This window comes from Piliocolobus tephrosceles, chromosome 1, assembly GCF_002776525.5.
Source record: "Piliocolobus tephrosceles isolate RC106 chromosome 1, ASM277652v3, whole genome shotgun sequence".
NCBI classification, from domain to species: Eukaryota; Metazoa; Chordata; class Mammalia; order Primates; family Cercopithecidae; genus Piliocolobus; species Piliocolobus tephrosceles.
Window position 1 is genome coordinate 13,869,317 of NC_045434.1, and position 72,089 is coordinate 13,941,405.

Below are 72,089 nucleotides of genomic sequence, written 5' to 3' on the forward strand. Positions count from 1 at the left end.
TGTCCCTTCACTCAAAACCCATGAGAGGACTGTGAATGCTAGCTAGTTGATAAACTGGCTGGTTGGATCTCGTTTTTTTGTTTTGTTTTGTTTTGTTTTTTGAGACAGAGTCTCACTCTGTCACTAGGTTGGAATGCAGTGGCGCGATCTTGGCTCACTGCAACCTCTGCCTCCCAGGTTCTCCTCAAGTGATTCTCCTGTCTCAGCCTCCCAAACAGCTGGGACTACAGGCACGCCACTACGCCCAGCTAATTTTTGTATCTTTAGTAGAGATGGGGTTTCACCATGTTGGTCAGGATCGTCTCGATCTCTTGACCTCGTGATCCTCCTGCCTCGGCCTCCCAAAGTGCTGGGATCACAGACATGAGCCACTGCGCCCAGCTGGCTAGTTGGATCTCTTATCCATCCCCAGACTAATAAACCCTAGCCTGATTATCCAGGGCTGTACCTACAGCAAGTTAAGCTAGAAAGAGAAATTGGGATTGACAGAAACGTTGACCAAATCCTTCAATATTGAGGAAAACCAAGAGTCCTGAGTAACCCAACAGGATGTGCAGCCAACCAGTCCATGCTAATTTGGGGTCATTCATACCTTTGCAGTTTTAACTCCTTTTCTCTTCCTCCACTTGCCTTTCTCTTTATATCAACAAAATCTTACTGCTCCTTATTGGTTCAATCATCCCAAAATACATCAGTATGCCTGCTAGGCCAAGCGCTTGTATATAATACCAGAGTTTAGGTATATAATGTATATAATTACTAATATACAATTGCTCATGAGTGAATTAATTAGAATGAATAATCAAGGCTTGATGTTCAATGAGTTTATAATACCTAAACCAGAGTTTAGGTATATAATGTATATAATACCTAAACTCTGGTATACACAGGTGCTTGGCCTAGCAGGCATACTGATGTATTCTGGGATCATTGAACATCAAGCCTCGATTATTCATTCTCATTAATTCACTCATTAGTAATTGTAACAAATAATTATTAAGTGCTGAATTATGAGCATAGCTCTCTTCTAGAAACAAAGAGGAATAATCTATGGTTTATGTCCTCAGGCAGCTTGCAGTCTATCTGAGAAAACAAAATGTACCCTCAAGCAGATAAATGCCATTTACTGCCATTCCTATGATCTCAGCGCTATGTGGGTTTAATCAGCCTTCTGCTAAAAGGAACCAGGTCCAAGACATTCAGCATGGCATGGTAGCTAAGCAAGACCCAGTGTCTTCATTCAGCACTGACAGAGTCACTGTCTCTGAGCAGCACTTAGCTACAGAAACTTTGAAGCCTTCTGCAATTTATTATGCTGAGTGCATCTAATCAACATGTAGAATAAAGATGGAGCTCCAGAAAAGTTAGCACGCAATCTGGGTGACAGGTGCTGAGCAAGGACAGCCTCTTCCCAATGCTCTCCATGAGGCCTGCTGTTTCCAGGGAATGATATTATCATCCTTGGCATCTAGAACAGGACTCAATGTAAGACTGTCTAAGGCAGGCACTGGCTACAGTTCATGGAAGCTTCAGGACTGCACTTGGCATGAGCTCTCAGAACTATGGAAAAAAGAAGCTCTTAGGTGGAACATCTCTAGCTAAAAAATGTATAGTTTTTTTTTTTGTTGTTGTTGTTTCTGTTCGTTTCTTCATCTTTATTTTTAGAAATAGGATTTGAAAGGGCATCTGTCCTGGTCCCTCAGGAAAGAACATTTTCTAAAGCGTCTCCATCAACAATGCCTCCGGTGTCACAGATCCCTCTTGGCCATCCAGCTCTGCCACCGTGCCTGGATTCTGCATTTTCCAAGTGACACGCTTACCAGCAGCATCCTCTTCTGCCTCTTGACTCACACAGATCCCATAAATAAGCATTCACTGAGGCCTGCTCTGAGTGAGGCTCTGGGGAAAGTGCTGTGGGACCTTCAAGAGCAATAGCAGCCCTGAGCTCCAGGAGCTTCCCCGCTGAGGTGGGGAATTGTGATGCATGGAACATCTCCAACACACAAAGCAGATTCTTGCTGGGCTTTGAATTGGAATTACATTGATAGTATTAACTCGGGGGAGACCTGATATATTTAAAAGAAAAAAATAAGCCGGGCATGATGGCTCACGCCTCTAATCCCAGCACTTGGGGAGGCTGAGGCAGGTGGATCATTTGAGGTCAGGAGTTTGAGACCAGCCTGGCCAACATGGTGAGACCCCATCTCTACTAAAAATACAAAAATTAGCCGGGCGTGGTGGGTGCCTGTAACCCCAGCTACGTGGGAGGCTGAGGCAGGAGAATCACTTGAACCTGGGAGATGGAGGCTGCAGTGAGCTGAGATCACGCCACTGCACTTCAGCCTGGGTGACACAGTGAGACTCTGTCTCAAAAAAGAAAAAGAAAAGAAAAAAATATAGATGATGGAACAGAAAAGTAGGCAGTGGCTATGAAGATGCGATCCAAATATAAGGTAACACTTATCATCAAAGACATAGCAATTAAGGCAACCATGAGACAGCATCTTGTGTCTGTCAGATTGGGGGAAAAATACTAAATTGAATAATGTCAATTGTTGTTGAGGATTGAGGAAATAGCCTTCCATGAAATGTGTCTAGAAGTCTAAATGAGTGTAGACACTCCTGAGAGCAATCTGGCAGTATTTAGCAATCCCACACCTGGGCTTATAACTTGGACAAACTCTGATTATAACAGACTAAGCCCAAGGATATGTTTATTGCAGTATTATTGGTGGTAGTGATGAGTTGGAGGCAATGTAAGTTTCTACCACAAGGAGGGCTGATAAGAGCATTTGATGAATAGTATGCAGTAGTCAGAATAATAAAACAGATGTATACTCAGCATGGAGAGATCTGAATAAGATACTGTTGGCTGATGACAGTAAGACATAGATTGAGATATATAGTAGATTGTCATTTATATAAATTCAAAATACATGCACAAGATGATCATGTCTCCAGTAGCTACAAAAGTGCTTGATATAGAGTAGGCCTTCAATAAATGGTTTTACTTGTCAATAAAAATATATATACTAAATCTCTAACATTTATGTAAATTAAGAATACATAGATATACACATATTTTAAGGGTGTACACAAATATGAAACATAATTTAAGGGCATCGCTCTTCTGGATAGTCACCCAGTGCTCAAATGTAGTTCCCTGGAGTGAAGTAAAATTAATTCACAAACCTCTGTTACATCCAAGGTCAAATACTCTCAAGAACACCAACTCTCTGTTCCCTGGTTTTATACTCACTGAGTAACATTCTGAAGCCTGAGACTTTTATAGGTACCCAGTTGCCAGAAAAGGCAGAAAGAAGGTTTCCCCAAAAGAAAATACATGAATATTCCATTTATTTAAAAACATCTGAGCAGGTCTAAGCAATATAAATTAATATAGCAGCATCAGTGTCTCGTGAGTGATTAAGATGAGTGTCCTAAGATTTAGTTGCTTAACTGATTCCTTTTTGTCCCTAAATCAAATGATGAAATATAGACTTAGGTTCAATCTTTTTGAAAGAATACTTCATAGGTCATTCTGGGTGCTTCCTACCGCACTACATTTAGGAGGGAGGCACATCGTGTGCGGTTGTCTCAATTTTAGTAATGCTGAGATTGGTCGGGGGTCCAGGTGGTGTCTGACCTTGTTCCATCATTACAAAAGAAGTCACCATCTACTTTTTACCTAGTGGTTTCAGTATCTTTGGATAATCACTACCTGGATTTATCAAGGTTTGCAAAATGATTTTCTAATTCTGTGGTTCCTTGTATATACATTAGCTGGGATTCTTCAAAATATAACTTACAAAACAAACAAACAAAATCACTACCAAGACTTGATGTTTCTTCTTCCTTATCAATTTTCAAATAGTGATAAAAGTTACCATTAATTATTTCTAGTGGAGACCAATATGTTTTTCTCATCATTATATACTATTTTCTTTCTTTCTTTCTTTCTTTTTTTTTTTTTTGAGACAAAGTCTTGCTCTGTCGCCAGACTAGAGCGCAGTGGCATGATCTCGGCTCACTGCAACCTTCGCCTCCTGGGTTTGAGCAATTCTTTTGCCTCAGCCTCCCAAGTAGCTGAGACTACAGGTGCACACCACCATGTCCAGCTAATTTTTGTATTTTTGTAGAGACGGAGTTTCACCATGTTGGCCAGGATGGTCTTGATCTCTTGACCTCGCAATCTGCCCACCTCAACCTCCCAAAGTACTAGGATTACAGGCATGAGCCACCGCACCCGGCCCATGAATTTTTATATATTTGATGAGGTTGAATTAACTGCCATCATTATTCTCTTCTCTCTCTCTTCAGGATATTTTAAACAGCTTATATTCAATAAACTGCACGTTTAAATGGTACACTTTGTAAAGTTTCGGCATAGTATACAGTCACAAAAGCATAATTGAGGTAGCAAACGTATCTATTGTAATCTAAAAATGTCCTTGTGCCCTTTGTAACTTCATGCTCCTCCTCCGTACTATATCCCCAGGCAACCTCTGATTTACTTTATGTTGGCATTTTCTAGAAATTTATACAAATGGCATTATTTAGTATGTACTCTTTGTGTCTGACTGCTTTTACTTAGCATAATTATTTTGAGATTCCACATGTTGTTGTCCATATCAATACTTTTAGTTGTCATGTGGTATGCTATTGTATGACTATGTCACAATTATTTAGCCATTGATGAACATTTGGGTCATTTCCAGTTCGGGGTTACTACAAATAAAGCTGCTAAGAACATTTTTGTATAAATCTTTGTGTAGACACAGATTTTAGTTCTATTGGATAAACACCTACTAATGGAAAGGCTACATCAGATAGTAGGGTGTATACCTAACTTTTCAAAAACATTGCCAATGTGTTTTCCATAGAAGTGCTATTGCACGTTTCTACTGAGTATGAGAGTTTCAGTTCTTCCCCCATTCTCTCCAATATTTAGTATGGTCAGACCTTATAGTTTTATCCATTTTAATAGGAGTATATTATGGTTTGAATGTGTCCCCTCCAAAATTCAGGTGTTGACATTTAATGGCCAATGTGATAATATCAAGAGGTGGGACCTTTAAGAGGTGGTTAGATCCTGAGGGCTCTTCACTCACGAATGGGATTAAGAGATGTGGTGTAGGTTTTGGCTCCCTTGCCCTTTCACCCTTTACATGTGAGGACACAGTGTTTCTCCCCTCTAGAGGATGCCACAACAGGGCACCATCTTGGAAGCAGAAGGCAGTCCTCAATAGACAAAGGAACCTGCCGGCATCTTGATCTTGGACCTTGCAGCCTCCAGAAACTATGAGAAATACATTTCTGTTCTTTGATAAATTACTCAGTCTTCTGTATATTGTTATGGCAGCACAAAAAGATCTGTGACACTGTGTACATGTACTTAATTGTGGTTTTACAGTAGTCTCCCTTTCTCTGCTGCTTCACTTTTTTGTTTATTTGTTTGTTTTGAGATGGAGTCTCGTTCTTGTCGCTCAGTCTGGAGTGCAATGGCGTGATCCCATATCACTGCAACCTCACCTCCTGGGTTCAAGCAATTCTTCTGCCTCAGCCTCCTGAGTAGCTGGGCTTACAGACACGTGCCACCATGCCCTGCTAATTTTTGTATTTTTAGTAGACAACCTGTAAGGCAGGCTGATCTCGAACTCCTAACCTCAGGTGATCCGCCAGCCTTGGTCTTCCAAAGTGCTGGTATTACAGGCGTGAGCCACCACGCCCAGCATGCTGTTTCACTTTCTGCAGTTTTAGCTACCCATGGTCAACCATGGGCCAAAAATAGGTGAGTACAGTACAAAAAGATATTTTGAGAAACATTCATATAACTTTTATTACAGTATATTGTTAAAATTATTTTTATTATAATAATATTTTATTATATAATATTTTATTACTAGTTGTTGGTAATCTCCTACTGTGCCTAATTTATAAATTAAACTTTATCATAGGTGTGTATGTATAGGAAAATCATAGTATACATCGAGTTTGGTACTGTCTGCTGTTTCAGGCATCCATTGGAGGTCTCAGAACATATTCCCCCCAGATAAAGGAGGACCATGGTAATTGCATTTCCCTAATAACCAATGTTACTAAACATTTTTTCATGTGCCTATTTCCCATCTGCATGTCTTCTTTGGAAAAGTGTCCCAATCTTTTGTCTATTTTTAAATTGTGTGGGTTTTTAAAACTTACTGAGTTTTGAGAGTTCTTTATCCCGTATATGCTTTGCAAATATTTTCTTCCAATCTGAGGCTTACCTTTTTACTTCCTTAACAGGAATGCTTATGAAAAGCAGAGAATTTCTAATTTTGATGAAGTTCAGTTTATCAATTTATTTTTCTTTTATAAATTGTGTTTTTGGTGCTGTATCTAAGAAATCTTTGCCTAAACCAAAGTTACAGAGATTTCTTTTCCTATATTTTCTTCTAGAAGATTCATAGTTTTAGGTTTTACATTTAGGTATATAATCCACTTTAATTTTTTATATAGCATAAAATAGGAATCAAAGCTCCTTTTATTTGCATATGTATATCCAATTATTCCAGCACCATTTGTTGAAAACACTATCTTTTCACTACCAAATTGCCTCACAAAAATTATTTGCAATTTTTAAAATACATGAAAAATTAACTTAAAGTGGATCAACCTTAGTTGACAATCCATAGTCTAAGTATGTGTGTGTCTATTTCAGGGCTGTTTATCTGTCTTTATGTCACAAATACACTGTGTTGATTACTGTAGCTTTATAATAAGTCTTGAAATTAGGTAGCATTAATCCTACCATTTGTTCTTCTCACTCAAAGTTGTTTTGGCTATTCTAGGTTCTTTGCATTTCCATATAGAGCCTAGAATCAACTTGTCATTTTCTAAAAAAGAACCCCCTTGGGTTTTGATTGGAAGGATACTGAATCTATAGATCAATTTGAGGACATCACAATATTGAATCTTCTGACCCATGAGCATAGTACATCTCTCATTAAAGTCTCTAAAAAATTCTCTCACAATGTTTTATAGTTTTAGTGTTTAGAGTCTGCATATCTTTTGTCAGACAAGGACTTCGTATTGTTGATGCAATTGTAATTGGTATTTTTTGAAATTTAAATTTGTTTGTTGCTAGTGTATGGGAGTACAACTGATTATTGTATATTGATCTTGTATCATTGCAGTAGCCTTTTTGTAGAATCCATCCTATTTTCCACATAATCATGTCATGAAGAATAAAGACAGTTTTACTTCTTTTCTTAAAATCTGGATTCCTTTTATATCTTTTTCTCCCCTGGTTGCACTGTCAAGGATTTCTACTAAAATGTTTAATAGAAGTGGTAAGAGCAACATTCCTGACTTGTTCCTGTTAAGTATTATGTTAGTTGTAGATTTTCTTAAATGATTTTTGTCAGATTAGGAACATTTTCCTCTATTTATAGTTTGTTGAGATGTTGGAATAATCAAGAACAGATGTTCAATTTTATCATTTTTTTTCCTGTTTGTATCAAGATGATAATATGGTTTTCATTTTTAGTTAATATTTTAAATGACATTAATTTTCTAATATGAAGCCAGCCCTCTTTTCCTGGAATAAACTCCACATGAAACCCATATATTATCTTTTTTACATATTGTTAGATTCTATTTGCTAAAATTTGGTTAGAAATTTTACACCTTTGCTCATGAGGGATATTAATATGTAGATTCTCTTTTTCATCTTTTCCTGGTTTTGGTATCAGTAATGCTTGTCTCATAAGAAGTTGAAAAACAAGGAGACCAGGCACATTGGCTCACACCTGTAATCTCTCAGCACTTTGGGATGTCGAGGCGGGCAGATCACTTGAGGTCAGGAGTTTGAGACCAGCCTGGCCAACATGGTGAAACCCTGTCTCTAATAAAAATACAAAAATTAGCCAGGTGTGGTGGCACATGCCTGTAATCCCAGCTACTGGGGAGTCTGAGGCAGGAGAATCATTTAAACCTGGGAGGCAGAAGTTGCAGTGAGCCGAGATCATGCCACTGGATTCCAGCCGGGGTGACAGAGTGACACTGTTTCAAGAAAAATGAAAAGATAAGAAAAGTTGAAAAACATTTCTTCCTCTTCAATTTTCTAAGAGTTTTGTAAAATTGGTATTTCTTCCTTAAATGTTTAACAGTGCATGTCTGCTGGCGATTAATTCTTTCAGCTTTCATATGTTTGAAAGTCGTTTTTATTTTTACCTTATTTTTGAAAGATATTTTACTAGGTATAGAATACTAAGTTTACAGAGTTTTTCTTTCACGCAGTGCTCTAGTGATTTTTTATAGATGTTGCACCATTGTCTTTTCACTTGCATTGTTTCCTATGAGAAGTCTGCTATTACCCTTACATGTGTTCCTCTATAGATAAATGTACTGCTTTGAAAATTTTCTCTTATCACTGGGTTTGAGTATTTTTATTATGATGTATCTTGGTATAGTTTTCTTCATAATTTTTGTGCTTGAGATTCATTGAACTTTTTGGATTGTAGTTTTAACAGTTTTCATCAAATTGGGGGGAAATTTTGACCATTATTCATCAGATATTTTTCTATTCCCCTCCTCCTTTAGGATCACCTATTATATTAAAAACTTGAAGTGCCACAGCTCACTGATGCTTTTTTCATGTTTTAAAATTATTTTTTCTATCTTTTTTATTTCAGATGTTTTTTATTGCTTATGTCTTCAAGTTCATTAATCTTTTTTAAAAAATGTCCAATCTACTGTTAATCCCCTCACCCATTCAGTGTACTTTTCATCTCACACATTGTAGTTTTCATCTCCAGAAGTCTAATTTTAGAAAAATATGTTCCATGTCTTTCTTAACTGTTTGAACATATTGAATACAGTTATGATAATTGCTTCAAGGTCCTTGTTTGCTTATTCTAGGATCTGTGTCAGTCCTGAGTTCGTCATTAAGTGTCATTTCTTACTAAGAAGACCAAGCCTCCTTGGAAAAATGAATAATTACAGATTTGGGACAAGAAATATCCAAAATGATCCTGGGGTATCTTTCGGTGTCAGCAAAAAGGAAGTCATCAAAGACCTCTTGCTACTGAGTTTTCATTTTTGCCAGGCCTTTTCTCTTAAGAGATAAAACTCTCTCTTAAGAGAGAGTTCATGCTAATATTTCCAATTCAAGTTTAACATTATAAGGCCTCTGTTTAAATTCTTTGATTTTATAATCATACCTCTTTTCCTAAGCTGTTTAAATAGATATGCATATAAGAATATGTGGAGCGAAATAACATGATGTCTAGGATTCAATGTAAAAACTTCAGAAACGATAAAAATACAAACAAAAAAAGATAAATAAAATGTTGTAAAATTTTGGTAATGAATCTAGGTGATAGGTATTTGGGGGTGTTTTATATTATTCTATGTGAGTGCTTGAAATTTTTTAATTTAATTTTTTAAAAAGAGAGATAGAGATTGAGAGAGGGAGATCCTCTTGCCTAATAAGATTGTCACCCTCATACTTTCTCACTCCCCTTTCCCCACCCAGGCTGTTGCAACATTGGCTTGTGCTTACCATTTTGGTGTTCATATCCATCTTCATTTTTTACCCTAGGGATATTTCTTACTTTCTTGGAATTCAAATAATGAATTTAAAATAATATTACAGTTTTTTAACATTTCTAGATGTTTTGTAGTAGGAAAGATTTTAGGTTATCTAATCCACACTATTTTGGGAAATGGAGGTTTTTAGCTGTGCTTTTAAATAGATTTAATTGTTTCTTAATATACAAGAGGCAATCTATAAAGTAGCCATCTCTTTATCAAATATCATCTTACAAATACGTATTATTGGTCCCCAAAAAGTATAAATGAATGAAAGTAATCCTTATCCTCACTCTTAGAAACAACATAATTCAAAGTGTATTTCTTACCTTCCATGTGTTGTCATAATAATTTGTGTATATAGAGGCTAACATAGTAATGTTTTCAATGGGGGGAGCATTACAAAGCTTTTTGTTTCAATTTTGCCTCCAGAGCAGTGGGTGTACAGTACTTAGCCAAGTAATGAAAAACATCACCTTAAACTGCACAGAGGCCAACAGGTTACAAAGCATTATCTCATTTAATCTTCACAGTGCCCTTACAGCACAGCAGGTATTGTCATTCTACATTCACAGATGGAGAGACTGAAGCCCAGGAGGTGAAGCAATACAGCATGACTCATACACTAAATGCCAGTGCCAGGACTTGAGCCTCAAGGTTATACCACCCCACAGCATTTGTCCTCTGAAAGGCCAGGCTATCTTCTCACAATGACTGTCAGTGTGTTCATTTTCAAAACCTAAACTACCTAAGTCTTAAAAGATGAAAACAAAAAAAATTAACTGAGAAGAAAGGCACCCACAGCTTCAAAATCCAAAGAAGAAAGTAGACTCTTTTGTTTTAGATCCAAGGGAAAACAAAAACCAAAAATCAAAAAACAAAAGTGGTGAGATAGGATAATCCCCGAAGGAAAACCATTACCTTCTCCAGGTTTAGGAAGATGGTCAAATACCTGCATACCCTCCCTGCTTCTAGGAAAACGTACTACACATATTCTTCAGGCAGACGTGAACGCTCCGAAGGGGCGCCCCTCTGCAGCTGGCTGACCAGCCATCCTCTGCTCTGTTATTTTCATCCAAACATTTAGATCTGTGGCCGAGTAGATATTAATGGCTGGGTCAAAAAGACAGTTCTGGTATGAAATACTTATACTTAATTGGCCTCTGTGTCTGTCTGTGTAGTTTTGCCAAGCATTTTAATAGTTTTCCTTGAGTATTCTTTATTCTTTTTTGGAAAGAACGCTATTCAGGGTAGGAATGGGGGGAGTAGGGGACACAGCACAAAAGGTTGTCTCCTCTGAAGGCTTTGGGCACTCTTCCCAAAACAGATGCAGAAGGGAACACTGGTCTCTGCCTTGAAAATAACGTGGGATATTTATTTTGAAGCTCACCATTGTTATTCTTTGCTTCTTAGCCTGTCTGATTTAAATTCCAGTTCAGTCTTGATTTTGTAGAATAATCAAAGTAATGAATTGGAGGAAAATTATAATTTCTAGTATACAATAGCATGAGATAGAGACAGTGTAACTTTTCATTTGCAATTTAATTTTTATTGTATTTTATTTATTTACTTATTTATTTGTAGAGACAGTCTTGTTCTGTTGCCCACGCTGGGGTGCAAGTGGCACAATCATAGCTCACTGCAGCCTTGACATCCTGGGCTCAATCAATCCTCCTGCCTCAACCTCCTGAGTAGCCAGGACTGTAGGCTCATACTACCATGCCCAACTAAGACAGGGTCTTGCCCTGTTGCCCAAGGTGATCTCAAACTCCTGGCCTCAAACAAACCTCCTACCTTGGCCTCTCAAAGTGTTGGGATTACAGGCATGAGCCACTGCACCTGGTCTGCAATTTAACTTTTAAATAAGGCATTTATTTGAATAATTCTTATCCAGTATTTAAAAAATATATTTTATCATTAAATGGTAGTATATACATTTGTCATTAAAAAGTACAAAGTATTTAAAAATATAAAAGGAACAAAAATCACCCACAATTCTACTATGCTGAAAAAATATTAAGTATATCCTTTTCCACATTTTTCTATACATTTTAATTTCTCTTAAAAATTTGAATTTTATTATATATAGTATTTCTATACCTTGTTTTTGTGAAATTATATAGCAAGTGTTTCTCTGTTATTGCCACTCTTGTAAACATAGTTTTTTAACAATCTTCATGTTATTCCAAAGTATAGATGGTCACAATTTATTGGGCGATTCCATCATTATTTAATTTTTTTCATTTTGGTGTATTAACAAAATCATCATGTGCATTCTCTAGTTATATCTTCGTCTGAATCTTTGATTATGTCTTTACCATACTTTCCTAGAAAAGAAATTACTGAAACAAAGGATCAGCACAATTTTAAGGCTCTCGTTAAATATTGTAATTATTTTTTCCAAAAACAAACTCCCAAGTTACACTCCCACAAGTTGTGGATGGGAGGGCTGGATTTCCTGAACCCTTGCCAGCATTGCTCGAGTTTCTTGGTTTAACCCTTGCCTCCTCCGCTGGAGAAGAGGAAGCCCAGAGCTCTGTAGGCTCCAGGTAAGGTCTCCCCTCCCCGGTGTCCACTCCTCTCCCACAGGGTTGATGCGGGGCAGTGCTTCGTGTGTTTCTCCATGTGTTTCTTCCACGTGTCCATGAGCAGGAGCCAGGAGGAACAGCAGAAATCTGAGTACTTCTGGAAAGACCCTCATAACTCCCCCTTCCCAGCACCCCAAACCCCTGGCCAACAATCCATCACTGCAATCTGCCTTATTGACCCACAGAACCACTCCCATCTCCCCCTTCACCACAAACTCCCAGGTCATCTCACCTCACCCAGACACATTCCCACACAACTCAGCGACCTGGATGCACCGTCTACTCCTCCCCACTTTTGAAGACTTCCAGTCAGTCATCAGTTAAATCCCCTATATCCTCAATCTCCTACTTGGTTGCTCCCGTCAACTTCTTACTTTAATTAGAACTTGGCTCTCCCCTGATGACACCATGTTCCCTGCAGCGTTTTAACATCATAGCTCATTTTTCTCTACATACCTTGAATGACTTGATCTGGAGTGGTGGTTGTATGCTTCCTCTTCCCCATAGATGCTTCCAGACCATTATCCCTCCACCCTCTCTAAATACCCCTAACTTTGAAACTCCTGTTGCAGAACATTGGCTACCCCTCCTGGTTTCAATCATCTACTTCTTCCTGTGACACCTCTCTTCATTTATTAAGGATTTCAGTGTATGGTTGACGTTCCCTGTCTCTAACACAACTCATGTCATAATTCCTGGTGACATCAATACCCACATAGAGTCTTTGCTTGTTCCGTCTCTGGACTCCCAGTTCCTTGCCCTCTTCTCCAGTGCTGTTGCTCGCCACCCTACCACTGACTCCACCCCACACAGCTACCTACTGGCAGGGTTCCACCCTTGGTGTTATCGTTCCCAGTAGTTGCATCTCCTCCATAATATCAACATCAAGAATCCCGTTCTCCAGCCACCACCTCTTCTCTTTTTAACTCACTCTCCAGTACTCCAACCATTCTTTGTCTCCAGCAGGATGATCCGTAATAATCCATTGGTTCTACCCTATGCCCCTGCCCCAAACCTTGGAGTCACTCTTGATTCTTGCCTGCTATGCTCTATAAATCTATCTGGCTCTCCTTTGTGTATGTAGATGAACTGACCACTTCTTAGCACCTCCACGATTGACACCTCGTCTTTGTCATCACTTCTCTGCCTGGGTGACTACAGTGGTGGCCCCCTCCCTGCCCTCCAAGTGCCCATGCTTGCCCCTACAGTCTGTTTCCAACACAGCAGCCAGGGAGACCATCTTGCAATGTAAGTTAGATCATGTCTCACCTCTGCCTAAAATCCTGAAGTGGATTCTCATTCAGCGTAAAAGCCAAAGTTGTTTCTGTTCACTTGATTTTGTTTTTAATTAACAGACTTTATTTCTTAAAGCAGAAGACTAAAGTTTTTGCAGTGCATCCCAGGCCCTGTGGGATTATTCCTCCCCATCCATCCACTCCTCCAGCCTCACCTTCTACCTGTCTACACCTTGCTCACTCCCCCGCAGCCTCATCCCATCCTGGACATTCCTTGAAGACAACAGACCTGATCCTGCTGGGGATCTTTGCTTGTTCCTCTACCTGGAGTCTTCAGCCCTCCATCTTTCACTTCCTTAGGTCTCTGCTCAAATGCCATCTTATGAGAGATGACTTCAAAAACTCTCCACAAAAAGTAGCAACCACCACCGCCAGCCCCTATCTCCCAACAGCCAGCCCCACCTCCCTATCTCCCTTACTCTGCTTGCCTGTTTCCTTTATTTCCTGTCTTTCCTTTCTTTCTTTCCTTCCATCTTTCCTTTTTCTCCTTCCGTCCCTTCTTCCTTTCTCTTGTCTTTCACTTTCCTTTTTTCTTTCTTCCTCTTTCCTTTTTTCTTTTTTTCCTTCCTTCCCTCCCTTCTTCCTTCGCTTTTTCCTTTCCTTTCTCCTTCCTTCCTTGCTCCCTCCCTCCCTCCCTTCCTCTCTGTCTTCTCTCTCTCACTCTCTTCCATTTTCTTTCTTGCTTCTTTCCTTAATAGACTATTTTAAAAACAGTTTTAGGTTGATGGTAAAACTGAGGGGAAAGTATAGAATTCCCATATGCCCCCACACATGCACAGCCTCCCCCACTGTTAACATCCCACACTCCAGAGTGGTGTATTTGTTACAATTCATGAACTTACACTCCCCGATCCAACCCCATAGTAATTATCACCACCTGACACACTAAATATGTATCCAATAATTTGTTTATTGTCTATTATGTTCCTCTCCAGAATGGAGGCTTCCTGAGGGGTGGGAGCATAGCTGATTTCTTTTCCTATGGAATCCCCAGGCATGCCTGGTGTAACAGCCACTCAAAAATATATTTGTTGAGTACATGAAGGAAAAATGTGATAGGCAAACCAAAAACTTGGGCGTTTTGCTGTTTTAATTTGCATTTCTTTGGTGATTTTTATTTTTTGAGACGGAGTCTCGCTGTGTTGCCAGGGCTGGAGTGCGGTGGCGCGATCTCGGTTCACTGCAAGCTCCGCCTCCCGGGTTCACGCCGTTCTCCTGCCTCAGCTTCCATAGTAGCTGGGACTACAGGCGCCCGCCACTGCGCCCGGCTAAGTTTTTTGTATTTTTTTAATACAGACGGGTTAGTCAGGATGATCTCGATCTCCTGACTTCGTGATCCGTCCGCCTCGGCCTCCCAAAGTGCTGGGATTCCAGGCGTGAGCCACTGCGCCCGGTCATTTCTTTGGTTATTAATCATCTCAAACATCTTTTCATGTATTTTTTGGCCATTTGTACTTTTTGGAAATTGTCCATTTGCTTTTACCTATTTTCCCCAGGAGTGTTCATGTTTCCCTTATTAACCGTTAAGTGCTTAACCCGTTAAAGGTATTAATTTTCAGTGTCATATATATTAAAAATATTTTGCCAGTTTGTTTTTTGACCTTAATTTTGTGTATGCTCTTTATGTATTTTACTTACAGAAGTTTTCATTGTTTGGCAGTTAAGTGTGCCAGTGTTTTAATATATGCTTTATTTCCCATTATGTTTATATTTAGAATGCCCTTTCTCAACCCAATGCCAGTTAACTTTTCACTGGCGTCTTCTTCTAATTCATCCACTTGATAAATATTAAGCACCTTTGGAACCAGGTTTTATTCCATGGGCTGGTAATCAAACAGTGAGCAAAACGGTTTTTAAAAAGAGCTTGTCCTCACAGAGCACGTACGCTCATATTTTATTACTTAATGTTTATGTTTAACTCTTACCTCCCGCTAGAAGTTTCGTAATTATAAAGTGTGGCATAAGAACCTAAGTTTATGCTTTTTCCTTTTTTTAAAGTAACCTTTTATTGAAATGTAACATTTATACAGAAAAGTGCCCAAATCATAAGCAGACATCTCATTGGATTTAATGAGCACACCCAGGTATCCACCACCCAAGGGAAGCAATGGAGGTGACCCCACCCAGCATCTATCCTGTCTCTCCTTTCTTTCTTTCCTTCTGTCTTTCCTTTTTCTCCTTCTTGGTCCCTATCTTGGTCACTGACTCTGTTCTAGAGGTCACAATCTCATGGCGCCAATCACCATAGACTCGTTTTGCTTGCTCTTAAAGTTTACATAAATGGCAACTTGCAAAAAGTGGAAACTTTAGTTACTGGCTTCTTTTGCTGGCCTTGTGCTTGTAAGATGCATCCACAATGTGAAGATACGTTTCTTGCAATAATTTGTAGAATTTACATCTTTACAGTGTTCAACATTCCCATTCAGAATCATGATATAGATCTTCATTTAATCAAATTTGTTCATGTGTTGGAAAATTTAAAGAATGTATTTTTATAGTATTGTAACTTGGTAATTTATGGCTTTAGTTGCTATTGAGAGTAAATTTTCCAGCATATTTTAAAAATGGTTCTTGCTGATAAAATAGCCGGTGATTAAAATATATGTATATAGTTGTCATTTTACATGTAAAATATTTTAATCAGTTTGTCTTTGATTACTGGTAAAGTAAGCACATTTCCATGTGTTTATTGATCATATTAATTTTTACCTTTTAATTGTAGCTACTGCTGCTTCTGCTTCTTCTTCCTATTAATTTTAACAATTCTATCCATCTATATCTATCTAAATATATATATTCTATCTATCTATCTAGATAGATAGATAGATTTTTTTTTTTTTTTTGAGACGGAGTCTCGCTCTGTCGCCCAGGCTGGAGTGCAGTGTCACGATCAAGGCTCACTGGAAGCTCCGCCTCCCAGGTTCATGCCATTCTCCTGCCTCAGCCTCCCAAGTAGCTAGGAATACAGGCACCTGCTGCCACACCTGGCTAATTTTTTGTATTTTTAGTAGGGATGGGGTTTCACTCTGTTAGCCAGGATGGTCTGGATCTCCTGACCTCATGATCCGCCCACCTTGGCCTCCCAAAGTGCTGAGATTACAGGCGTGAGCCACCGCACCCGGCAACAATTCTTTATATTTTAAGGATATTTTTGGAATATGTTGTGGAAGTATTTTCCCAGTTTATCTTTTTTCTTGTTGATATTTTTTGATGTATATTTAAAATATGTGCAGAGGCAAATCTATCATTTGTTTATTTTGTGATGCTTCTTTGCATTGATTTTTAGAACACTTTTTATCAACTGACTTATCTTCCCTTCCTTTTTTTTTTTTTTTTTGGAGGTAATGTCTGTATTATATACTATATATATTTGTATCTATTTCTGGGCTTTATATTTTATTTCATTGATATGGCTAGGTATAGAATTGTACAATTTAAATTATTATAGCTCTATAAAGCTTTTTGATTTTTTTCAATGTGAGCCATTTTTCCTTATTCTGCTTTTCCCAACAATTTTGGTTGTTCTCATTTTTTCATTGTATCATTTCACTGAATTCCAAAAAAAAATAAAGAATTAGAATTGCATTAAATGTGTAAATTATCTTGGCCGGGTGCGTGGCTCACACCTGTAATCCCAGCACTTTGGGAGGCCGAGGCGGGTGGATCACGAGGTCAGGAGATGGACACCATCCTGGCAAATACGGTGAAACCCCATCTCTACTAAAAATACAAAAAAATTAGCCGGGCGTGGTGGCGGGCGCCTGTAGTCCCAGCTTCTAGGGAGGCTAAGGCAGGAGAATGGCGTGAACCAGGGAGGTGGCAGAGTTTGCAGTGAGCGGCGATCGCGCCACTGTACTCCAGCCTGGGTGACAGAGCCAGACTCCGTCTCAAAAAAAGAAAAATGTGTAAATTATCTCAAAAAAGTTTACATCTTCCTATTATTTGTCCTATCCAGGAAATTATACACTTTTTTATTTGTTCAAATATTCTTTTATGCCCTTCATTAAATTGTTAACTTCTCTTCAGGTGCACTTTTCTTGTTAGGTTTATTTCTATGAATTTTATATGGTTTTGCTATTTTGAATTTAAATATTCTTTTAAATGTATTGCTAGTTGGTTATTAGTGGTATATAGGAAAAGTGTTTCTTATATTGCTATAATAATGATAGCTAAACTTTATAGAGTGAAACAAGGAAAGACAGTGTAACACAGGTGGTTAGGAGACAGGGTTTTGGAGTCAGATTACCTGGATTCAAATACCAGTTCTATTACTAGGTGTATGATATTGGGCCTCGGTGTCCTCATTTGTACAATGGGGGTGATACAATACTTGTTTCATAGGATGCATGTAAAGTGATTAGGTTATACTCAAGTTTCTTTAGACAGACTAATCATATAACTTACAAGTAATAATTTTTATCTTTTTTGATATTTTTACTGCTTTTCTGTATGTCTTACAACAGAAATTTCTAGGAAAATGTTTACCAATATTTGTGGTAATTAACATCCTCAACTGCTTCCTGATTTTAATGAGAACATCTTTATTATTTCATTGTTAACTATGATGGTGGGTATTTGTTAATTAATAAATCTTATTGGGAATGAATGTTGAATTTTACCAAATGCCTTTTTAGTATTTATTGCGATGATCATTTTTCTTTTCTGAAACCTTTCTGTGTGATAAATTGTATTATTAGTTTTCTCACATTGATCCATCCTTGCATTTCAGGAATCAAATATCCTTGATATGGTATATTCTTCTTCTAATATATTGCTGGATTTGATTTGCTAAAACATTTTAAAGTTTTTTCTCTATACTTGTAAGTTCTATTGGTGTCAGTTGCCTCCTTTGTCCTAGGTTCATCAGGCTTGTTAACAAGATTACATGTTTATAAGTTAATTTGGAATGTATATGTTGATTTGGAAAGATTTACGTATATTGCTGTGCTCTGCAATAATTTGTTTAGAATGGGAATTAATTTTTTGTTGAAGGTTTGAAAAAACCCATAAACAAACTACACACCCATCTGAGTCGCCTGACTTTATTGAATGCAGTCTTTGACAACTTATTTAATATCTTCTATACTTATTGATTTATCAGGGAATCTACTTATTGAGTTAATTTATGTTTTCCTAGAAAATTCAACTTTATCCTGTCCAGAAGAGGCATACTAACTCATAAAAACTAAAAGACTGACCCAGAAAGCACAGCAAAAAGAAAAAAAAAAATCACAAAATGATTGTCAGTCCAGTTAAAATTCAAGACTGGAAGAATTCATGGGTCACAGAAGGTAGTATTTTGTTGACAAGGATATGATCTTCCATCATATATATTAAGCCCTGAATAATGTAGCCAGGTCATATATAAAGGAAAACTTGTACCAAATATAAGGGATTGACAGGAAAAAAAAAAAGAAGAAGAGATGGGAAACTTTAAAACATTTAACTCATTTCTTAACAGATCAAGTGGCAAAATATAAACGTGGATAAGGAGACTGAATATCTTTCTTGTGTCTTCACCAGGCAGGCTTGGCTGGCCCACTTTAGCCTAAATCTCGGGGTCCAGCAAGCATTCACATCACATAGCTCGGGTTTTACTGAGCTGGTTCCTCTGCCTGCTTCTCTGACGTGGTGACCCGTGGAGTACACGAGAACTACAACCCCCAGCATGCACTGCGGTCAGTGGCTTCCTCTGGGGCTTCCCATCCAGAATCCTTTATTCCCACCAGTCACCGCTCTACCCTCTCCCCGAAGCAATTTCCAGCCATCTATCTGGGAACTGTAATCTTTCCATGTCAGGGAGAAAGATGGTATAGAAGGTTGGATGGGTAGTATTCAGGCTCCCTCAAAAAACAAAGCACACTCATACAGGACCAGAAACCCCCTTTACTGACTAGGACCACCTGTGGGTCTCAGAGTCAGAGGGCCAAGAGGGAGTAGGACACAAAACCAATGTCTTCCTACCTTTTCAGGAGGTCACTTGGCTCAGTGAGTTTCAGCAGATGAGAGAGAGTATGCTCTTCTCTCTTTCTCTCTTTTTAAAAATCCAACTCCACCTTCTTTATTTTGAATGGAAGTCCCTCCTGATTGTGCTGTGTGCCCAGAGGAAGACAGCGACTGAACCCTACGAGATAAGTTTTCCCTCTAGTGAAGCTAATGAGGGCTTGGAAAGAGCAGTAGAAAGACATGAAGGTTTTAAATGCCCTCCTTCTTGGTTCCATCAAACAGGCTTATCCATGCCCTTCCAGAGCAATCAGCCACTGCTGCAGCTGCCACAGCTGCTGCTACTGGTCAGATCTAGCAGCCCGCTAAAGCGGATTATGCTAAGAAAAACACACGTACACATTCACACATACATGCATGCACGCAGGCACACACACACATGCACACATACAACTTTATTTCCTTCCATGATAGGGAGTTGAAGGTTGAGTTAGAAGGGAGAGAACAAAAAGGGAGAGAACATGTAAGGACAATAATACATGTGGGGTAGTCTCATCTTTACAGCCTTGAAGTTGTCCAAACTGCAGACAAAAGGGGGAACACTTTCAATCCAGTTGGAAACCTTTCTCTGGTGCTCTTGTTTATAGCAAGTAGGTGTGTTATATAAGGGCCTGGCTCAACACCAGCCTCCTTTAGGTGTCGGCTTTCTGGGATCCTTTAATTAAAAGTACCAAGACACAATGTGAAGATGAAAGACTCAGCAGATATGTGGACTGCACCTAGCACTGCTGGTGGTCTGCCCAAAACTAGTGAAGGCACAGGGGGTCCTGTCCCTGCTTGCATGGGGGTCTGGCTCAAACACCTGCTTGGGAATTGGGGGATAGCATCAGGTAAGCTGGAAACCCTGGAGACTGAGCCCCGCCTGCCCTCAAAATGTGTCTGTATGTGGTTGCCTGTGAACATGCCTGGATGCCTAGGTGCCCCCTACCTCCGGAAACTCCCTAGGCTCAGTCCATGCTGTGCACCTGCCAAGGTGAACGTGCCCTTTGCTGTGCCCACTGTTGACAGCCTCTGGACAGATGGACTTTTCCAGGTTCTTCCACTGCTTCCAGGGCTTCCCATTTACGTGTTTTTGTTTCTAAGTCCAAAAGTCTCAGATTTCCATACTCAGAGCTCCTGCAACTTGGATCATATCCGTGACCCTGAAACTCAAGGCCCTACCTGAGAGATCTTTTTAAGAGAACTGTCTATTCACTTAACACAGGCTTATACCCAAGCACAGACACGACCCTACCTCCTTTTCACAGGCTGCCTGGTAGTAGAGAACCCATCACACCTGTATTCACGGACCACCCCACTCCCCACTCTTATGGATGTTGTTCTTATAAACCATATTTCCCCAGGGCAGGGAGTCTGTGGATACTAATGAGTCACACTAATAGCAACGATCCAGATTTCACAGGCTCTGATTCCTGCAGCACTCCCAGTACAGGAGGGCATCCCTCTCCAAGACTTTCTGTGGACCCTGAGGGGTGTCTCACAGGTACTCACAAACAGCCCTTCCTTTGTTCTGCTCAGCTGCCTGGTCCCCACCCAGTTAATGGCTACAGTTGGCCCCCACTCCTCAGTGAGAACATCTAGGTCCTTCCTGATTTGGGGTAACAGACCTCTCTTCCACTCTGTGCAACTGTCACTCCTCTAAAGCAGAACTGCTCCTGGCCCCTTCTCCCAGAGCCCCTCATAAATCAGCACCTACAGTCTTGCCTGCAGATCCTTTGACCCGGGGACCATGCTGAGCTACAGACCAGTTTCTAACAGACACCACACTGGCCTCCCCATATTACTGTCCTCCTCAGCTACCTGCATCTTCATCCACCTTCAGACAAAACCCCATGCAAAGTGATGCTGCCTGAAGCCACACATGAGTTTGCCCGTTAAGTTTAGATCCTAGCTGGTGTCCAGATGAGGACGCAGGTGACATTCGTACCTTCTGGCTAGTTACAAAATTCTTCGAAAGGGAAAATGCAAAAACAATCAGATCCTAAGTTAAATTGTGGAATGGAAAGGCCCGTGTAGCATCTTCTTGAATTGTGTTTTGGGGCAGCTCCTTCCTTAGGGCAAGCATTCAGGGACTAAAACTGTGCTATCTTAGTTCTGAAGTACATGCATGTCAATGAATCCACAATATTGGTTTGAGTTTCCACATAAAAATGATCAGCAAGGAGGAGTCCATTCTGTTCTTCCAGTGATCCATAGAGTGAGATCAGAAATTTATCAGCCAGATGACATAGAAGAGTCTTTTGGATAATATGTGTAATGAAAATTCAAACAAATTTATGAAAGAATTCTGTGAGTTACTTCATAGTCTGATTGACGCATACACTTGACAAGGTGAGGGAGCCCTCTCTAGACAAGGTGGGCCACAAAGAGCTTGGCCTCTGGACTCAAGTCTTGGTCCGCCAACTGCCTTACTATCTGGGTAATCTTGGGCAATTCACTTTGCTTCTCTGAATCTGTTTTCTCACCTCAAAACTGAAAATTCTTGCTGAATTATTGTAAGAATTCCAGATTTAATAGGTGCTCAGTAAATGTTAGCTCTTGGAGCCATTAGTTAGTCTGGAAATAGTCTTTGGAGGGGACTCATATGAACCATATGCTTATCACCACCTCCACGTCTGTCTTTGAAACATACCCCACTGTCTCTTTCTCTCACACACATATGTACACACACACACACACACACACATAGTTAAGGCTATGGGTCCCGACTGCCAGGGTTTGAGTCCTGGTCCCACATCCTTCTCCCTGTGTGATCCTGGCCACCTTACTGAACTTGTGGGTGTCCTTTGCCCTCATCTGTTAAATGGGGACTTTTGTGGGTGGTATGAAGATCAAATAAGTGAATACATTTAAACCACTAGAACAGTGTCTAGTACATAAAAGAGTGTACATGGGTCAACTATTATTATTACCATTGATTATTCATGATTCTTCTGGGAATTAAAAACAAACAAACCTCTAACTATTGGTGAGAATCCTGAATTCTCATCTTTCCCGCTGACCTTCCTTCTGTAACCTTGAATGCATCTCTTTCTTCCATTCACACATCTTCTTCCTCTTCCAGAACAGCTGGTACAAGTGGATCTGCTCCGCACCTATAACCTAATTACCTCTCAGGCTCACACAAGGCTCTGGTCACTAAGCAAATGATCTCCCAAAGGGATTATTCTCAAGCAGCACAGAAACTGTCCCTATGCCTCAGGTGGCCCCAGAACTCCTTCGTACTAGTGACTTATCTGTTAATAAAGTTAACAAAGGAAGGTGGCCTTCCAAGAATGTTTGTTTGGGCCAATGCCTGGAAGAATGAACACTTGATCCTGAGAGACTTGGCTGAGCAGTGCTGGATCAGCTTGACCAGAGAAGACCAGCCATCACCCACAGCCAGAGCAGCTCTGACTCAGACCCACTGTTCTCCCAGCCTGTTAGCAGCCCATGAACAATCTTTAAGTGATACCTGGCCCTGTCACATCCCCGCTCAACAGCGCTCTTGGGGAGGATGTGTGGACCAAGAACAGTGCTCACCCACATCATCTGTAAATGTGGCCGTGACAGCCAGCTGGCATGGATGCTAAGTAACAAGTGGTGTTGGGGCACAGATGTGGCAGGAGCGCTTTGGGGCAAAGAAAGAGGTGCTGTGAGTGAGGACATAAAGGAAGGAAAAAAAAAAGTCTCATGGGTTACAGTGCCTCTCACCTTTGGCTCTTCCTCAGAAGACTGGTAAAAGAAAGCAGGAAGAGAAATTGGTTTCCTTGACTTCTCTAAAGCAAGCGTTCTTCAGAAAAGAGAATCGATCAGCCTGGTTAAAGTGGATAAACTATCTGATGTCCATCCAGAGAGGTGTCTGTTAATGGCTGTAAAATGGAAAGATGAATCAATGGGACCGATTAATATGTATGAAGAGTTGAACTAGGCAGAGTGAAAAAGGCTTGTGTACTGGATAAGAAAGGGAAAGCATTGCACACCATAGGATGCGTTTGTTTGGCTAAGGTTTCTGTTTTGATCACTGGGTAATTGTATAGAGCAGGGCTGTACGGTAGAGAAATAAAATCTATATCTAGAAGTTATTGACTTTATGTACAAAAGCACTGGTTGGTGCCTATTTTTGTGGACCACTCCATCTTAAAAATAACTTTAGTTTTGTACAGCCTAGTTGTGGTGGAAAAGGAGCTCCAAAGAGTAAGCAAGTTTCCTACAAAAAGAATCCAAGCTGTTGAAACTACAATTAAGAAATGCAAAGAGTTACTAATTTTACTACTTGGAGGAAAGGAAATTTACAAGCAGGAAAGAAACTGCGGATCAGGGCAAGTTGTAACTCTAGAGGTTCAGAGATAGGAGCCCTAATTACACCAGGGCAAGAGAGGACTGTTTGGGGAAATTTCTGAAAGATGAAATAGGAAAGCTGAGGGTCAAAATGATATTGTGATGAGAATAGAGAAGACATGTTTGCACAGAGCTCAGCTGGGTAATCATGAAAAGAAGGAGGAGTGAGGGAGGAAACTGAAAATCGAAATAAAGAACAGAAGCACAGACCATGAAACATGCCAAATATAGTGTGCAAATACTCAGAAGGCATGGAAAGATAAGTTAGAAGCCAAAACTCAGTTATCACTTTCGTGTGAAGGAACAATAGAACTCTTAGCAAAAATAAATGACTTAGCATGAGACCAATACTGCTTTCCTTAGGCAGCTTGGTCCAGAGGGGAAAGGCTGATATCACTCCCTATCAAGGGTTTCTAGAATGTTCAAGTGAGCTCTACAAGCGGGAGACACGGTGATGAGTATTGACAGTTGTTATCTTTCAAGGGGAAGAAGCAAACTGAGGTTCCACATTAGAATTCGTTAGCACCACGGAACACAGATTACAGAAATACTGGGAGGACTTCTGTCTCCTGAACACATGAAGCAATATTTGCAAATGTGTGCAGGTAAGTGTTGACTCTCTCATCATGCTGGACCAGGAAATGGTTCTCAGCAAATCGTGGCATGATTTTTTTTCAAAGTTGGGTACATGAATATTATCATAACCAGCTAAGAGCAGGGAGATGTGGCATGGGAGACTAACAGTGCAGCTTTTAAGAGAAGACATAGAAATCAATCTAGTAACAAATGTTTATTGAGCATTGGAGTGTGCTAGGCACCAAGAGAAAAGAAACCTCCACAGCTGATAAAGCCTTTCAAAATAATGTCCTCAGTTAATTTGCACGTTTCTATGAGGTAGGTGGTGTTAGCCATTTCCATTAATGAGAAAAAAAATGAGATTCAGAAAGGTTAATTAAATTGGAGATCTCCTGATTTTTAGTTTTATATCCTTCTCATGTACTTTCCAGGCTTATATTCTGGCCCTATCACTTCTCAACTGAGTTACTTCAACAAGTTATTTATCCTTTGTGTTCTCAGCTGTCAAAATGAAATTGCCAATGCCTACCTGGTAAGGAGTGAGAGAACATTTATAAAAATGCTCGGCTGGGTACCTGACACATAGGAGGTCCTCAGTAAATTTGGTTTCTCTCCCTTTCTTCCTGAAGCACAGTGGCAGATGGATTCAGCCAGCCAGCCTAGGAAGCACAAGCCATGCTGAATCTGTGTTCTAGGGTCGGACAGGGGGAGTCCTTTTGCCTAGAGGGATGGCGTGCGAGGCCTAAGAGGACTTGAGCAGACTCTTGAAGGAGGAGCAGGATTTGCTGTGGTAGAGAGGTGGTCAGGGGTTGAGCAGATAGGAGAACCAAGGAATCAAGGCAGGAAAAAAGGGGGGATGCTTGTGAAGGGCCAGGAGCTGCTAACTAGTTTGCTAAACAGCAGGCCAGGATTTAGAAGGAGTTGGGAAGGGTGGAGGGAGCTGAGGCTCTTGTGAGGGGAACTTTTATGTTAAGGGCTTCAATTTGGCCCTGTGAGTGAAGGTGAGTTAGGGAAGGTTTGTGAACTTGGAGTCTCACCTGTAACGATTAATCTGGCGCCAGTGTATAGAATGGACCGTCAAGGAGGAGGTGGAAAAACAAGGAAAATTTATATTTTATAGACACACACAGACACAGCCCTTTTTATTATAAAACACATAATCGACTTAACCCCATTTTAAATGGCTTGGACATTAATTTTACTCTTGTAATTGATTATAGAGGTTTTAAACTGTTGTGTTTTTGCCTCTGTGACATATTATGGCCGTATCTAAAATTCATTTGATGTTAAATCAAGAACAAAACTCTTCAATTCTATTATTGTTCCTAAGGTAAAATATAATCTACTTTAAGTCAATTCACTGTGTCATAAACTTTCCAGGAACGGGAAACTTGATAAAAAGCAGAGACTCAATGCATATGACAATAATTAAATCTATATTCAACAAGTATAAAAGAATGGTTGTAGAGGTAAGCAATTTGGAAGAAAAAAAGCCACTTGACTTAAATATGACAGAAAATCATACGAAGTCTGATACCCCATGACCGTTTTTGAGATATGAGGTTATGCCACGTATTTGAGAATAAACAAAATCCAGTTAAGTGTCTATATTATTAAATGAATTGTATTTTCAGAAAGCATTAGATAAAGTCTATGTTTTAGACCTTGGAATCCATTTTTCTCATGAACACAATATCGTAAATAGATGAGAATTGAGTTCCCAGTCTATAAAACCCTTATTAAATCATCATGTAGCTGAAATATTCTATATTGGCAATCAATAGGGTTGAGTAATCTTTTCATAGTCACAGTAATAAAAAACAAAAAATATTGAAGAAGTAATTTTTCAAAAAATAGAGGTATAGCACATTTAATTGTGAATCGAGAGGTTGATAAATAATTTTGTGGTGACTCTGAAGAGACTATTTGGGCACTTTCAAAAGCTTTAGAGTTCATAAACTGTTATTATGTCTACTTTAATATTTAAAATTATGACCATTCATTCATTCATCAAACATAACTTAGATATCTACAATGGGTATTGTGCTAGTGGCTGGAGATCTCAATGTAATGAAACAGTTCCTAACTTAAAGAAAAGCAGCACATGAAATTTTACTAATGCATTCAGTCATTTACTTAACAGATACTGAATGTTTGCTACCATGAGTCTATTATTCCTATGCATATCAACTCCCATGAAGCATGTGTAGCTCACCAATGGAATACAGAGAAATATTCCTGAGATAATACCAAAAATAGTCCATTTGTGCTACTAAAACAAAATAGCTGAGACTGAGTAGCTTATAAAGAACAGAAAGCTATTTTCTCACAGTTCTGGAGGCTGGGAAGTTCAAGATCAAAGCACCAACAGGTTTGGTTGTCTGGCAAAGGCTTCTCTCTGTTTTCCAAGATGGTGCCTTGTTGCTGTGTCCTCCAGAGGGAAGGAATGCTGTGTCTTCATATGGCAGAAGGCTGAAAGGCAAGTGAGGTAACACTGTGTGAAGCTTATTTTATAAGGGCCTTAATCTCATTCAAGAGGGAGGAGCCTGCATGTCCTAATCACCTCTTAAAGCCCTCATCTTTCAATACTGTCACATTGGCAACACCTGAATTTTGGAAGGGATACATTTACACCATAGGAATACCTGTATTATACCCCAAGATCAATACTGGGTGACAAGTTTGCAGTCATTCACAGATATGAGCAAAGCAAAAAATGTGACTCACCTAACCTGCGGGTTGCTAGCTGAGGTCAAACAAAGTGATATGCTGTCTTCTTGTTTCAGCCCTCATACTATAAACAAGTGACCTTTTTGTGGTCTATTTAGTGCCAACTTATTTTACATTTTCTTGGCTCTTTGTTGGTGATTTTGTTGCTTAAAATATCCGCTTTTCCCGCCCCCGCTGCAGACTAGTGCTGAAGTGCTGTCTAGTGTTCATAAGCACAGGAAGGCCAGAAAGTGCCTTATGTAGAAAGTATGTGTGTTAGATAAGCTTTGTTCAGGCATGAGTTATTGTGCTGTTAGTCATGAATTCAATGTTAATGAGTCAACAATACATATTAAATAAGGTGTCTTTACACAGAAATACACATAAAACAAACTTATGTATTGATGGGTGATCAGAGGCTCATAGGAACCTAACCCTGTGTTTCCCCTAGGAGCAATGCTTCAGTATTCTGGAATTCAGGGTTTGAAGAGACTTTATAGAACACAGCTATTGTGAATAATGAAAATCAGCTTTGTTTTTACGTATCCCTAGTTGCTATGTGGAAAATGAACTGCAGTGGTGCAAAGGAGGTGGCAGAGAGGTCAATTAGAATGCTTTTTGCAGGAGCCCAGCCCAGGAGCTTGCACTCAAGGGGTAGTTATGGTGATGGAAAGAGGAGAAGAGGGAGTAGAATGGTTTTTAGTTGGAAAGGACAGAGTTCCTGTCTGCCTAACCAAAGCAGGCTCTCAGTCATTCTTGTATTGCTGTATTTAAAATTTCTGAATAGCTTTTCACTACCTGATATAGTCCTTATTTATTTATTTATTTATTTTTATTTCTGTTTTCCTCTGCTGGGATGGAAGCCATGTGAGACCACGTGCCTCACCTGTTTTCTTCATTCCCATAGCTCCAGTGCCTAAAGCCTAGGCTGGCCTAAAGAAGCCCTCAATAAACATCTACTAAATGCATGGGCTTGCCAAAGGGATGGAGCAGAGGTTGAGGGAGAAGAGTAATTAACAGTGCTAGGAATGTGAGGAATAGGAGATAGAGTAAATTAAGATCCTTTTGGTTAACTTCTAGAATATTCCAATCTCACAGAGAATTTTCCTATAAGAAAGTACGGACTAGAAGGGTTCATATATGGAGAATTTAAATCTCCCCATGATAACTCAAGAATGCTTCTAAATTTCCGCATAGAGATGGCCATTGATTCATTCATGTCTCATGTTAAGACCTTGCCATACAAGAAGAAATTACATGGATGGTATCTTAGTTGGCTTGGGCTGCCATAACAAAATGCCACAAATTGGGTGGAATAAACAGCAGAAATTTATTTTCTCACAGTTCTTGAAGCTGGAAGTCCAAGATCAAGGTGTTGGCAGGTTTGGTTTCTACCAAGGCCTCTCTTCTTGGCTTGCAGATGGCATCTTCTCACTGTGTGCTCACACGGCCATTGTGTGCATGGAAAGACAGTAAGCTCTGGTGTCTCTTCCTCTTCTTAGAAGGATACCAGTCACATTCAACTAGAGCCAATCCATATGACCTTACTTAACCTTCATGACTGCTTTACATGCCCTATTTCCATATGCAGTCACATTCTGAGGTGTACTGGGGTCAGGACTTTAACAAATAAATCTGAGGGGGACACAGTTCAGTCTATAACAGACAGCCTTAAGAGCCAGGGCTGTTGCTAGGTTGTTTACCCAGATGGAGACGCAACAGTGAAGCAAGAGCCATTTGCAAATGGTACTCCCAGACCAGCCTCGGCCAAGCCCAAGGGCAGGTTTGAGGCCATCCAGGAGCCAGAGTCCCAACACCAGGCTCCTACAAAGTCTAAATAAGCGTCCTCTGAATGCTGTTGCTTACTTGGAGATATTTTTAAGTGTCCCCAGTCTTTGAAAAGGGAACTAAATGTTCCCCCTGCCTCAGCTCCCCGCTGCCTAAGAAGCATGTGATGGAAAAACCAGGCTGGGCTAGGGACAGAGTGGGAGCGAGCGAGCTCTCAGGTCCTCACATTGATTTATGTTGTGGTTAGTGGTTGTAGTGATTGGGCTTCTCAGTGGTGATTGGTATGATCTGGAGGTTGGCGTTGTTAAGGAGAGGTTTCGGTGATGAGTACAGAAAATAGAAAATTACTGTAAATAAGGTGGTATTTAGCTGTTTTTAATTTTATACAGCTCATTATACCATGGTCAAATGAAAACCTTGACATTTGGGGCAGGAAGCATGTGGCTAGTGGGGGTGAGTGGACTCCAGTCCTGGCTGCTGCAGAGTGAAAGTCTTTCAAGAACCTCACAGAAGCAAGCCACACAAAAGGGAGCTTTAGAAATCAACACTGGTGATTTCGTCTTCCAGACAGAGTTCTTACTCTACAGATTCCTTACTCTGCTTGTCAATACAGAGATAGGAATGGGGGCACTAGGGGATGAGAGGGTGGACTGCCCCAACACACCGGGCAGAGGCGATGATATTCTCATTAGATCAGGCCAGTGGAACACAGTATCCTCACTCTGAGGCCTTCGGTCATGGAGGTCAGATGAACGCAAAGGCTCAATGTCGCTAAGGCCAGGCTGCACTGTTAAGGCAAAGGCCTAACTGTTCTCCAGACAGCTCAGGAAAAGGTAAAACATTTTCCTGGGTTACTCCTTGCCTGGCTAGATAAAGCAGTCACCCAAAGACTGAACTGCAAGAAACTGTGAGTCTTTGGTACATCATCTACATTCAGGTCAAAAGAACCTTGAACATAATGTTTGTCTCTGCAGTAAAATCCCACTGTGATTCTATCTTCTCTTTGAAAACTATGAAGTTGAACGAATATAACATAGCAAGATCATAGTATGGCACAGTGCTTAAAAAAATGGACTTTGGGATCAGGTGACTCCGTCAACACAGTGCGTTCAAATCCAGCCTCTCACATTGACTGGTTGTGTGACTGTGGACAAGCGAGGTATCCTTTCTGTGCCTAATGATGGTATCTTCCTCCTGGAAGTGTGGTGAAAAATACACATACAAGGGCTGGGGACAGTGGCAGGCATATGGGACAAAGGAAACTTGTTATCATGAGTACTGAACAAACGCTCCTTTGGAAATTTTACTGGGTTAAAGGAGAGAGAAAGAGAGCTAAGGAGAGAGAGAAACAGACAGAGAGAAAGACACAGAGAAAAAGAGAAAGTATGTGTGTGTGTGAGAGAGAGAGAGACATAGAGAGACACAGGGTTGTAGGGGAGAGAGAGAGAGGCTGTGTGTACCTATTAGGTAGGAAGCAAAGGAAGAACAAACTGGTTCTTATGAAGTCTCACTGGAAACACTCTATAACAGTGGTCCCCACCTTTTTGGCACCAGGGACTGGTTTCATGGAAAACAAATTTTCCACGTTTGGAGGGTGGAATGGTTTCAACATGATTCAAGTGCATTACATTTATTGTACACTTTGTTTCTATTATTATATTATAATATATAAGGAAATAATTATACAACTCACCACAGTCTAGAATCAGTGGGAGTCCTCAGCTTGTTTTCCTGCAACTAGATGGTCCCATCTCGGGGGTGATGGGAGACAGTGACAGATCATCAGGCATTAGATTCTCATAAGGAGCAACCTGTATCCCTCACATGCGCAGTTCACAATAGGGTTCAAGCTCCTATGAGAATCTAATGCAGCAGCAGCTGTGACAGGAGGCAGAGCTCAGGCAGTAATGGGAGTGATGGGGAGTGGCTGTAAATACAGATGAAGCTTCACTTGCTTGCCTGCCGTTCACCTCCTGCTATGTGGCTCTGTTCCCAACAGGCCATGGACCAACAGGTATTTTAGAGCAGGGTTGGGAACTCCTACTCTTCAATATTATTTTATTTTATTTTTTGAGACGGAGTCTTGCTATGTTGCCAGTCTGGAATGCAGTGGCATGATCTCGGCTCACTGCAACCTCCACCTCCTGGGTTCAAGGGATTCTCCTGCCTCAGCCTCCCAAGTAGCTGGGATTACAGGCATGAGTCACCGTGCCTGGCCCTGCTCTTTAATATGCAAACTCCTCCCAAATGTGGGCCAGTGGCTTAGTTGATACACCATACATTTTTCCCCCTCTCTAAATGGAATGTGTTATAGTTTCCTCTTTCTGAGCCTCTGTAGCTTTGAAAAATCCAGGAAACACCTTCATCTGCCTGGGCCAAGTCTCACCTTCCTCTCCTCTTCATCTTGACAAGTGTCCCTGGCTTAAGTCATCAGCCGCCAGTTCCCCGCCCCTTGGAGTGAGGCCTCCATCACCGGAAATCCTTCCTCTGCCCAGCAGGTGCCTTGAAACCTCTGAGAGTTTAGGCCTTAGAGATATTCTCTGGTGTATGTCTTACAAAGAAACTTGCTGATTTGAAAGAAAATGTCTATTCATGACCCTGGAAATGAAGGGAGGCAGTAAGAAGAGAACTAGGAAGTATAAGAAACAAGGAAAGAGGCTGGGCACAGTGGCTCACACCTGCAATCCCAGCAATTTGGGAGGCTGAGGCGGGCAGATCACCTGAGGTCAGGAGTTCAAGCCTGGCCAACATGGTGAAACCCCGTCTCTACTAAAAATACAAAAATTAGCTGGGCGTGGTGGTGGGTGCCTCTAATCCCAGCTACGCGGGAGTCTGAGGCAGGAGAATCATTTGGGAGGCGGAGGTTGCAGCAAGCTGAGATTTCACCACTGTACTCGAGCCTAGACAACAAGGGCGAAACTGTCTCCAAAAAAAAAAAGAAGGAAGGAAAGAAAGAAGGTCAGGCGCAAGTAAATGAGTGAGCGAGTGAGCGAGCGAGTGAGGTGGGTGAGTGAGGTGAGGTTAGTGAGTGAGTGAGGTGAGTGAGTGAGTGTGGGGGGGCTGGGAGGGAAGGAAGGGAATGGCGCAACATTTGCAAAGTTTACTGTGAAGCAGGAAACGAAAAGTGGCAAGTGAGCCTCTTCACGTAAATCTACCTGAAAACATGAACATCTGTCACAGCCAGGATAAATTTAACATGCAGAGAAATATACACACTAGAATGTTAAAGGCAGCAAAGATCCACGGTGTGATTAGAACCATGTTAAAACCAAACACAAATCGATGCAGGAAAAATGAGCTGAAGGAAATGTTTCCAAAGTGTTAGCAGTGGTGGTCTTCGGGCGGTTTTGAGGAATTTTCTTCTTTTGATGTAACAGAAAGAAGGAGCAGACTTATTTAAAAGAGAAACCTCACTGCAGTAAGATCGCCCCTTTCACAGGCCACTCTCAGCAAGGCAGCTGGACCATTCCAAGAACCTATTTGTCTTGTTCCTTCTCCATTCCAGCTTTTCTCACTTTGTACCAGGTCCTTCATTTCCTGATGGGTGTCTTTACCTTCTAGTACCTTCCCGTCCATTCTGTCCACTCGTCAGAGGGCTGCTGGACTCATCCACCTCAATTAACTACCACTTCCCACTCTCTCCCACCCTGACCTCGTTCATCCACCTCCCGAATAGCTCCAGCATCCTCCCTGCCACTCCCCAGGCTGGAGTCCAAGTCTGGTCCACCTCTTCCCTGCCTCTTGCCCTCAGGAGAAGGTACAAACCCTCCCATTGTGTACACTGACTTTCACACTTGCCTCCCTCCCCTTCCCTCCCTGTGTTCCACACAACCAGGTGTCCTGCCCTTCTCCTAAGCTGCAACAACAGCCTCTGAATATTTGTACCACAGCCCTTATCACGTGAAACCAAAAATATCTGTTTCTTATGTGTCTTATTCCCCCAGTTAGAAACTCTCTAAAGACAGAGACCGTGTCTTAACACGGTCGAACCCCCAGTCCCTAACACAATCCCTGGCACAGGCTGAATTCTCCATCAACACCGTCTCACTGAGTCTGGTTTCTTTGCCAAAAACTTTCCATGGTTCTTCTCTGAAGACTGTCCAGACCTTCAGCCTGACTTTCAGAAACATCGAAAGGCTGGTTTAAACCTAGCTTTGCCACCTTAATGGCTAATGAACGCCACCCACCCCCAAAACGGGCTCTGCCATACTGAGTGTTCACTTCTCTGGAGCGTAGCTCACACATGTTCTCCCACTCCTTTTTTCTCACCGTGCCCAAAACACCCTCTCATCTTCGGGTTTCCTAATTTCCCTCTAGTTCTCCCTCAACTCCCAGCTCCAGTGCCGCCTCCTCTCCAAGTCCTTCCTTCCACCCCACTCAGCTTCTGCAACCATCCGTGATCCTTTGCTGCTTCTGGAACTTCTCATGTGTGTCTATCTCACTTTGCTAATTCAATGTAGGTAAGCCCCCCTCCCCGTCATGCTGCACATGCACTCGGACCTAGGAGCTCCTCAGTAAGAGCTGCTGACTGGCTGATGTAGGTCACGCGCTGCCGCGGAGGTGACTGTGCTGGGTGTGCCAGTTTTGGTTACCAGGCTGTGGATCCAAGTCTCACACAGGCCGCACCTTCAAGGGAGGGCCCCTGAACCTAAGCAGGAGAGGTTCAGTCATCCCAGTCTCCCCCAGCTGCTCTGCCTCTGCTTCCTGATCGCCTGCCACAGGCCACTGTGTGGACCGCCAGAGAGACCCTGCCACAGCTCGCCTAGGGACCAGGACAGACCCCGGTGGACGAAGGGCCACGCAGCTTGCAGCCAGCGTCCTGGTGCTCAAAACAGTCCATGCATCTTACAGAACACCATGGTTTGCTCAATCTGTAGGCAAACTCTTACTATCCATGGGAAAGTATTAGGAACCAGAAAATCATATTTGTTTTCCTTCTCGCTATAAACTTTCAAAGGCTCCCCTCTGAATACCGTGTAAGGCAGTAAGTAGCCTGGTATTTGAGACCTTACACATTTTTATTCAAATCTGTCTTTCATTAATCGGATACTGTCCAAGGCCACCCAGCCTGTACCTTTTACTCATTTATAAAGAAATGGAAAATTCCTTACTGAATGAGTGAATGAATACATGCATGCAATGGTGATTGTCTTACACTTTATATAACACGTTCTCTGGATTTACTAATAAAAAATGCTGTAGGCCTCTTCCAGTGGCTTTCCCTCATCCTGGTCTGCATTGCTGGGGCTCTGGTTGCAGCCAACACTGAAGACTGCAGGGCACCTGACGAGACCAACATCTTGTCTTCCAGAGACGAGGGTGATGTCATGAGTCACTTCTTGGTCTTTCCCCTCGCTCTGCGCATGTGGTGTCAGCCGTGGTGCCTGCCAACCCGAAGACAGGACTTGCTACATATGTCAGCAGTGCAAGACACCCGAGTTACCCCGAGTTACCAAGGGCGAATCCCTATGGGTCCACAGCAACTGCAGTCCTTGCCTCCTCAGAAGAAAGAATTCGACTGAGGGGCGTAAGGCAGAAAAAGAGACCGAGCAAGTTTCAGAGCGGGAGTGGAAGTTTAGTTAAAAGGCTTTAGAACAGGAAAGAAAGGAAAAATTCGCTTGAAAGAGACCTACGCAGGCGCCTGAAGGTCCAAGAGAGAAAAGAGAGCACAAGAAGACAGTAAAAAAAAGAGGGTCTTTAACCTTGATCCTGGGACTTCATAGGCTCGCCTCTTCCCCAGGAATTCTTCCCTTACAGGATGGGTTTCCTGCGTGCGCAGCGCTCGCCTTACCCTTTGGGATGGAGCATGCGCAGTGTGTTTAGGGCGTTCCACGCCGGCCCCTCTGAGGCTTTCTTCCCTTTTCTGGTGGAGTGGTCGTCAAACGTCACCATTTTTGTCTCTTAAGGCGCATGCCCAGGAAGTTGCTTCTGCCTGAGGCCTGCATTCAATTAACATTTTGATGTTAACAGGTGCAGACCATCAGGAAATGGTCTCTTCTGGTGCGGTAGAATTGTCATTTTTAGAGAGGCGATGCGATAATTGCCGAATCATCACCGGAGATTTCTAGTGGGTGGTGGGGAGAGCTCTCTTCTGCCCCTTTGTTTCCTAATTACCTGGGGGCTTGACTGGGACTTTGGAGTGAATTCAGGGAAGCTAGCCATGCGCAGCTCGGTAGACCACTGGGGATGAGACTTGAGAGTCTCTGGGCTTGCCGTCGGCCCATTGTACGCACATCAGTGCGAGGGATCCTCACACTCCGGCTACTACAAAACTGGGCCTTTACCTCTGCTTAACTAGAAAGAGGCCTGAGCGGGTGACTCATTCTCACTCATCAGAGCATCCGCAGTGCTCCAGCCCTGCCACAATCTCCCTGTGTCTACTGGGACAGCCTCAATGCCAAGGGAAGGAAGAGGAAAAAACTTGAGTTTTACAAACTGAACAGAATTGAGGAGGAGGCTCCTCAGGACCGGTTCTTTCCCCCCGCACTGGCCTCTCTCACCTGCCACCATCAACTTTTACCCTCTTGGAATGTTCAAGCTGTTTGTCATTCCCTAGGAGCAGCTTGTCCACTGAGCTTCTACATTTGGGGCTGAGTGACAAGAAATCAAAGGTATGAAATGGGCCAGTTCCCTAATCTTACATCCCTGCATTAAAGTGGAGAATATATGGGAGTAAATAAATGGAAAATACACAGTCATTTCTTTACCATCGCAGTCAATAACGGCAGAATCACTCCAGGAGGAAATGCACTCTGGGGGACTTCCTTCATCCGGGACACCTAGCCTGGGGACAGCTCGGCTCTGGGTCCCACCTCCACCACCAGAGACTCTCTGCCCACTCCCTTCTCTGTATTCTGCAAGATCTGGGTTCCTGGAGAAAGGAGAAATGTTTTCTACCTGAAGTGAATATATCTGGTGTCCTTCCAAATAGCTGCAGCCCATGCATTTTTAATAAGAAGGAAGCCCTGATGAATGTCACAAAGCCAATAAATGTGGCCACCACCATGGTGGAGATGTTGTTATCCAGCTGTCAAGTACCTGCAGTGTGCAGGGCAGAGCAGAGATGAGACATGTTGCCCACCCAATGGGCTGATGATCAAAGTGCCTGTGTGTTTCTGGAGGCATTTCCAGTTCAGTATACATTTTAGAAGAAAATAAATACGCTCAGACAACCATCTCCTGTTTTTCTTCTCCCTACCCTCCACCTTTGATAATGGAAGAAACTCTTTTCCCTTCCCCCTCCCTTTTATAATAAAACAGTTCCTTGGAGGTGTCAGTGGGGCTGCTTAGGGGCAAAGGCCGCGGATCCCAACTCTGCACCTAGGAACTGGCTGATCCTTGTGACCGGTCAACTGGAACCCAGTTGTAGCCAAACCTCTCTTCTCTCAATGGCAAGACCTGCAATTGCTCAATTTCATCCCAGATCCCAGTGGTTCTAGCTAGACTCAGACCAAAGATGACTTGGGCCTTTTGATGAAAGGCCTTTGGGAAATTAGCTCTTTTCCACTGGATTATTGGAGCTGCAGAAACTTGCCTACCTCTGGGATTCTGTTCAGTGCCTGGCATCCTGAAGGTTTGCCTGGGCTCCTCCCAGCCCTAGTCTAACCCTGAATGAGCTGGCACTGGTTCGGCAGCCTGGCCTCACCTGGGATCCCTGTTTGGCTTGGCCTTTGTCAAGGAGGCCAGGAGCCTGAGGAACTAGAGGATTAAGCAACAGCTTCCCGGGGCGAATTCCTGCCTAGCGCCTGGTATCTGGTTTCTGAGCCAAGCAAGGGTGGCTGTGTTTCTGCTGATTCCTGACTGTGGTTGCATGCTATATCCTGGTTCTCTATTCCTGCCTGGATGTTCCTCCCCAAAAGGAATTAAGTCAAGGGCCCTGAGAGCTGCGGGCCCAGATGTAGCTCTTATACACAAACACTTCCACTTCGGCATTCTCAGAAGTTATTAAGACCCCTTAGAGCCATGCTGGGGTCCTGGTAGCTCTTCCTCTGGGCCCAACTTAATTAACTTGGCCAGGTGTTATTTTAGACACCTGAAATAGGCGAGTGCTTGGTATCAGGGTGTTTTAAATTTCAGAGGGGCATGGCATGGCATGGCAAGTTTGAGGCTGGGACTTATAATGCACAAATAAGAGCCTTCTTTGTCACTCTAACAGTTTTGCTCATCTTTTTTTTCTTTTTGAGACAGAGTCTCTCGCTCTGTCGCCCAGGCTGGAGTGCACTGGCCAGATCTCGGCTCACTGCAGGCTCCGCCTCCCGGGTTTACGCCATTCTCCTGCCTCAGCCTCCCAGGTAGCTGGGACTACAGGCGCCCGCTGCCGCGCCCGGCTAGTTTTTTTGTATTTTTTTAGTAGAGACGGAGTTTCAAGTTTTGCTCATGTTTACTATGTCTCAGATCACCCTGTGGGTGCTGGAGAGTTATGTCTGATTGTTTTTGCACACAGGTCAGAAATGTTTGAAAGATAGTCTGAATTTCTTGCCTCCTTCCCTAGAGCAAACCTAATAGCTCAGACTGCAGCAAGCTGCTGATATTCTATCTCTGTGAACTGGGAAGTGATAAGCTGAGGAATGCCTGCTCCTATCCCCATTTTTACCTGAGATCCCAGAAACTGGCATGCACCATACACCCCGGGTTTGCCAGGGACAAACCTGTTTAAGCCTGTCCTGTTATACACATGAAAACACCCCCTGTTGTTCTCGAAAGTGAAACTGGACGATGAATTATGGAGTTGCCCTGTGTATAGAGGACATCCCGTTCATTCGAGCCGTGTTCTTTCCAGAGGTACAGAGAGCATGTTATGGCTGGAGAAGTTAGGGCTGAGAAAGGGAAGTGACTTGTCTACACTTACATAGTGAGTCAGTAGCAGAACCATTTAAGAGAAGGCAGGGGCTTTGACTAATGTGCTACTCACTCCTGACACCACCCTGGTAAAGGGAGTAGAAAGGACAAGAATAGTTCAGTTGACAACATGTGGTGGAGGAGAGAAGCCTGGGTGCCTATGCATGTGAAATGACATTAGAAGGCTTCCAAAAGGGCAGGCGCAAAATAATATTGCACAGTGCAATTGATCTTTAGTGGGAGCTCAAGAGCTGTTGGTTGATGAGTGAGTTGATGAGTTACCAGTGCCCACAGGGAGAAGGGAAACATAAAGCAGGATGACCAGGGGGTGCTGCAGAGAGGAAGCAGTGAACTGCCCGCAGCTGGCTGAGCCTGAGCCTGTGATGGGGCCGAGGGTGTGCTGGCACCCTACGGGCGGAAGGACCCAGGCTACCTCTAAGTCTACTGAGGCGTTATTTACCAAGGTGAGGGTTGAGCTGGATTCTGAAAAGGAAATCTGGTAAGGAGAAAGAGGCGAGCCCAGCATGAAGGAAGGAGGTGTACGGACAGCGGGCAGACGAGACTGCCCGGGGCAGAGGGAGATGGAAGAAAAGAAACAAAGAATGTCTGCCCAGCATCCTCATTTTTTTGGTTTTCTGGGAAAATGGTGAAACTCTTGCAAGTGGCGATTACAGAGGGCGGGAGTAGGAGAGAAACCACAGTGATTTTTTTTTTCAGGACCAAAAAAAATGTTTTCCCCAAACTAAACAAAGTCAGATTGAGAAATTCAACATAGTACCTCAGGGACCTGGTGGCTCATTGCTACGTCTTGCCACAGGCGCCGGCCTCAGATGCTCATGGCCGCCTGGGGAGGAGACGAGGACATTTAAACTTTTCAAGATCCAAACAGTCATGGTTCTCTTTTTGCAAAATAGTTTTTGTCGGCCTCCTGTAGATAGTGGTGGTCACACCTTTTGTGAACCACAGCACGACATGTGCCTGGATGCCTCTTCCCCACCTGTTACCTGCCCAGGGAGCCTCACCTGCCTCATAGGACAGCCTCATAGCCTGTGACTTCAATGTGGTCCTCTTACACTGAAAGCCCCCAAGTGATGGCTGCTGTTGTTACCTAAAAGGTCATTTCCCTCAGATGACACCAGTGCTTTAGGATCATTAAAGAAACAAAGGAATCTTCTAATTACAAGATGAAACTCTGCCTTCAAAAAGGGAGATGTGGCCAAATTCTTTAGGAAAAACTGGAGCTGGGGCCTGGGTGGTCTTGCTGGTATTCCTTCTTTTGTGATTAAATGAAGCCATTCATTTCAGAGCTGCCTTAAAAAAATGTAGGAGTCATTCAACCTTCTTCAGCAAATTATAGTGATTTTAAATGAACAAAAAAGTCAGTGGCCCTATTCACATCCCCACCCCTCCCCGCGTCAGAAATCATGTATCTGATGATGGAAATTATCCACAGCCTGAAAAGAAAAAATCATGGCAACCTCTCAGTTGCACATCGTACTTTCATATTTCTATTTATGTGAAATTCTTATTCTCAACCATCTGATTTTTGTTAACCTTAGGGATCTAAATCTAGTCAGGTCTTGTGCCTGCAGACCCCTTTAATTAGCGTGATAACTCAAATTGTTTTCAAATTGAGGTGGCTGTGCTTCTGATTCTTATCTGTGGAGCCAGAGGCCTTGGGGCCACCTGCACAGCCCCATTGGCTGAGATTTTATCTGCAAACACTGCCCTCTCTCACAGGACTCTGCTGGCCAGGGGCTGAACTCTGAAGCTTCTCCAACCTCAGGTGGAAATCTGAGTTCTTGCCCAGCCCAGACTGCTGGGGGATCTCAGCAGCCCACCTCGGCACACAGGAGGAGCGGGTGCTGAGCTGGCACAGCAACTCTATCCTCCTGTCCTCACCCTGGGATTTCTGATTTGCTGCAGGGTGTGGGAGAACCCAGCTCCCACCTCTGCTAGCTGTGCAGAATGGAGAGGACGTCACCGTCTCAGACAAGAATGAGGGGCTGGCCCACAGTCTCTGCACCTCTCAAGTGGTCTCTGGAGGCAGCCCAGGCCACTGGCTACGATCCTGGGATCCTGGGATCCTGGGATCTACGTAGTCACTGGTGCCAATGTCCATGCTAATGACTCTAGTGGCCACCTGTCCAGGCGAGGGCTGAACCCCGGCACCAACGTAACTTTTTCCAAGCAGCCTAGATTAGGCAATTGAAAGAAACAAAAACAACCGTGAGGTAAAGGGAACTTCAGCATAATCCTAGTTTTTATTACATAAATAGAGGGTGGGGGTACCCATCCCACCAAACCAAAAGGATTCATGACGCAGTGCAAAGTGCCATGTGCCTTCACAAAGAGAAGGGTCATGTCAATGTCAACTCCTACAGCAATTCAACTGTACAGAGACAAATGGTGTTTTAAAAATTCCGTTTTATTCATTGGTAGTTTCTCCCTTTTTAACAAAATTGTCTATATTTAAGGCATACAACATGATGTTTTGACACACATATACAGAGTGAAATCGTTACTACAGTCAAGCAAATTAACATATTCATCATCTCGCCTAGTTATTTTTTGTGCGTGTATGATAAGAACACCTAAAATCTACTCTCTTCACAACTTTCCAGTGTACAATATAATATTACTAACTATGCTGTACACCATACCTTTAGATTTATTTATCGTATATTTGCACCCTTCGACCTCTCCCCATTTCTCCCTCTCCCATCCCCGGTAACAGCCATTCTACTGTCTCTTCTCTACTTATTTAACTTCTCTTTTAGATTCACATATAAGATGAATCACAGTATTTGTCTTTCTGTGGCTGGCTTATTTCACTTAACATAATGTCCTCCAGGTTCATGCATGTTGTCAAAAATGGCAGCATCTCCTTTTTAAAGGCGGTATAATATTCCACTATATATATGTGTGTGTGTGTGTGTGTGTGCATAAAAGCATACTGATTAAGGAAATTGTTTAAGCCATACTGGTCTGTGGTCTGAGTTAGACCGTGATTGTGTCCTCTCCTTTGGCTGGCCTTTATAATCCCTCAATAAGCTGTGCTAACATAGGGAGGCTGCATTTCCCAAATCCCTGTGATGAGCAGTTTCTTTATCCATTCATCAGTTGATGAACACTTAGGTTGTTGCCATATCTTGGCTATTGTGAATAATACTGCAATGGACATGGGAGAACAGGTATCTCTGTAAGGTACTGATTTATTTTCCTTTGGGCATATATCCAGCAGAAAGATTGCTGAGTCATATGATAGGTAGCTCTATTTTTAGTTTTTTTGAGAAACCCCTGCAATTTTTTCCATAACGACTGTCACAATTTATATTCCTACAATGTATAAGGATTCCCTCTTCTCCACACCCTCTCCAACACTTGTTATCTCTTCTTTTTGATAATAGTCATCTTGATGGATGTCAGGTGATATCACATTGAGGTTTTCATTTGCATTACTCCGATAATTAGTGATGCTGAGCACCTTTTCATATACCTGTTGGCCATTTTTATGTCTTCTTTGGAGAAATGTCTGTTCAGGTGCTTTGCCCATGTTTTAACTGGGTTATTCTTGTTGTTGCTTTTGAGTTGTGTGAGTTCCTTATATATTTTGTATATTAACCCTGTATCAAATTTCATGTCGGTGCAAAAGGAATTGTGGTTTTTGCCATTAAAAGTAATGGCAGAAACCGCCATTAATGCCATTAAAAGTAATGGCAAAAACCGCAATAACTAATATATGGTACACAAATATTTTCTCACAATCCATAGACTCTATTCTTTTCATTTTGTTGACTGGTTTCCTTGCTGTGTGGAAAATTTTTAATTTGATATAGTCCCACCTATTTATTTTTGCTTTTGTTGCCTGAGGTTTTGATGTAATATTCAAAAAAATCATTGCCAAGGCCAATGTCAAGGAGCTTTCCCCCTATTTTCTTCTAGGAGTTTTATGGTTTCAGGTGTTAGATCTTTAATCTATTTTAAGTTGATTTTTTGTGTCTGTTGTGAGATGGGGTCTAATTTCATTCATTTTCATGTGAATATCCTGCATTCCCAATACCATTTACTGAAGAGGCTGATTTCTCTGTTGTACCTTCTTGGTGCTCTTGTCAAAAATTAGTTGATTGTATATGCTTGGGTTTATTTCTGGACTGTCTATTCTGTTCTGTTGGTTTATGTGTCTGTTTTTATGTCACTACCATACTGTTTTGATTACTATAGATTTGTAGTAAAATATAAAAATCACCAAGTATGATGGCTTCAACTTCTTTTTTCTTTCTTAATAAGTTTGGCTATTGGGGTCTTCTGTGATTCCACACAGATTTTAGAAGTGATTTCTCCAGTTCTGTAAAAAATGCCATTGGAATACTGACAAGGATGGTTTTGAATCTTCATACTGCTTTGTGTACTATGAACATTTTAACAATATTAATTCTTTCAGTCCATGAATATGGGATCTCTTTCCATTATTTGTGTCATTTAAAATTTTTTTTATCAATGTTTTATAATTTTCAGTGTGCAGGTCTTTCAGCTATTTGGTGAAATTTATTCCTAATTATTTTATTCTTTTTAATGTTATTAGTGAAATTATTTTCTTTATTTTTTATTTTTTGGATAAGTCATTATTGTTGTGAAGAAAGGTATTGATTTTTGTATGTTGATTTTGTATTCTCCAACTTTACTGAATTCATTTATTAGTTTAAACAGGTTTTTTTTTGTGTGTGTTTGAAGTTGTTAGTGTTTTCTACATATAGGATCATGTCACCGGTAAACAGGGATAATTTTACTTCTTTTCTGATTTGGATGTCCTTCATATTTTTTTCTTATCTGACTGCTCTGGCTAGTACTTTCAATACTATGTTGAATAGAAGTGGCAAGAATAGGCATCCTTGCCTTGTACTGGATCTTAGAGGAAAAGCTTTCCGTTTTTCACACTGCTTATGTTGCTGTCTCTGGGATTTTCATAAATGGCCTTTATTATGTTGAGGAAATTTCCTTCTATACCTAAAGCGTTGAGACTTTTTAATCAAGAAAGAAGGTTGCACATTGTCAAATGCTTTTTCTGCATCTATTGAGGTGAACATGAATAATCTTGAAGAGCACTTTGTGAAAGTGACTTACAGAGTGGTTGTGGCTACAGCACTGACTCAAAAAATGATCAAGTGGTGGCTGGGCGCTGTGGCTCACGCCTGTAATTCTAGCACTTTGAGAGGCCGAGGCAGCAGATCACCTAAGGTCAGGAGTTTGAGACCAGCCTGCCTAAAATGGCAAAACTCTCTACTAAAAATACAAAAAAATTAGAAGGGTGTGGTGGTGGGCACCTGTAATCCCAGCAACTTGGGAAGCTGAGGCAGGAGAATTGCTTGAACTCAGGAGCCGGAGGTTGCAGTGAGCTGAGAACGTGCTATTGCACTCCAGCCTGGGCAACAGAGCAAGACGCTGTCTCGGGAAAAAAAAGAAAAAAAATCAAGTGGGCAAGAATTGCCAAATATGCATAAGGAAAATTATCTCAGAGAGGCTGGGGGTGGGGGTGGGTAGACAGATCAGCTTAGCCTCTAAGGTAGGGTATGTATATTCTTGTAGTAAGAAGTTATATAAAGGGCCTTCTCTTTGTAGGAAAAGTAGCTTCTGCCCTAATTACAGGTCATTGTCATCATCTACCCAAAGTAGTAAGCATAGACACTTGATGAGTGAGGATCAGGTGAAAGTAGTAAGTGCTGCTTGTAAGATGTGAAAAGAAGGGCTATTCAACAAATGGTGTTGGAACCAGTGGCTAGCTACTTAAAAAAATATATAAGCTCGTTCTTTTTTTTTTTTTTTTTTTTTTGAGACGGAGTCTTGCTCTGTTGCCCAGGCTGGAGTGCAGTGGCACGATCTTGGCTCAGCAAGCTCCGCCTTCCGGGTTCACGCCATTCTCCTGCCTCAGCCTCCCGAGTAGCTGGGACTACAAGCACCCGCCACCATGCCCGGCTAAGTTTTTGAATTTTTTTTAGTAGAGACGGAGTTTCACCGTGTTAGCCAGGATCCATCTCCTGACCTGGTGATCTGTCCACCTCGGCCTCCCAAAGTGCTGGGATTACAGGTGTGAGCCACCGTGCCTGGCCTAAGCTCGTTCTTACCATACCCTTTCCCCCAATAAATTCCATGTGGATAAAAAACTTAAAGGTAAAATTTGAAACCCTAAGATTTGAAAAATCATGAGTGTGTTTATTGATGATCTCTGTATAGCGAAGCCCTTTCTAGTGTAGAAGCCACAGATTTAAAAAATTACAAATTTAATACCATAAAAGTATACATACTTTTGTATGACAAAATTACTTTTAAAAATGTGACAATCGGGGCAAATACTTGCAACATATATGAGAAACACAGGGTTAATTTTCTTAAATTATAAAAAGCTGGTACAAACCAATAACAAAAAGCTGGCACGAATCAATAAATTAAAAATTGGGCAAGGAATATGAATGGGCAGTTTATAAGAAAAGTCACACAAATGTGTGCTAAGCACATTCACTTGACATGAAGAATGCATAGCCAAATCATAACAGGATACCATTGTTCACCTAATTGGCAGAGACTATGAAGTTTTTAAAATAATTAGTGCCTGTGAAGAAACGTGGAGAAAGGAACTCACAAATATTGTTATGGGGACTGTTAACTGGTGGTCATGTTGCTAATATTAATAGACTTATCTGAGAGCAATTTAACAATATCAACCATAATTTTCAGTGTATGCTGCCTTTGCTCAGGGAATTCCACTGCTTGAATTTAGACTACTACTGCCTTGACAAAATTATACCACAATATGTAGGACAAAGATGTACATCACAGCATTGCTTATAATAGTGGAAACAACTGGAATTTACCTAAATATCCATCAGCTGAGACTACTTAGACAACAGAACTCTATGAAGCAGGTTTTAAAAAGGTGAAAAGTTGATGGGTAGAGTTTGCATATAAAGGATTTTTAATTTTAATAAATAGAAAATAAAGAAGCAAGGGCAACATATTTAGTAATATCTGACAAAGTTTTTAAATTGTGTAAAAACTTTTGGGCACATTCCCCAATGTATTTATTTATTTATAGAACATATACATGTATATGTACATAAAGAGATACGAAAATAGAGCAAAAGGGGTGAATTAAAACAAAGAAATATAAGCTGTACTATATTTTTATACCCCTGAATTGTTTTAGAGACTTTCTTGGATGTGTGCACCTACTCTACATTAGAGTGGTGTGAGTATATCATTATGGAAATTTAAAACTTTGTCTGCAAATTCTTTGACACTTCTTCCATTGGGAGATGAAATCCCTTTCACACTGGGCAAGATTTTGTGGTTGTTTTGACCAATAGGGGAAGAGAGAAATGATAATATGTGATATTAAGTCTTGGCTGTAAAAAGTGATGCATCTTCTGCCTTGTTGCTAGGATACTTGTTCTTAAGCCTTTAGTGGCTAAGTGGGCAGCCTGAGATCACCATGCTATGAGGAAGCCCAAACTAACACAAGTGGAAAGATGATGGGGAGAGAGACATGCCCAGGTGCTCCAGCTTTAGTCTCTGCCTGCCCCTGCACAAGCAATACCAGGCCAGCCTGCTGAGCTCTTTCCACATTCCTGACCGACAGAAACCAGGACTGAGGAGAAACACTTGCTACTGTTTTAGACCGCTATGTTTGGGGGTGATTTGTTGTGTAGCAATAAATAATAGAAATAACCATGATCCCAAATTTTTGTGCACATTCGTGTGTGTGTGTGTGTGTGGTGTTGTGTACACAACTGGCCCTTGAATAACATGGGTTTGAACTGTGCAGGTCCACTATACACAGATTTTCTTCTACCTCTGCTACCCCTGAGACAGCAAGACCAGTCCCTCCTCTTCCTCCCCACTCCTCAGCCTACTCAACATGAACACAATGAGGATGAGGACCTTTAGGATGATCTACTTCCACTTGACACATAGTAAGTATATTTTCTCTTCCTTACGATTTTCTTAATAATATTTTCTTTTCTCTAGCTTACTTTTTTCTAAGAATACAGCATCTAATACATATAATGTACAAAATAGGTGTTGCTTGACTGTGTTATTGGTAAGGCTTCTGATCAACAATAGGCTTTTGGTAGTTATGTTTTAGGGGAGTCAAGAGTTATATGGAGATTTTCAACTGTGTTGGGGGATCAGTGCCCCTAACCCTCATGTTGCTGTAGAGTCAATTGTATATATATATGTGTACACACACACACACACACACACACACACACAATATTTCTATATATGCAAATGTACATCCACATTTGCTGTGTTTTGCATAATTTTGAGGCAATAGAGAACAGAAGGAACTGCTGAGAATGGTTATTTTTGAGTGGTGGACTGGAAGGCAGGGAAGCTGTGATAGTTAATTTTAGGTCTTAACTGAATTAAGGAATACCTAGAGAGCTGGTAAAGCCTCAAATCTGGGTGTGTCTCTGAGAGTGTTTCCAGTGGAGACTGGCATGTGAGTCAGTGGACCAAGTGGGAAAGATCTGCCCTCAGTGTATGTGGGCACCATCCAATCAGCTGGGGGCCCATAGAGAACCACAAGGCAGAGGAAAGGAGAGGGACACCCTGCTTCTGTTGCCCTTGGATATCAGAACTCCAGGCTTTTCAGCTTTTAGAGTCCAGGACACCCTGGGTTCTCAGGCCTTTGGCCTCAGACTGAGAGTTGCACCATTGGCTTCTCTGGTTCTGAGGCTTTTGGACTGAGCCACACTACGGGCATGCAGTTTGTGGGCAGCTTGTCGTGGGACTTCTCTGCCTCCATAATCACATAAGCCAATTCCCCTAATAATACTCTCCTGTCTCTCTCTCTATCTATCTATCTATCCATCATCTATCTATCTATCTATCTATCTACCTATCCATCCATCCATCCATTTATCTATCTCCTATTAGTTTTGTCTCTCTGGAGAACTCTGACTAATACTAAGATCATCTTTGTTAGAAATGGAATGTTAATGCTCTATTGTTGCTGCATGATCTATAATTTTTTTCTTGTGTATCTTTTAAAATCTTTACCTGGCTTGGGAGGAAACCATCCTTTTGTCTGCTCATATTAGCTTTTCTAAAGTCTGGAAGCACAAAGTTTCTGCACAGTACCAAGCTGGACTGAACAACAGTAATGTGCTTAACGTTATCCAAAACTGATTCTAGTTATCAATTGTGCAGTCCTTGGAGTCATATTTGAAGGTCCACATCCTGGTTCCATCATTTCCTATCCTCTCTAAACCTCAGGTTCCTCTTCTGTAAAATACAAATAATACCAGTACCTACCTATATTAGTTATCCTTTGCTGTATGATAAATTACCCCAAAACTTAGCAGCTTGAACCAATAAACATGTATTAGCTACAACTTCTGTGGTTTATGAAGCCAGGCACGACTCAGCCAGGAGCTTCTGGCTCAAAGTATCTCATGAGGTTGCAATCCAACTACTATCTGAGGCTGCAGTCCCATCTGAAGGTGTGACTGGGGCAGGATCCTCTTCCAAGTCCATGCATGTGGTTGCCAACAGGATTCCATCCAATAGAGTCTGTTGGACTGAGGGTTCCACTTCCTCACTGGCTGTTGGCTGGGGGTCTCCCTCAGTGCTTTGTCACGTAGACCTCTCTACAGGGTGGCTCATGGCATGGCAGCTGGAGCACCAAAGAGAGAAGTCACAGACTTTTTACAATCTGATCTTGAAGGGGACATCCTATTACTTCGACATACTCTACTCATTCAAGGCAAGTATATGAATCCAGTCCACACTCAAGGAGAAGAGATTATACAAGGTAATGAATGCCAGGAGGTGAGGATCAACAGAAGCCATCACAGAGGCAGCCTACAAAAGACCTCATAGAGTGGTTGTGAGCATTAAATGAATTAATGTCAGTGTTTAAATCATAGTATCGCTCAACAAATGGAAGGTCTTATTAATATTATAGATATCTGTCTGTGTTTAACGTTAAATATCAAGTGTTCTTTTCTTTTCTTTTTTTTTTTTTGAGACAGAATCTTGCTCTGTCACCGAGGCTAGAGTGCAGTGGTGTGATCTCCACTCACCGCAACCTCCACCACCTGGGCTCAAGTGATTCTCCTGTCTCAGCCTCCTGAGTAGCTGGGACTACAGGCGCACGCCACCATGCCTGGTTAATTTTTGTGTTTTTAGTAGAGACAGGGTTTTGCTGTGCTGGCCAGGCTGGTCTTGAACTCCTGACCTCAAGTGATCCACCTGGCTCGGCCTCCCAAGGTGCTGGGATTACAGGCATGAGTCACCTTAAGTGCTCTTTTCCTGCAACTAATTTATGGTGAGATTTCAGTGAGGCCCTTTGGCCAGAAATGTACTAATTTATCCACCTAGGTGTTTTCTCAGACTCCCCAAGGCAACACTGACTTAGGAGCGGCTCCTGCCAAGCAGTGATGTGGGCTGGGCCTGTCATGGCTTTGGGCCCTCTCAGTACAGCTCATCGAGCAGTCACTGAGTCTGTATTAGTGCCTATAACAAGATGGGAACCCAGGTAGTAACTGAGGACCTAGCAGTGAACCAGGCATGTGTAATTTCTGCCTTTACAGGGCATGCAAGTTACTGGAGAGGATTCAGACAGAGAAAAGACAACTTCAGCCATTCCTGGGCGCTCTTAAATACTGATATCCAGAAAGGCATAAACCTAAATGATTACTCTTCTCTTACTACCTCAATATTTGAGGGTAAATGATGAGGTTTATTATTGCTAATTATTTAGTTTCAGAAAGATATAATTCATTTAATTAAAATCTATTTAACACCTAAAATATTATATTTATGAAATTTACTAACACTAAGTGTGCCCTCACTCTGGTGGAGGCAGGAAACTAAACTGCTTGCCACCGTCATGACATCAGGCTCACAATGTGGTGATACTCTTGTTTCCTAGGAGACTTAGCCCTGGCACAGGCACACAGCTGGACACATGCAAATAATTGCTATCCTCGCCAGGTGTTCAGCTGCTCTTCGTACAAGCATCTCTACAGTCTCAAAAAGTATATATTCATGCATTCAACAACTGTTTTATGAACAATAAGCAAATGCTATATTGGGGTACTCTTTGGATCCCACCTATTTCCAAATTTCAAGGACTGCATCCTCTCCATTCATGGTCCTCCAACACAGCTTTCGAGACTATGAATTGGGGTCTCCCACTCATAGGCATGCCAGCACAGCATAAGGTAGAGAGCAGAACAGGCGCCATCAGAGTGGACTTCTAGGCAATCACAGAAACAACAGCAATAAGCCACAAAGACTCAACAAGCTGGGAAAAGGGGCAAGGGAATACAGTTACAGAGCACAAAAGTTCTCCAAACATTTTAAACATTTTCTTCTCACTCTTAATTCCCACTTTCTGTGTAGGAAAACAAAGAAAAAGAAAATGCCTTGTACGAGATCCTTACTCCTCCAGAGGGGGTTGAGCCAGAGTCTTTATGGAATGAGAAGGGAGATAATTCATAATTAAATAAACAGCAAACAAACCTCAGGACAAATGTTACCCCTTATCTTACCTAAACTCTACAGTATTATAATTTACTCAGTCAATCAATACGTACTTTTTAGCATCTACTCTATACCAGGTACTATTCTAAGCTCAAGTTTTATCACGGTGCTCCAGTTTTCTCCTTGTAATATTTACATTCAGTAAACACTTACCACTAAACCTCCTGGCATGCAGAGCTATAATCTGTAACCTATTATACACTTCTGAAAAATGTTAACAGAACCTTAGTTGGCAAGATCAAGAACTCATTAAAAATGGGGTTTAGAGAATAAAAATTTAAAATGATACTATGTTTGAGTAATTACATACACACATATATATGTAAAAATATATACATAAACCAAATATTCAGGAAGATACCAATTCTGAAACAAGCTCTGTCTATATTAAAGAACTCCTCTGCTGGAAATGTTTTCTCCTTAATCTCCTTCAGATATTTAGTATATATCTGTGATATCATGATTTTCTAGAGCATATTCTCCAACAAATGTCATGTTACATAAGCTATGTGTTCTTTCATGTTTAGAAACTAGCCCTCACTGTGAAGTATAACATCTTCTTGCACTCACATCCTCCCTTGTTTTATCTGTGCAAATCTCAGCAAAATCTTGTGTAACTGTATTAGTCAGCTTCACTGCATAACAAACAATCCCCCAAAATCTCAGTAGTTAGATCATCAAAGTATTTCCTGCTCATGATACATGTAGGCTATGAGTCTGCTATGGCTCTGTCCCATGTGTTTCGTCATCCCAGGATACAGCTGAAGGAGCAGCTCCTATATGGAAAACACTTTTCTCTTGGAAGAGGGCAGAAGAGCAAGAGACCAAGTGGAACCACACGATCACATTTAAAGCTTCTGCTCCTAAGTGGCATGTACCTTGTCTACTCACATGTCATTGGCCGATGAAAATCACATGACTAAGTCTGATAGGGACAGGGAAGTGCACTTACCTATAAGGGGTCTAAGGCAGGGATGTATAATCCTTTTAAAGGAGAAAGGACAAATAATTGCAAACAATACTGTAATCTACTACAGTAACCACTTGGCAATTTCCCAAAATACTGAGGAACTTAAGGGCACATTTTTCTTTTCTGGATCTACATTTCTGTCCATTCATTGACGGGTAGAACATAGGCAGTTCCTCAATCATGGCATGCATAACCTACAAGAAAGGAAAGTCATCACTCTGAAGGATACTGAACTGAGCCCAACATCTGCTAAAAGATCACAGATTTTGGAATTTTAAAAAACAAATGCTGAACCTCATTATTACAACACTAGGGTTAACGAAGGATTGCCATAGTTCACTCAGCATTATCCTGGCAACTTCATTTCACTAATGTCCAATTTTGTTTTTAGTTTCCTGGGATTCAAAACCAAAAGAAGGGAGAGGAGTGGCTAACATTCATGCTAACACTTGTATAATGCTCTAAAATTTATTTAAATAGCACTTCCGCATTCACAGTAATTGCAGAAGTGATGAACACAGTTAAGAAGGACATGCTCTACTTGGGGAATTAGAATTAGAAGTAGGAGAGGCAGGATAATATTTGCTTTTATATGAGAAGTAAAATTATAGTGTTACATGTGCTTAATCATTGTAGGGACCTAAATCATTGCAGGTATCTGTTTATGCCATTTGTTGGAAAAAACTGGGATAGGATACTGTTTTCCTTCCTTTAATATTTTTAAATCACCGCCTACATGACAGGCGCTGTGAGATGAATATCTCATACTTACATATACACACGTCTATTATTTCCACATCTCTGATTTTTCCCTGTTCCCAGGGATTTACTTCTAGTCATAAAAGATGGCTTACCTTAGATTTCCTGCCATAAAGCTCCTTCCCTTTATACTAAGTCACACTTTCTACAGTTGGCTTAAGAGACACATTTTATAATGAGAAAACTAAAATGGAGTCTTTTTAAAGACATGCCCAAGACACTCATACTAACAAGATGACTACTTCACTCCTTAATTTGTGGTCCATTGAGATGACTGATTGACATGTAGATAGTTAGACAGATCAATAGATACATAGATAGCTACATGGATGAAAGATAGATGATAAAGAGAGAGAGAGATGAAACATAGATGATAGAGAGAGATGAATAGTTTCTCACCCTTGGTGTACAAAGTGAGGAAGTCAAGGTAAAATAATGGCAAGCACTATGCCTCAGTCATAGTACCCACTTCAAACTGGAGAACATGGTCAAGTCAACCATCTAGGAAAGAAACAAGAGCCGTGTCCACTTTGTCATTCAAATAAATGTCCACGATGAATACTGTGCCTTCTTAAAGAACTTGGAGCTCAACATTTTGACATTTCATATAATAACCAGCACATTATGACCATGTGGTAGATGTTATAGTGAATTATGTCCCCTTAAATTCATATGTTGAACCCCTAATCCCACTAACCTCAGAATGGGACTCTATTTGGAGACGGGCTCTCAAAGAGGTAATTAAGTTCAAAGGAGGTCATTACTGCGAGCCCTAATCCTATATGACTGGTGTTTGTTAACAAGAGGAAATTAGGATACAGATGCACTCAGGGTGAAGACTGTGTAAGGTGAACTGGTGAAGGTGGCCATCTATAAGGCAAAGAGAAAGGCCTCAAGAGAAACCAACCCTGACGGCACCTTGATCTCAGACATCTAGCCTCCAGAATTGTGAGAAAATAAATTTCTATTGTTTAAGCCACTCAGTCTAGGGTACTTTGTTATAGTAGCCCTAGCAAACTAATATAGTAAAGATTTTAAAATTCAGCTTCAATTTATTTGGAAAAAAAGAGACAGTATTACCAATACTTACATTTACATAGTAAGGCAGCATGGAAAATGGGTATATACTTGCTTTCGTCTGGCCCTGGGTTCAACTCACTGGCTCTACCACTTACTAGCAATGTATGTAACCTTGGACAAATTACTGAATCTCTTTGTGCCTCAGTTTGCAGATCTGTCAAATGGGGTAATTGTACTTATCTCACAAAGTTGTTAGGAGGAATAAATGAATTAATAATGTTTGAAAGCACTTAGAATAGTGCTTAACACATTGTGACCAATGCATAAATATGAAATACAACAGTTGGAAAGTATTGTGAAATCCAGTCTATAAAAATCCTTTTAAATTCTAACAATTAAAAAAATATAAGTGTAGATTATTCTGATTACAGTGAGAAAATATTTGTCACAGCATTCAGAGTTCCTAATCTGTTTAGTAGAGGGGTTACTGGGTTGAGTTTGCATTTTGGGGAAGAGAGAATGTGTGCTAACGACAAAGATGGTCATTACCCATGCACCCTGATGGCAGTAATTGTGAATCATTTCCGGAGAGGATTTTAACATTTGCCAAAGATTTGACACTTGCTGGCTTTCCCCGCAACATTCATTGCCATGAGAACCATGGAGGGGGTACAGAATGTGTGCTGAAAAATGTTCACAGGTGCTATTTGCACATGACTTGCTGTAGAACGGGGGTAAACACAACTTGGTTTCTACTGGTCAAACTTTAACTCAAGATAAACTTGCTGACTGTGAAGTGTACCGCATGATTGCTCAGTGTGTGATAGCAAACATAAACAGTCAGGGGAGCAGGGGCTCCCAGGGTCCGGGGACCAGTGTGTGTATCTTCCAGGAAGGCCAGCCTGGCTGCAATCTGCTCTGGTCCAGCAGACCCCCGCAGTTTACCCCTGCTTGTGGGTTGTCAATCAGAAACATCACATGGTTGACTGTGAAGGTGTTTGGGGACTGAGAGCTCACAGCCCACTGATTTTTAATACTCATTATGGTTTCTGCTTGGAAATCCTGAAGGACTGGCAACTGCCTAGATAGCAGTTTTGACCAACAGAATCTTAAACAGAAATGACCAGTCATGGAAAATGAGTTTTTAAAAAATTAACTTAAAAAGAAATTTAGACTCAGGGTTTACTTGTACAGGTGTGTTAGAAGAGTATATTGCATAATGCCAGGGTTTGGGCTGCTATTGAATCCATTACCCCAATAGTGAACATAGTACCCAATAGGTAGTTTTTCAGCCCTTACCCCAATCCCTTTGTCTCCCCTTCTGGAATCCCGTGTCTACTGTTTCTATCTTTAAGTCCACGTATGCCTATTGTTTAGCTCCCATTTATAAGTGAGAACATACGACATTTGGTTTTCTGTTTCTATGTTAATTCACTTAGGATAACGGCCTCCAGCTGCATCCATGTTGTTGCAAAGGACATGATTTTATTCTTTTTTTAGGGCTGCATAATATTCCATGGTGCCACAGGATATTCCATGGTACCACATTTTCTTTATCCAGCCCACCATGAATGGGCACTTAGGTTGATTCCATCCTCTTTGCTGTTGTGAGTAGTGCAACAATAAACATTTGAGTGCACATGCCTTTTTGACAGAACGATTTCTGTTCCTTTGGGTAGTTACCCAGTAGTGGGGTTGCTGGGTCAAATGGTAGTTCTATTTTTAGTTCTTTGAGAAATCTCCATACCATTTTCCATAGGGGTTGAACTAATTTACATTCCCAATAACAGTGTATAAGCAGTCCTTTTTCTCCACATCCTTGCCAGCATCTGTAATTCATTGATTTTTTTTTTTTTTTTTTTTTTTTTGAGATGGAGTCTCGCTCTGTCTCCCAGGCTGGAGTACAGTGGCATGATCTCAGCTCACTGCAGCCTCCACCTCCCAGGTTCAAGTGATTCTTCTGCCTCAGCCTCCCGAGTGGTTGGGACTACAGGCACCTGCCACCGTGCCCAGCTAATTTTTGTATTTTTAGTAGAGATGGGGTTTTACCATATTGGTCAGGCTGGTCTTGAACTCCTGACCTCGTGATCCGCCCACCTCGGCCTCCTGAAGTGCTGGGATTACAGCCACCACGCCTGGCCTATTGACTTTTTAAAAACCGTTCTCACTGTGAGATGGTATCTCATTGTGGTTTTAGTTTGTATTTCTCTGATGATTAGTGATATTGAGTATGTTCTCATATATTTGTTAGCCACGTGCATGTATTCTTTTGAGATGTGTCTATTCATGTCCTTTGCCCACTTGGAAAATGAGTTTTATAAACCAGTTGGGAAAAGAGGAAAGTATCATCAGTAGGGAGATAGCCCCTGAGATAGATTTTGGAGGATATTACTTCTCTGAGTTCAAACTTGCCTTTTATACACTGGAAACATTTTTATGAGCATAAAAATTATTAAAAGAGACTTGAAATATTTTTCTCTCGTGTCAGTTCAATCCATGGAGCTATTAAAATTTTCAAAACTTCAGGGCAAGAAAGATATATATCATCTGAACGTAAGCATTTGAGTTACAAATCTCTGCCGGGGTGGGGCAGGTAGGTTGACGATACTTCATATATATTTTTATTTACATAGAACTGAGCCATTGCTAACCTCTCATATCTAGAAAATGGCTTAGAAACAATGAATTTTTTAAAAATAAAACAACACTTGAGAAACACTTTTCTTATACTTTTCTCAGAGAAGAATCAGCCCTCAGTTCCTGACGTGGAAAGCATTTATGTTTATTGTACACATATCCCCAACCAGTGTGAGTTTCTCCGTGCCCGTAGCAATTTAGAAATAGAAAATCAGCATTAGGGAGAAGGCTTTGCATAGTCTTGCACACTAACAAGAAGTAACTGCTGATGGCCCAAAGAAGAGAGCAACAGAAAAAAGGTGCAAAAAACAGACAGACACAAGAATTCCAGAAGGCACAGTCATTTGGGACCTCTCAGGTGTGCAGGCAAATATTTCTCTCTCTCTCTCTCTCTCTCTCTCTCTGTGTCTGTGTCTGTGTGTGTGTGTTTGTATCTCTGTGTGTGTGTGTGTGTGTGTCTTTCTCTCTCACTTCTCTGTCTCTCTCTCTCCCCCCTACCATGGCCTAAACCCATTATTTTTTTATCCAATAGCAGTGAAATCAGTTCTTTTTGTGATGATGTTAAGACCGAAAAAAGAGAAAAAAAAAAGATGTTAAATACAGTTCCTCCACTCTTTAAGAAAGCAGGGGCGGTTGAATTACATTTTAGAAAATTTTCTACCAAAATATTTTTCTTTTCTTCCTTGTTCCTTCCTTCCTCCCTCCCTCCCTCCTTTCTTTTCTTTCTTCTTTCTTCCTTCCTTCCTTTCTTTTTTTCTTATTCCTTCTCTCTCTCTCTCACCTACCTTCCTTCCTTCCGTCCTTCCTTCCGTCCTTCCGTCCTTCCTTCCGTCCTTCCTTCCTTCCTCCCTTCCTTTTGGTGCTTTGAAGGACCAGCTCTTACTTACCTAGAACTCAGCAATCCAGAATGGCTACAAAGCAAGCTGAGATTTTATGGTGTTTGTGCCACCATTTGCCAGTATATAGATGTCAGATTACACGTTGTATGATCAATATGAATTCCTATCCTTTAAGAATCACCTCATGATTTTTAAGTTTCTGAACAGCTGAACGATTGTTGAAGATACTGTTACTTGAAAGGAGAAGAAACAAGGAGAAAAAAATGAATGGAGGGAATTGTTAGATGATATGTTAGAACAAACATTACATCATCAACATAGTGGGAGGGTAGAAGGGAGTTTCCTTAAGGCACAAACAAAATTTCACCATCCCATTTATTTTTACTTTTAATTTAGTTCACAGACTTCAAAACCTGCTCATTATCACCAAATGCTCTTTCAAGTGATGAAGGGCTGAAAGAAAAACCGAAGTCACCTCCACACGATAAATAAGAAATGTTGGCGCATCCAGATCTTCCTAAGGAAAGAGAGTTAGACTACAGAAATGCTGAATGCAAGCCTTATAAATTGCATCCTTCCTTCCTTCCTTCCTTCCTTCCTTCCTTCTTCCCACTCATAATACACGCATATGCCCCTTGTATGTTAGGAACATTGTACTGGAGGGAATGTATAAAAACTCTAAGTTAATTCTTCTCTGAGGGCTTGCCATCAGTGAGGTACAGGGTTAAAGTATAAATACTTGATTATCACTTGACCACACCCCAGTGAGGAAACTGAGGCTCAAGAAATTTACGTAAAGTTCTGAAAGACACACAGCTTGCAAACAACAGAGATGGGATTTAAAACAAGGTTGTTTATTAACCACTGGGCTCCACCATCTGACAATGGGGAGTAAATAGTGATCCCTGGAAATAAATGACCCCCATTTTCTTAAAGGGCAGAGATCAGTTGAGAAAAATAGCCACTTTGATGGTATAGACCTTGAGTGTGTGGAGGACCTTTGCACTACGAAGAATGGAATTGCTGGGCCCACTGATATCGCTTAATAATTGACAGATGGCCTGTCTAAGTGACTCACATGCAACTCAAATTTCAGGTCTGGAAAGGCCATGGGCTAATGTGGAAAGGTGGTTCATCCCTGGGAAGCTTCTGTGGCCAACCACCCTGTTTAGACAGTTCTCTGTTCATGGAGAGCTCTCTGCTACAGTAAGCAAAATGTGTACAACCTGATCCCAACTTTTATTATACACCAAGAGGCTGCCTGTAACCAAATCATACGTGCCTGGGCAATGTGCTCTGTATACAGATCTCCATCAGTCACACAACAGGTGCTTAATTCTTGGTGACAAAAGGTGACCTCAATTTCTTTAAAGATATAGCAAGCCCTAAGGATCCAATTATATGGGGATTGGGCCAAGTGATCCCAGAGGCCCTGCCTTCTACTATTTTGAGATAGTTACAAAATGCAGATAAAGGAATTGGAAAATAGAAATACGTAAACTGGGAGAAGAGAGAGAGAGAGAGAAATTGACTTCTGAAATTATTAGCCTGTCAACATAACATATGGAGAAATATAGCAACCATTGATGAAAATATCAAGTTGTCAGCACTTAAACAGAATGCTAAGAAAGCACTAAGCTGTACAACCATATAACACACCAAGCCTCTTGGATTAACACAATTTCCTTATGAGACAAAATGGCAGATGATGAAGCTGCAAATGCTTTGCCTCCACACTTCAGTGAGACCAGGCTAAGCAGGTGGGCCTGAGGACTAGATACTTGGGGAAAGGTTAGACTTCTTGGGAGTAAGCTTGGGGAGTTTGCCAAATCTTTGGGAATGGTTCATTCTTTAGCATTACAGGACAGTCACAAGTACCTAGAACAGGAGCTTCTTGCCTTCACCTTGCAGACCTGGCATTATTGCTTTTTTGTGGTCTCCTGGCTCTGGGTGTAAAGTCAGAGGCCAACACTTATTGAGTAAGTGTTCGATAACACTGGTTGATGGAAATAGTAGGCGCTCTGTAAGTACTTGCTCTTTGAGTCATTAATGCTTGAAAACACAGTATTTAGTCATAATACTCCACCTCACTACACTAAAGCCAAAACACAGTGTCCACATTTCTGATTTAGGGAGAACATTCGTCATTTTAAAGAAAAGTATATAAATACCACAACCTTCAAAATTATTGAGACTTTTCACATTAAAAGCAATACAGAGTCATTGTAGAAAAATCATAAAATACTTAAAAACAGGCCAGGCGCAGTGGCTCATGCCTGTAATACCAACACTTTAAGAGGCCAAGGAGGGCAGATCATGAGGTCAAGAGATCGAGACCATCCTGGCCAACATGGTGAAACCCTGTCTCTGCTAAAAATGCAAAAATCAGCTGGGCATGGCGGTGTACGCCTATAGTCCCAGCTACTCAGGAGGTTGAGGCAGGAGAATCGCTTGAACCCAGGAGGCGGAGGTTGCAGTGAGCTGAGATCGTGCCATTGCACTCCAGCCTGGGCAACAGAGCGAGACTCCATTTCAAAAAAAAAAAAAAAAAAACTAAAAAATATAAAGAACCAGAAACAATCACCTGTAATCTCATAATTCTACCACTTAGAGATAATGAGTTAACATTTTAGTGTATTTCTTTCCAATTTTTTCACATATATACACACACATTCATACATATTTAAAATTATAAATATATGGAAAATATGGCTGTATATCTGTCTTTTTCACGGAATGTTATAGATTGGGCATTTTCACTGATCAACAGCCATCTCTAAAAATGTGATTTTTACATAGCTACACAGCGCTCCATCAACCGAATGGACTATGATGAACTTAAGTGTTCCCTCATTTTTGTATACTGGGGATTTTTCCTATAGTCTAAGGAATGCTTCAGTGAACATGCTTATCCATAAATCATTCTACACACTTCTGATTATTTTGTTAAGATAAATATCCACAAGCAGAATTACTAGGACAAGGGAATATAAACACTTTTATGGCTCTTGTTATACATTTCTCAAAATATTTTTTGAATTATTCTTTTCTGCATCTCTATTTTATTTTAGATTCAGGGGGTGCATGTACATAAGCGTCGGTATATTGCATAATAGTGGGATTGGGCTTCTAGTGTACCTGCTACCCAGATAGTGAACATAGGCCAGGTGCCGTGGCTCTCATGTGTAATCCCAGCACTTTGGGAGGCCGAGGCAGGCGGATTACTTGAGGTCAGGAGTTTGAGATCAGCCTGTCCAACATGGCAAAACCCTGTCTCTACTAAAAATACAAAAATTAGCCAGGCGTGATGGCGCATGCCTGTAGTCCCAGCTACTGAGGAGGCTGACGCAGGAGAATCACTTGAACCTGGTGGGCGGAGGTTGCAGTGAGCCAGGATCGTGCCATTTCATTCCAGGGTGGGCGACAGAGCGAGACTCCATCTCAAAAAAAAAAAAAAAAAAAAGATAGTGAACATAGTACTAGCAGCCTAACAGGTAATTTTTGAACCCTGCCCCTCTTCCATTCTCCCCACTTTGGAATCCACAGTGTCATGGTTTCCATCTTCATGCCCAAGGGTACCCATTGTTTAGCTCCCACTTGCAAGTGAGAACACATGGTATTTGAGATCAAAAGGAAGTTATGGAGAGAAATAACACGTTTGGTTTTGTGTTTTTAGCCCTATTGCCTCCTTTCGTCCAGCCCAGGCCAGTATACTCATTTGTCATCTTTAGGGCTGTTTGTCCTGTTGATTGTGCCCTGCATCTTAGGAGAACTCACCCTAGAGAGGTCTCTGTTATCGATGGTCTCTGTTGCTTCGTTCACACGTGGGGCCTGCGATCCGGGGTCCTGTGCATCCTGATGCACCCTTTGTGGAAACAGGAATTGCTCTGCAGAGAGTTGGTTTCAAGGCTAGAACAAACCCTGCAATCACTGGCCTACTGTCTAAAAAGGTAAGTAGAAATACACAAGAAAGATTGATTCCATTGAATGCAAAATCCTAAATTACTTCCTGACCCTTTGGAAGTATTTCTACACAGCTCTTTCCAGCATTCTAGCAGATTTCAGGAAACTCAAGGGACATTCTTAGCCACAGAAAAAGTTGCTGAATCCAAAAAACTCAATGAGGATCATTTTCAAATACCGTGTTCTGTTATATGCAACGATAACCTGAAGGTAGGATTATTTCAATTGTTTCTTTTATGTAGTAAAATACTAAGTTTGCTGTTTACTTTAAAAGGTAGGTGGGATTTCTAATTTCATTTAATCTGATGATTAAAATAATCAGATTTTGCCCTTTTTTTCTGAAAATTTACTTTGCAATGAGCACAGACCATATTCATGTTAATCATAAATACTCTCCTCCCCTTTCCAGGTAAGTTGAATTTTAATTATTATAACAGGTGGATTTTCTTAAGTGTTTCTCCTTATCCTTTCTTATGGCCTACTTTCCCATCTTACCTTACTTTCTCCCCCTTCGTCTTCGATATTATACAAAACATATTCTGAAAAATTTACGCAAAATAATTTAATATTATATGTAAACAGCATCACCAAATATATTCCCACATTTCAGAAACTTGAATGGAAGTTCCTGCTGATAGATTCATGGAGTCAAAGAAAGAAAAAAAAAGATTTAGCTGGGAGCTTGGGATATTAAACATAATTCCCTCATTTTAGTAAGGAAACCGGAGCCCAGAGAAGTGAGTCTTTGGGTTTGTCATTTGATCAAGTGTACAGAGCAGGAGCAATAATAAACATAATAACTGACTTCTTTACAGCCCTTTACACTTTATAAAACACATTCACATTCAACATTTACAGGTATCGCCATTCTGGCCTTTCAGTAAATGAAACGCCCCTGTGCTCTATGTACCTCCAGGAGACCAATGTGGCTGATTTTATATTTGGTATTATTTCATTTATTGGCTGCCGCTGATGGCAGCACCCTTCGCCTAGAGACTCGGAGGCATTTAAGATGGATTCATGTAAGAAACAGCAGGCTAACACTTTGGGTGGGCCGATGTTAAATGGAGAGTAACATATCCTGCCCTGCCAATGAAAAAACCACGGCCACATCTGAGGGGCAGAATCCCAGTGTCAGTGGGATTTGAAGATTTGTAAAAAGCTGTTACTGGTCACATCTGCCATTTGGGACTCCAAGGACCAGATTAAATCTCAAAGAAACCCAAAGTTGTGCCCTTCAATGGCCAAGGGTGGGTTTCTCCAATGAAAGCATCAAATTGGATGTCTTTGTCAGTTACGTCTTCATGGAAGGTGATGGTAAGGACTCACATGGCATCATAAAATAACATTAATCATGACCGGGCGTGGCGGCTCACGCCTGTAACCCCAGCACTTTGGGAGGCCGAGGCAGGTGGATCACAAGGTCAGGAGTTCAAGACCAGCCTGACCAACGTGATGAAACTCTGTCTCTACTAAAAATGCAAAAAAAAGCCTATGATCCTAGCTACTCAGGAGGCTGAGGCAGGAGAATCGCTAGAACCTGGGAGGCGGAGGTTGCAGTGAGCCAAGATCATTCCACTACACTCCAGCCTGGGTGACAGAGCAAGACTCTGTCTCAAAAAAAAAATAATAATAACGTTAATCACTTATCTGAGATAGTTTTCCTATGAGTTCATTGACATTTTCAACATTTAATTGAGCATTTCTGGTTTTCAGGTACAGAGGGAGGGATGTGGAGGAAAACAAGGCATGATGCTGTCCTGAAAGTGCTCCTGGTCTGGTGGGCACATCTGTCCTGCCACGTCTCCAGGATCTATCTTGAGTTGTTGCAGTGCTGCACTTCCTTGTAGATGATGGCACAGTTCATTATGACTCTTCGGAATATCTCAGCCTTTTCATCCATGTAGTGAGTTTTGCATCGGACATTTACTCTTTAGCAGGGTGGATTGGTTTCTTAGAACTGTCATAACAAATTACCACAAACAGAGTGGCTTAAAGCAACACAAATTTATTCTCAAAATTCTGGAGGCTAGAAGTCCAAAATCAAGGTGTCACCAGGGTCAGACTCTTTCTGACGGCTCTAGGGGAGGGTCAGTCCCATGCTTTCTCTTAGCTTCTGGTGTGGCTCACAGCCCTTGACATTTTTTGGCTTGTAGATGCATCACTCCAATCTCTGTCTCAATTGTCACACCATGTTCTCCTTATGTCTCTTCCTTGCTTCTCATAAGGACACCAGTCATGTTGGCTGAGGCCCACCCTAATTCACTGTCACCTCATCTTTGCTTGATTACATCTATAAGACCGTATTTTCAAATAAGGTCACACTCACAGGTACCATGGGTTGGGTCATAAACAGAGCTTTCTAGGGGGTACAATTTCACGCATAACAGAGGATTCGATTCATCCAAACCCTTTCTCAGCAGAGACAGTAAAAGTACTTTCCCCTTCAGCTGCCAGATTGCAGTTTCATATGGCTGTGCTCACAATAAAGCAGAAAGACCACGGTTCCTTGAGCTCCAGAGTGGGCCACAGATGGTTAAAACAATGTGGAACATGTTTTAAGGGGAGAAAGGACAGAGCAGCCTAAAGTGGTCCTTCCAATAAGTGACACTGCGTGTGTCCCTCTCGCTTTCATCTTTATGTGTGTATCACACATTATCCTTCATCCTAATGTCTTTTTCTCCTTGTTCCAGTGAAGCGGCAAAGACAGTAAAAGTGCTGAGCTCCTGCTGTAAGTCAGGTGCCATTCATGCCCCCCAATCCATTTGGGCCTCTCACTGTCCATTCTTTGTGACAGGGGGTTGCAGCCACTGTCCTGATAGACCCTGTTTTGCTATTCTTAATTGAGTGTGAACGGCCTACCTGCTAGAGCTTTCATTTAGGCAGCAGAGTGCACATCTTGTTTCCATTTCCATCATTTGCATTGGAAGTGCTTTTTCCCCCTAATGAATACAGAGTCATAAAGAATCCAGTTCAGCCTGTCGTGCTGTTGTCACTGGCATCAGCTAGAAGGCTGGCAAGTAATGATCCCACCTGGAAGAGCACAAAGCAGTCAGCTCCTGTGCTCTGTACCATGTAACTCACCCATACCGCATCCCTCGTTCATTCCAGTATGGCTCCTTCTTCACATGTGTTGTTTCTGTTTCCATTGATTCTATGTGATGCCTTACTTGACCCAACATCATGAATGGAAATTTTTGATGGGCCTAACCCCTTCACTCAGCATTTTCCAGGTAAGGTGTTGGTCTCAACAGGAGCTAAAGTTGTGCTAGGAAAGGACAGCCATGAGAGAGAAGTTTTCCTCTCCCCATAGGTGGTCCCCAGCAGAGAGGCCCGAAGGTTTATGCACAAAACTATAGGAAGAATGATTGCCTTTTCTTGCCATCAGAAATTGTGACTTACCTTCTTGTGGCAAGTGGCACTTCAATAGGTGTTCTAAAGACACATTCATCATAGTCCCTGCTCATTGGTGACATAATACCTAATATGAACTGCAAGGACAAGACAAGCATATAAAGAACATTTAGGCAACTAAACAAGTATACTAAAAAATCTTTAGATTGTATATAGGCAAAAGGAAACTGCGTTTTCTGATAAATGAATACAAGTCGTAAGAGTTCTTTTGGGGAGGAATGGCCATCTTTCTTCCAGTTACAGAAAATTTTGTAGTGAAGTAATTTAAAAAAAAAATCTTTATATCCTAATTCATTTAGTAACAAATTAAGTGTATAGTTAAGATTCTCAGTTTCAAGTGAGAGAAATGAAACTCAAATAAGGGCAATATATTTGTTTATGTACCTGAAAATGCTCAGGCTAAACATAGTGGCTCATGCATGTCAGTTAGTTACTTTGGGAGACCAAGGTGGGAAGATCACTTGAGGCCAGGAGTTCAAGAGTTCAAGAGCTGGGCAACATAAAATGTTGTAGAGACCTCATCTCTACAAAAAAAAAATCGCTGGGGGCAGTGCATGCCTGTAGTCCCAGCTACTTGGGAGGCTGAGGCAGGAGAATCATTTGAGCCTAGGAGTTGAGGCTGCAGTGAGCCATGACTGTATCACTGCACTCTAGCTTGAGCAACAGAACAAGACCCTGTCTCTAAAAGAAAGAAAAAAAAGTTCAAGGGTGGTTCCAGATCCTTGAAAAATGTCTTCAGGAAATTTTTCCAGGCTTTTTAGCTTTGCCTTCCTCTATCTTGATTTCATTCTCAAGCAGGCAATCACTATTTTTTGACAAGATGTCCACCAGAAGCTCCAGGCTAATTTTCTATAGGTTTAACCACCCCGGAAGAGAATTTATCCTTTCCAAAACTTCTAGCATAACCCCTGGGGCTGACAATATTGGTTCTGATAAGCTCAGCATGTAACACATACTCATTCCTGAACCACCAGCATGGTTAAAATTCTTATTGACCAGACTTGGACCACATGCCCCACCCCTGGGGTTAGGGGTAAGAGTCAACTCCACCAGAAAACAGAGACTGAGAGTCAGGGAGGGGTGGTTCTTTAAAAGAAAACTAGGGTCTTGGTATCACAGGAGGAAGTGCATGTTGATCAAGCCAAAGCCCCAGATGCCCATGACACTATACAGAAAGAATGTACATTGTTCTGAGATGCTGATTAAGAAATACAAATCAACCTCAGCTTTTTAAGGTAATTTTAAAAGAGGTCAATTTGCAGTGTCTTTCATGGAATTTCTGATTACTTTGAGCTAGTAATCGAGTCAACAATAAATTCTTTGTTTCTCTTGCAAACCCACATTGTCCAGGAACATTTCCTGTTAATACCTATCTTAGAGTATTACATGAGTCTTGAGCCTTTCTTTCAGGAATAAAGGTAACAAACTGATAGAGATAAAAAACAAACAAACAAAAAGTGGTGGCGTAATTTTAAAATTTTTATATCCTAATTTTCTTCAGCAGGAAATTCTATATGGCTGAGTGATTTTTGAACAGAGAGTAAATAATGATTTATATATATTTTTTTTTCTTTTTTTTGAGACAGAGTCTTGCTCTGTTGCCCAGGCTGGAGTTCAGTGGCGCGATCTCGGCTCACTGCTGCAAGCTCCGCCTCCCGGGTTCACGCCATTCTCCTGCCTCAGCCTCCTGAGTAGCTGGGACTACAGGCGCCCGCCACCATGCCCCGCTGATCTTTTGTATTTTTAGTAGAGATGGGGTTTCACCGTGTTAGCCAGGATGGTCTTGATCTCCTGACCTCGTAATCCGCCTGCGTCGGCCTCCCAAAGTGCTGGGTTTACAGACGTGAGCCACTGTGTCCAGCCTAGATTTTTTTAAAAAGATAAAAAGCAATCACTATGTTTAGTACATGCAATGAAAAAAATATGAATGAAACTCTCTCATGGGCTAGATACTGCCATTTTCTGGGACGGCACTATAATGTCTATCTCCAGTTCTAATTTTCTTTTTCACCTCAAAATTTTAGTATTCACTTTGACTTGTATTTGATTTGTTGGATCCTTAATAATGGCTAAATTTAATTCCACTTTTTCTTTCATTAGAATCAGGGCCAGGTTTTTAAAAAGAAATCCACACACTATAAACTCAAAATCCAAGTTGTATTAAAAGTCAGATTTTCGACTGCATGGAGAGTCAGCGCCCTAACCCCTGCATTAGTCACAGGTCAACTGTATATGTGTACACATACACATACATCTAGTGTTTATATATATATTCAAATGTACATACACGTTTGCTGTGTTTTTCATAATGTAATGAGCGCTTCCTATGCAGCAGGCACTGTGTTGTATGGGAGACCATCTTTGCCTCATGGAGCTTACATTTTAGTTGGGGAGATCATGACAAACAAATGAATAAATACATCAACCAGATGATTAAAGACCGTGATCAGAGCCATGTAGAAAATAAACAGGGTGGTGAGACAGACGAAAGCTGGGAGAGCCTATTGTAGGTGGAGGTCAGAGAACCTCTCTGAAAAGGTGACATCTTCAGTAGGGCAGTAGGGCCTCATGGAGGTGAATGATTGGTCACTACAGCAGAACAGAAGGCAGGCCAGTGTAATTGGGGTGGGGTCAGTGGAGTAGGCAGGAGACAAATTAAGCAGGGCTTCATAAACCATGGTAGAAATATAAATTCGATTCTATATTTCAAATATAGAAATATTCATCATGAAGGGATTCATGAAGTCATGAAGGGATTCATAGCCAAGAAGTGGCATAACTTGATGCAAATATTAAAATGGTCACTTGTGCTCCTATAGAAAGAATGTGTGTCTCTATGAGAAATAAAATAGAGGCTTAAACAGGAAAGAGATTCGTCTAACATAAAAGCATTGTGGACGGGGTTAAGGATCCCAGATGGGCCCAACAGCTCCACGTCCATCAGAAACCTAGTCTTCTCTATCACCCTACCCCATTGTCCTAGAAAATGGTTCCCATCCACAGACGTGCAAGATGGTGAGAGAAATTCCTGACATTTTGTCTGAGTTCTGGACTATAAAAGAAAGGGGGCAAAAGAAGACAGAAGTGTTCCCATCCCGTCCAAATCAGCTTCCTTGAAGCATCCTCTTTCAAAGTCACACAAAACACTTCTGCTTACATCTCACTGGCCAGAATTTAGTTACATGGTTACACTTAGCAGGGGAGGTGAGGAAACACGGTCTTTCACTTATGATGTCTATGTTAGTAAGATACTTACAGCTATCAGAACAAACAACCAAAATACGCTTAATGGCTCAAACATGATACAGGATTGCTTCTCACTCACATGAAGTCCAAAATGATGTTCTGGATTGGCAAGTGGTTTTCCTTCAAGCAGGGATCTAAGGACCCAGGTTTCTTCTATCTTGTGCCTCTTTCATCTTCAACACTCGTCTTCCAATATCTTGTTACTTATCTGCATTAAGCTGTGGAAAGATAAAGAGTATAGAGAACCATCATGGGTTTCTGTAGGCCAGGACTACAGAAGTGTGAGTAGAAGGGACATATCGCTTCAGCTCACTAATGGCCAGAACTCAAGCATACAGTGCACATAACCACAAGGGAGGCTGAGAAATGGCATCTGGTTGTGCCGAAGAAGAAGACCTGGGCTCATGGCATGACCAGCCAGCAGCCTCTACCACTGGGGAAATGAGTCCAGCCAAAAACTAGGGTTCTGTTACCAAGAAAGAACCTTGGGAGATAGGTGGCAGTTTGTGTCACAGGAGGCAACAGTGAAAACAGAAGACCGGTTCCACTAAAGAGCTAGCAAGCAAATAAATACTTGCCATCTGCCAGCAATGAGAAGGCAAGCTTAGAACCAAAAGATGACGTAGTTCTACTGCAGATTCTGTTTTGCAATGACGCTTCTGCACAAATATCTCAAGGATTTGCTTTCAGCCCACAAAACATTCTCAAAATGAAATAGCTATGATTAGTCAATTTAATTTTTATTAATTATTTGATTTTATTAATATTATAGAAAGCTTTTTAACAGGCTAGATGTGCTCCACAATCAGATATTAAGGCTTTACATGTTTGGCCATATAGAGAGAAACATAGTATTAGTGATATAACATTGCTGTAAACCCAACTGGAGAAATTCCTGGTTGTGAGCTTTTACATATAAAGTGTTCATTTTGAAATACTACTTCTATGTTCCAAATTTCTGTTTCCATTGATCATTTATTTATTTGTTTTTTAAAATCTTGAGTTTTATTTAATCTACAAAATATGCTACTGCAAGAGAGAAGGGTACTAGCTGGGGGAGCCCACATGTGAATCCCAATGCTCACAACCATTCTCACTCAAATAATTAACATCTGGTGGACATTTACTATGACGTTCTAGGACAGCTTAGTGGGTCCAGCATAAGTGTAGAGCCTTGAAAGGATAGATCAGCAGGCCTTAAAAATACAAAGGAGAGAAAAAACAAACACAATGACACTAGGAGGAGAATGAGTAGATTTGAACATATATGAATCAATCAGAAAGTAGAGTTAATTTAGTTAAGTGGTCAAGAGCACAATATTTGAATTACGTCGGACCTATATTCAAATTCTCACTCCACCATTTCAAAACTATGTAAAACTGGAGAAGTCACTTAACCTCTCTGAGCCTCACTTTCCTCATCTGTAAAAAACGGAGGATAATAACAACCTCATAAAGTGCCTGGTGTAGTCAATGCCTGGATCATACTATAGTAAACACATGAACAATGGTGGCGATGATTAATAACCAATGGGTTAGCATACCACTAGTCCATCCAGGGCTTGATGCCAGACGCAGCTGAGTGGTAAAAAGATAGATCTTCTGTAAAGACCTTTGCAGAAACTCCAACAAGTCAGACTGGACAGCATGCATGACACAGTCACATGTTTAAGTCCTAAATGTTTGACAATGTCTCTAAGCGTCCCAGGAGTTCAGAAGAAAAAGACTTGTGACAGAAGGGAGACCTGGGCTTCATGGATTGGAACTTGTCCTGAGCTTTGAAAGCTGTATAGGGTTGGCATAGGTAATAGAGGAACATTTAAGGTGTCTGTGCCTGGGACAGAGGAGTTTCCCCAAAAGACAGTAAATGAATGAATGAATGAAAGAACAGGAACAAAAGACTAAGACAGCAAGTCTAGTTTGTGAGTGAATGGACTCCTTAATCACTATCTCTGGTGGGTGTTAATGTGTTGGGAGATGTATTGGCTACAGTGCGGGGAACCATGTGAGCAGAGCTTTCTAAACTGGGTGAGGAGTTTGGGTTGAAGTGTGGAGGAATTATGGAGCAGAGGAGTAAAATGATGAAAGCAGTACAAAGATCAATTCGGGGAGGGTCAGGAATGTGTCGCACGAGGAAGCTGGAATGCAGAGAAGTCAGTCAGGAGTCTGCATGTGGAACTCGATGAGAGGTAAGGATGCTTGGCTGAGGGACCAGCAGTGAGACTCCAATAGGGATGGCAGTGGGCATGGGACCAGAGGCTCAATCAGGTCCTCAGATAAGGGGATGAAGGAGGAGACAAGCTCGTGGTTGGCTCATTAATGACTATAGAATTAGCAGGAACTCTAATAGATAGGAAAATTGAAGAGAGAAAACCGAAGAGCAGGGGAAGACGGTGAGCTCAGCGATGTCTTTGTTGACTGAGCTAGTGATGAGATACACAGGTGGAAATACCCAACAGGCAGTTAGAAGTACAAAATTAGAACTCCAACACAAGAACAGAGAAGAGAGGGACTTGAAAGTTGTTACCATACAGACAGTAAACAAAGGCCATGAAATGTATTAGGTCTCTGAGGTGTTAGTATAAATAGAAAAAAACTAGAAAATCAAAGACTAACTCTTGCACAATATATAACTTTAAAATATGAAAATTTCCAGGAGTACTCAGTGTGAATACACGGACCTCGACTGAATCAGTGTTCTTACTAGGGCCTCATTGTGACTCTTGTGGTGCCTGGAAATGCCGGGGGTATTTTTGTCTTTGTGGGCTCCTTTCTTCATTAAAATTAAAATTTAAAAGTATATGAATTTGTTCTTACATACTTGTGATTATTATTTTTTTCATTCTGATTTTATTTTATTTATTTATTTTTTTGAGACAGGGTCTCACTCTGTCACCCAGGCTGGAGGATAGCAGAGCTATCTTGACTAACTACGACCTCTGCTTCCCAGGCTCAAGTGATCCTCCCACCTTAGCCTCTCAAGTAGTTGGCACTACAGGCATGCACTACTACACTAATTTTTTTTTTTTTTTGTAGAGACGAGGTTTTGCCATGTTGCACAGACTGGTCTTGAACTCCTGGGCTCAATCCAAAGTGCTGGGATTACAGGTGTGAGTCACTGCACCCAGTCCTGATTTTAAAATAAATTAAAATCAAACATTTTCATGAGCCCCTAAAAGTATCTTGGCTCCCTACTATGCATAACAGAGAAGTCAGACCTGATCATTACAAGATCGTGTGATAGTGGTAACAATCCAATGTGTAACGTCTTAAAAACTATGTATAGTTGACTTCAGAAAGAGTGCGTATGTGTGTGCATGTAAGGGGAAGTCTGCTTCTCTTTTTATGCTATAAGCTAATATTTTAATTGTCCTTGATTCTCATAGGTCAAACCTTTATTCAACTTCCGGGCAAGATCAAACCAACAGTTATCATACTTCACTGTCTTTAAGAAATCAATTTTATGGGCCAGGCGCGGTGGCTCATGCTTCTAATCCCAGCACTTTGGGAGGCTGAGGTGGGTGGATCACAAGGTCAGGAGTTCAAGACCAGCCTGACCAACATGGTGAAACTCTGTCTCTACTAAAAATGCAAAAATTAGCCAGGCATGGTGGCACGTGCCTGTAATCCCAGCTACTTAGGAGGCTGAGGCAGGAGAATCGCTTGAACTCGGGAGGCGGAGGTTGCAGTGAGTCAAGATCGTACCATTGCACTCCAGCCTGGGCAAAAGAGCGAGACTCCATCTCAAAAAAGAAAAGAAAGAAAAGGAATCAATTTTGTTTTTATTTTAGTTCTTATTTTTTTAGAGACAGCATCTCATTCTGTTGCCCAGGCTAGAGTGCAGAGGTGCCATCATAGTTCACTGCCGCCTTGAACTCTTGGGCTCAAGTGGTCCTCCTACCTTGGCCTCCTGAGTAGCTGGGACTACAGGCATGTGCCACCACACCCATAAAATGCATATTAAAATGTTGGGTTCTGCCACTCAGAGAATATGATTCCCTTGTTAACATGATCTTATATGCCTCAAGAGGAGTTATTTTTAGGATGATAGTATGTAGTTTTGATGTGTGGTGGGACCTAATTCCTGTTTCCTGAATAAAGTGAAATTTAGACCTTAAAAACATATCTCCCTCCCAAAATTGGAAATTTGAGACAGGTTAATTTAATTATAAAGAATTTCAGGCTGGATGTGGGGGCTCACGCCTGTAATTCCAAAACTTTAGAAGGCCGAGGTAGGTGGATTGCTCGAGCCCAGGAGTTCAAGACTAGCCTGGGCAAGATGACAAACTCCTGTCTTTACAAAATATACAAAAAATCAGCTAGGTGTGTTGGTGCACACCTGTAGTCCTAGCTACTTGGGGAGGCTGAGGCAGGAGGATCACCTAAGCCTGGGAGGTCGGAGCTGCAGGGAGCCATGATTGCACCACTGCACTCCAGCCTGGGCAACAGAGTGGGGTCCTGTATCAAAAATATATATAAAATAAAATAAAATGAAATAAAATGAAATGAAATAAAACAAAATAAAATTAAATTAATTTCAAGGCTCAAAAGGAGAAAAAGATGAACTATAAGTCAGAAGATGTTGAAGGGTTTGCTTCATCATAGCAGAGATTCCAGGCAGAGCAGCAAGGGCTCAAATATCAAGAAAATGAAACAAAGAGATACAGTTAAGGAACTACTTCAACAACACAGTTCAAGTCAGTTCACAAACATTTACTGAGCATCTACAATGTGCCAAATACTGACACTTCCAGGGTGGAGTAGGGAGTTGGAGATGTTGGGAGGCAGAGAGAAAACACATAAAATAAAAACATAGGGAAAGAAGTTCAGTAGGTACAGGATATTTCTTTAAGAGTCAAAGTGAGAAAAAGATGCCAAGGAGTGATATCCAAAGTGGCAGATGACTCAGAAAGGATTAGAGCACTAAGAGCCTCTTGGAGATGGTCACAGGGAAGTCATTGGCAGCTCTGATGACAGCTACTTCCATGGAGTGGTGGATGTGGAGGACTGCTAAGTAGCAGAGGTTGTTCCTAAGGATCCTGAAGCCTGGCCATGAGCAGCAGCAGAACTGGCTGGTTTTACAAGTGCCTGCTTTAGCATAGTCTGGAACTAACGTAACATAAAAGCCAATGTGAATCCAGGGCTTGCCATGGACCATGCATTGTTCCGGGCATTTTGCACATCATTTAATCCCCCCATCAACCTCTGCAGTAAGTACTAATTTTCAACCCATTTTTCACAGATAGGGAAACTGAGACACAGAAGGTTTAAGTCACTTGCCTAGATCATACAACTAATAAAAGTGGTAGAGCTGGAATAAGACGCCAGGCTCTCTGACTCTAAGCCCTGTGCTTTATCTGCTGGCTGATACTGATACTGAGTGGTCTCTGGACATATTTGTAAATCACATACTGACTTGGCAGTTGGTTTTGTTGTTGCTGTTCCTGTATCAATTTCCAGAGGCAAGGGAAGCAGAGAGAAGTGGTGTGTTGACACAGCAGTACAGCAGCAGAAGCAGCACTGGCATCCTCCGCACCAGCCTGAGTGACTTTCCCACAGCTTAAACCTTGGAGTAACTGCAGAGAAGGGGGATTTGAAGCTCTGAGCATTGCGTGAAACAGAGCCAGGAAATGCAAAAGAAGTCGACTGAGGTCCCCAGAAAGGGGAAGTGGGGACACCATTCAAAAGAACAAACATCTGGCCATTCCCTGGCCTAGATCTATGTCAACATCCTTGGAACCCCCTAAAGAGAAAAGTTTTTCTTAAGAAGAGGTGACTTTGTTTTCTCTCCCTGAACATTTAGGAAATGCCGGGGTTTCAAAACCTTTCCTCATTAGGCCCAGGTAGTTTTAGATTCACAGCACTGGCTTTCGCTCATGTGTGCAAAGTGCATTCCAAACAAAAAATATACTGCCTGACATTATTAAAATTAAATGTGTGTGTGTGTGTATATAAATACATATACATATATATGTGTGTGTATGTGTGTGTATATATATAT

The 72,089-nt window shown here is 41.4% G+C and overlaps 1 long non-coding RNA gene across 1 annotated transcript; it reads right to left on the bottom strand.

The window, feature by feature from the left end:
• Nucleotides 1-33,992: 33,992 nt before the first annotated feature.
• On the bottom strand, nt 33,993-49,799 carry LOC111545330. The gene is made up of 4 exons (XR_002732402.1): nt 49,583-49,799; nt 39,641-39,885; nt 38,872-38,997; nt 33,993-34,791 (listed from the first exon to the last, which is right to left on the bottom strand). It is a non-coding gene; the product is annotated as an uncharacterized LOC111545330 (long non-coding RNA).
• Nucleotides 49,800-72,089: the final 22,290 nt, after the last annotated feature.